The following is a 72,089-nucleotide window of genomic DNA, read 5'->3' as shown; positions in this document are numbered from 1 at the left end:
AGGACCACAACAATGGCAATCCATTAGCACTTCCTAATGGACCAATTACAAGGAGCCGTGCAAAGAAGTATGGAGCAACCATGTCCTTATATATTCAAGAACAAATCACACAAGAGCTCCATGACCTTGCTTTCAACAAGTGCTATGAAGAACTTGAAGGAACACCTAAGTTTCTCACATTAATAGAAGCACGAGTTGAGTGGGAACCATGTTTGGATAGCACGCCCATGCAAGGTGGCACACCCCAGGCCGTGCAAGCTCACTGCATCTCCTTTGCGCTTCTCGCGCTCGCGCAGTGAAGGTTCGCGCTCGCGAGTGTCGCTCGCGCTCGCGCATGTTGGAATCGCGCTCGCGATTTGCGCTGCCTAACTCACTGCCTCTCCTTTGCGCTTCTCGCGCTCGCGCAGTGAAGGTTCGCGCTCGCGAAGTGTCGCTCGCGCTCGCGCATGTTGGAATCGCGCTCGCGACTTGCGCTGCCTAACTCTCTGCCTCTCCTTTGCGCTTCTCGCGCTCGCGCACGGTAGAATCGCGCTCGCGAGGTGTGGTCGCGCTCGCGTATGTGAGGCTCGCGCTCGCGAAGGAAGCTAGTTAGCTTATTTTGTGTTTTTTTTGCTTTGTAATGGGTTGGGCCTCCAATATTTCGGCCACCCTTGATTAATTAGCCTTATTTTGTTTAGATTTAGTCAATCTTTAGTAGATTTGGAATAGATCTCCAAATCCTTAAGTTATTATGATTTTTTAGTCAACTCCTTAGTTGGTTTAGATTTGCTAAATCCTACTCCTTAGCTAACTCTAAATCCTCTAAGGATCTGGACCTCTTAGATTAGTATAAATAGCTTGTTAATTTGTAATTTTCGATTATTATTGAATGAATTAAAAGACTATTTTCATGCTTAGGCGTGTTCATGTTTTTAGAGAGTGTGAGATTGCATTCTTCTAATTGCATCAAGAATCAAGGTACACTTATCAATTCATTGTGGCGTTTATCTTATTCTTTTTCTCTATTATTGGTGTTCTTGCTTCTTTAAGCTTTGGGTGCCATAGAGGGGAGTTTATTCTAGATCTTTGATCTCTTCCAATACTTGTCATTGAGTTCATGAAATTTATTTTCATTGGGTTCCGCGTCAGTAGAGTACAGAAAACTCGATTCAAGACATTACTATCCCACACATGGAGAAGGTCGCTTGATAACCTCTATCTCGATAGCTTCTAACCTAAGCTATTACACTCAAAAGTTTAACAAATAAAGAGCCTGTCTACTATAGAATACAGATTCTAAATAGACAGAAAGAAATGCCTATATAAGCACAAGAAAAATAATTTTATCAGATTAGAAGATCGATTAGAACACAGAATTGTTTTTCAAAAGCAATTGTAAAAATTCTTTTCACTTTAAATATTGAAAACGTTAAGAATAGAGATGAAAAGAAAATGGGGGTAGAGTAAGTTTTGAGAGAAAGGGATTCGTTCAATGAGAGAGAGTGCTCTTAAAACAAATACTCTTACTTCACCAAATGATTAAGGCGTGAACGTTCCTTTATATAGGAAACGAAGGAGCTGTCGCTTTTTGGAAAGAGATCAGAATATCTTCTTTCCTTGTTTAGAAGATCTGAAAATCTTTGTTACCAAAAATTATTTTATCCTTTTTGGTAAGAGAATAAAACCTGATTTTCACTTTCCTTTAGAAAAGATTTTCGACAGCATTTATTTTTGGAGGAAAAAATTATTTACGGAAAGATGCACTTACCAAAACCGAAAGAGATTTTCCTTCATTTTTAAGGTAAGAGAATAACTTTAAAATACTCTAGATCTTGCAAAATATATTTCCGAAAAGGTGAATGATTTTATTACCAAAAACATTAGAGAAGAAATCTCTTTAGTTTTAGGAAAATAAATCTTTTCGATTTGAAGGAATATTTTCGAAAATAGATTATTTTGAAGAAAACTAATTTTTCGAAAAATATTTTTGAGAGACAAAAGGATTTTTGTGCTCATATTTGGAATTTCTCTCTATCCTACAAAGTATTCCTAAATACCTAGCTACTAGGTCTTCGAACTCTTCACACTCAAAGTAGGATTTGCCTTGTATGATTTTCTCTCCAAAGAAATTCTGCATAAAGATAAAATTAGCACAAATAACATAATTTTAAATTTATTCGTTTTGTATTAATCATCAAAATCCGAGATTAAAAATTGACCCTTGAGCCAACAATCTCCCCATTTTTGATGATGACAAAACCAATAAATTTAGCAAGCATAAAACATGTGCTCCCCCTGAATTTTATGCATATAAGTTCTAATCATGCCAAAAGATTTTTAGAGAAGAGCGGATTAGAACATGTATTTTGCTCCCCCTGAATAGATGCAGTAAAACTGTTTTACAAAAAATTAGAACTAGGGAGGCCTTTTTAGAAATTGATTTTAGAACTAGCAAAAATAGGCAAGATATTCTAAGCTCTAACAATCAGAGCATATGTATATTAGAACTAGCAGAGAAAAATGTTTTAAGTTCTAATAAACAGAGCATATGGTCAGAAAAAAAAAAAAAAAGCTAATGTTTAGAAAATAAAACAAAAGATCTTATATCCAATCTGCAAAACAGTCATTAGAATAAGAATCTAAGTTCCAAAAAAAACATAGCTTATCATGTAGCTCACTAACATAGACCATATAGAAAAATGATAATCTGTAAACATACAAATTAGAAAAATATTAGCACACAGATAACCACTATATATCAGTACTTTGGTTGCCAAGTACGTACCAATAGTTTTCAAAATATCACCAAAATACCTGTTCTCCCCCTTTTTGTCGTCATATAAAAAGGGTTAGATAAGATCACAGCACAAATAAAGAAAATAAACAGTTCAAAAACAAATAATCCTGCGAAGATAAAGCAAAAACACAAAATAAATTGTTCACAACATATAGAAAACAGATTAGAGAGGCTTGGGACCAATTCTAAGTCTCTTAGAACTTCTCAAAGGCTGAGCTGGAGCAGTTTCAGAGGGACTTTCTGATCTTTTAGAAGAAGGGTGTAGTGGAGGCTTCTTTCCATGAGTCCTGTGCTTTCCTGCATTATGCTTTACATGCTTTGGCTTTTCCGAGGAGGGGATGTAGGTTGTCCCTTTCACTCTGAGAGTGGCTAATTTTCTCATGTTCACATCCTTCATTTTCTCCAAGGTTTTGATGAGTGACTGATTTTGTTCAATGATAGTTTGAGACTTCTGTATTGCCTCATCAATTTCCTTATTGTGCTCCTCTATGAGTTCCTTTTCTATTCTCCCCAGCATGATTTCCCTGCTTCTTTGTGCAGATTGCAACTCAGACTCTTGTTCTGTCTTGTCTTCAGTTGTCTTTTCTTCATCGCTAATCTCTAGCTTCTCAGTCTCAGCGTCACTGCCTTCTTCCACTTTCTTCCCTTTTTCTGATTTCTCTGGCTCTTCTTTCTTTCCTGTTTCTTTTTCTGATTCTTCTTTCTCTACAGTGCTTTCCTTTTCTGTTTCTTCTTTTTCTACGGTGCTTTCTTTTTCTTTTTCTTCTGTTCTTACCTCTTCTAATTCCTCTTCTTGTGTTCCTTCTTCCTCTTCTTCAGCCTTTTCTGCTGACTTCTTTTCCTCTTCTTTTTCTTCTGATTTCCTCTCTTCTTTTACTATTTCTTCCAACTTCCCTTTTTCTTTTTCCTTCTTCTTTTCAGCTTCACTTTTTACTTTCTTTTGTTTTTCAATTTCTTCTTTTTCCTTTTCTTCCTTCATTTTCTCCTTCTTTTCTGCCTTTACTTCCTTTTCTTTCTCTTCTTCCTCATCTTTCATCTTTAAGGACCCGCTGTCCAACTTAGAAACAGAACTCCCAACATGCTCATCCAAGTCAATATTCAAAAATTCAAAAACTGGTGTAAGAATCATCCCGTAAGGTAGCTTCTTTGGATTATTCTGCAGCTTATTAAAAATAATGTGACATAGGTTGAGGGGTTTTCTCTCAACAATGTGCCACATTATACACAATTCTACCTGATTCACATATGTCAAAGAGGCGCTCTTGGGATAGATGTAATGAACAATAAGCTTGTAAAGCCACTTCATGCTCTCTATTAAGTTAGAGCATTCTATCGAGCCCTGTTTATCTGCAAACACTCTCTTCACAATTTTTCTCACAAAATCTTCCTTTTTTATAGTCGCTAACCTTAGCCACATCTTTGATTTTGGTCACTCTAGACCCAGCATTTGGAATACCAAAAATTTTCCCAAAGTCATCATATGATAATTCTCTGAACTCACCCTGGAGTTTCACAGAGATCGCCTCTGTTCCACTAGCTTTCAACGACCCATAAAATTCCTTCACTAAGCTTTCATAACATAGTGCATTTAAGGACAGAAAGTTCATCCAGCCTTGGAACTCAAAGAGCTCCTTAAAATTAAACTCGCTACCACCAAAAAAACTTCCAGTCTATCACATAAGAACGCATAATAGGGTAAGTTGAGAGAACCGACTTACCTTTGTCATGAGCTTTCGCTGTTTGTTTCTGTGAAGTACCCGTTTCGCTTTTCTTTTTCTTAAGTTTCTCTTCTGCCTTTTTCTCCTTCATCTCTTTTTGTTCATACTTCTTTGAAAGCTTCTAAAGAAGTTGAAGCTCTTGCTCAGTAAGAGAGTCAGATGAGGAGTTTGAATTGGATTCGGCCATTGTTGCAGAAACTCAAAAACAACTTAGGGTTTCAGTTTTCAAAGAGAAGATAAAGAGAATATTAAGCGGTTAACACAAAATAGAGACACTTAAGTGGCGGAAGAAAGAAATAAAGAACAGTTTTTAAATGGAATTTAAAACGACAAATAAGACACAAGGAACAAAATAAATAAAGGAAATAAAACAAAACAAAAACAATAAAATAAAATAAAAACCCTAAAACCGCCAAAGCACTAAAGACACAAAAAAAATAAAATAACTGTCTTAGTCTAAAGCAAGATTCTGATAATGACTTTAGAAAGTCATATCAGAGCAATGTGCGATTTTAGACAAAAAAAAAATTTCACACAGAATAAAAATTAGAACATAGCAAATCTTCTATTCTTGAAATTAGAAAGCAGTTTAGAACATACTTACAAAGTTCTAAAGTTACGAGTTTAGAACTAACATACCAACTTCTCTTCTAATTGTGCAGAATTGACTTTCATTCAAAGGTTTTGTAAAAATATCTGCCAATTGTTTTTCTGTGGGAATGAACTCAATCACGATATCACCTTTTTGTACATGATCACGTATGAAGTGATGTCTGAGTTCTATATGCTTGGTTCTAGAATGTTGAACTGGATTCTTGGATAAATTGATGGCACTTATGTTATCACATTTGATAGGCACTGTTTCTAATTTCAGTCCATAGTCTGCCAACTGTTGTTTTATCCATAGAACTTGTGCCACACAGCTTCCAGCAATAACATATTCTGCTTCGGCAGTAGAAAGAGCAACAGATTTCTGTTTCTTGCTAAACCATGATACAAGGGCGCTACCCAGAAATTGACAAGTTCCAGACGTGCTTTTTCTATCTATTCTGCTTCCTGGAAAATCAAAATCACTATACCCAACAAGATCAAATGTATCATCTTTAGAATACCACAGACCCAGATTAGAAGTTCCATAAAGATATCTTAGTATTCTCTTCACAGCAATTAAATGAGATTCTTTGGGACACAATTGAAATCTAGCACAAAGACAAACACTAAAGTGTATGTCTGGTCTACTTGCCGTTAGATATAGCAAAGAACCAATCATACTTCTAAACAGCTTGATATCCACGTCTTTGCCTTTTTCATCTTTTTCTAATTTTGATGATGGACTCATTGGTGTACTACATACCTTGGCATTTTCCATTTTGAATCGTTTCAACAACTCTCTAGTATATTTTGCTTGATTGATGAAAATTCCATTCTCACATTGTTTGATTTGAAGCCCTAGGAAGAAATTTAATTCTCCCATCATACTCATTTCGAACTCACCCTGCATAATCTTAGAAAATTCCTTATAAAGAAGGTCGTTAGTAGAACCAAAGATTATGTCATCAACATATATTTGTACAACTAGAATATCATGTGCTTCGTTTTTAATAAATAGTGTTGTATCAACCTTTCCTCTTGAAAAACCATTTTCTAATAGAAACTTACTCAATCTTTCATACCAAGCTCTAGGAGCTTGCTTTAAACCATAAAGAGCTTTAGTGAGTTTGTAAACATGATTAGGTTTATCAAAAATTTCAAAGCCCGGAGGTTGTTCTACATACACCTCTTCATTTAGAAAACCTTTTAGAAAAGCACTTTTCACATCCATTTGATACAACATGAAGTTTTTAAAGCATGCAAATGCACAAAGCATTCTAATGGCCTCAAGTCTAGCAACCGGAGCAAAGGTTTCATCAAAATCGATGCCTTCTTCTTGGTTGTACCCTTGAGCCACTAATCTTGCTTTATTTCTCACAACATTACCTTGTTCATCAAGCTTATTTCTAAACACCCATTTTGTTCCAATAACAGAATGGTTTTTAGGTCTAGAAACAAGTTTCCAAACTTGGTTTATCTCAAATTGATTTAGCTCTTCTTGCATAGCAAGAATCCAACTTCCATCATTTTGAGCATCTTCTAAATTTTTAGGTTCTAATTGAGAAACGAAAGCAACATTACCAAAATATCTTCTAAGTTGAGCTCTAGTCATCATCCTTTCTGAGGGATTATCCATTATGTCTTCCTGGGGATGATACTTGTGAAATCGCCATTCTTTTGGTAATTGAGAATCTTCATTTTCTGTTTCTGGCATTTGGCTTTCAACTATATTCTGATCTTCATGTTCTAATTCTGGTTCAGCCTGATTATTGATGTTTTGATCGCTTTCTGGCTGTTCTAGTTGTTCTGATTGCTCATTCTGCTTCTTAGGATTAGAATCTACAACATCATCACTTTCTAATGTTCTAGAAGTAGAGTCAGTTTCATCAAACACAACATGAATAGATTCTTCTACAACTAGAGTCTTTTTATTAAACACTCTATATGCTTTACTATTATTAGAATATCCCAGAAAAATCCCTTCATAAGATTTAGCATCAAATTTTGCAAGATGATTTTTCTTGTTATCTAGAATAAAGCATTTGCACCCGAAAATATGAAAATAACCAATATTTGGTTTTCTACCTTTGTATAGCTCATATGGAGTCTTTTTAAGTTCAAATCTTACCAAAGCCCTGTTTAGAATATAACAAGCAGTGCTGACTGCTTCTGCCTAGAAATACTTTGGTAGTTTAGAATCACTTAGCATGGTTCTGGCCATCTCTTGAAGTGTTCTATTCTTGCGTTCCACCACTCCATTTTGTTGAGGTGTTCTAGGTGCTGAGAAGTTATGGAAGATTCCTGTCTCGTTGCAAAAAGCATTGAATTTCTGATTTTCAAATTCTCCTCCATGATCACTTCTAATTGCTGTGATGTTGTATCCTTTCTCATTTTGTATTTTCCTGCACAGATGAACAAACATGTCAAACGACTCATCCTTATTTCTAAGGAAGAGTGTCCAGGTGAATCTAGAGTAGTCATCTACAATAACAAATGCATAGAATTTTCCTCCAAGACTAGAAGGAGTAATTGGACCAAATAAATCAAGGTGCAGTAATTCTAAAGGTCTAGAAGTAGAAACCATGCCCTTAGATTTAAAAGAAGTTCTGGTTTGTTTGCCCATTTGACAAGCATCACAAATGTGATCTTTTTCAAATTTCAACTTTGGCAAACCACGAACCAAATCTTTCTTAGACAGTTTAGAAATAAGGTGCATGCTTGCATGTCCAAGTCTTCTATGCCATAACCAACTAGAATTATCAATAGAAACTAAACATATATCCTGGTTATGCATATCAGAGAGATCTACTAGGTATATATTTCCAAAGCTTTTTCCAGTGAATAAGGTTGTATTATCATGCATGTTCTGAACTTCACAATGAGAAGGTTCAAAGATCACTCTTCTATTTTTATCACAGATCTGACTCACACTTAACAAGTTATAATGTAATCCTTCTACTAAGGATACATCTTCTCTTGAAGGATTAGAACCTACCACACCAATACCAACGATTTTACCTTTTGCTTTGTCTCCAAAGCTTACCATACCTCCCTTTTTCTTTTCTAATCTGGTGAACCTCTTTTTATCACCAGTCATATGCCTAGAGCAAGCGCTGTCCATGTACCACATTTCTGTTTTCAGCTCGCTCCTTAGGCACACCTGAAAAAATCAAGCAGATTTAGGTACCCAACTCATATTGGGTCCTGGAGGATTAGTGGTAACAGGTGCACTATGATTCTTCTTCTTGTTGAAACTTTGATGTTCTAAAGTCACAACATTAGAAACAGCATTTTTTTAATTAGAAACTCGATTCAGTTTAGAAATGCTATTAGAACTTGTTTTCTCTTTAGAAAATGATTCTGAAATAGATTTTAGAATTCTAATCTCAGTTTTCAAGAATTCATTTTCAGAATTCAAATTTTTGCATTTTTCTTCAAGAAGTGTCAGATTTTCAGAAAATCGATTATTACAACTTTTAAGATCTTTGATTTCTATAATAAGATCTTTGCATGTAACTTCTTGATAAAAAGCATCTTTCAAATTATTACTTTCAGATTTTAATTTTCTGAAATCTTTCTTTAGAACTTTATACCTTCTAACAAGTTTTTCAAACTCATTGCAAAGATTGTTGTAAGTATTTAGAAGATCATTTTCTGATTCGGGTTCAGAGATACTTACAGTGCTTTCATCATTCTCATGGATCGTTGCATTTGTTTCATTTATTCCAACTTTCTGTGTTGAAGTCAGAGTGCTACGAAAGCCTGAATCGCTCCAGGCAGCTACGAAAGCCTGCTTCAGCTTCTCTTTTGTTGACTTCTTTTTCAGTTTAGGACAATTTGGCTTGATATGTCTAGGTTTGTTGCATTCATAACAAACCACTTCAGAAGGTTCTTTCTTAGGCAAGTTACTATTTTTAGATGGAAAGTTCTTTTTATTAAACTTTTTCTGTGGCCTTCCACCCTTTCGATAGAACTTTTTAAATCTTTTAGCAACAAGTGCTAAATCATCACTATCAAGATCAGAAGAACTTTCTTCACTAGAATCTACCCTCAAAGCCAGTCCTTTCTTTTTCTTATCTTCCGTTGTCAAGGAAGATTTCATTTCTTCTGAAACAAGAGCTCCTATAAGATAATCATAAGTGACGGGAGTCTCTTTGTAATTCATAACAGTTCCTATAGAATCCCATTTTCTAGGTAGAATTCTAAGGATTTTCTTAACAAGCTCATCTTCTGAAATTTCCTTTCCGAGAGTTCTCAAAGGATTAACTATATTGGTAAATCTAGAATTTAGTTCTGCAATAGTTTCTCCTTCTTTCATACTAAACATTTCGTATTCTCTCCAAAGGATATTTATTCTAGATTCTTTTACCCTGTCTGTACCCTCATAGGTTACTTTAAGTTTTTCCCATACCTCTGTTGCAGATTTACATCCAGACACTTTGTTATATTCAGTTGCATCTAAAGCACAATGAAGAATATTAATGGCCTAACTGAGAATCTTGAAACTCGGAGCCAAGGGGGCCAGGCGGTCCAGTTGAAGGTCCTGGGACCGAGGGCTGTCCACCCAGCATGGTATTCCGTTCAGCAGTTCGCAACCGAATAGCCTCAACACGCCTTCCATGGCTTCAATAGGCCTTTCAAGGTCTTTAGAACACTGAACCAGAATAGCACACAGGGGGTACAGATCGGAAACTAGGATCTTTGCATTAATGGAGAAAACTACTTAGCACAGCAACTATTTTTAGAAAGGAGACAGCAACTATTTTTAGAAAGGAGAAAGAGGAAGATTTAGAAAGCCATAGAGAGAAAACACACTGGATTATATTTATGAAAGTTTTCTTATATCTTACAAGGAAGAGAGCTTACATATTTATAGGCAAATTGCCTTATCTACGTAATCTTAAAGAGCCAATGAGAAGATTCCATGTGGCATCCTTATCTAACCTTATCTTAAGTAATCTAGAGGGCCAATCATGACAAGCCACGTGGCAATCTTATCTTCTAACATAATAATACAAAGGAATCTTATCCTAGACACAATAATGTGGGAGGGTCCCATGACACATTATTGCACTTACATTATTACAACAAGACAAAAGGGAAATGACAACACACCATTATTACAACAAGACAAATATATCACCATTATAAAAAAAGTGAAAGGGGACAATGATGGGACGCATCACTATCCACTTTTAGACCCATGGACTTTTCTTGATAGGTTCATGTTCGGAATAGTCTTCATCTAAGTCATCAGAAGGGGTGTGATCATAGGTCCAGCGTGCTCGTTTGAGATTACCAGCAATCCACGTGTTATGATCGTCTTCAGGATCATATTCAGGAACATCATCAAGATCAGGAAGAGGACGTTGAGAGTGCAACTGTTGAATTCGGGGTGATCTTCTTGGAAGGAGTGCGTCAATCTGTTGTGAGGTCATTGGAGTGTCAGGTAACTGAGAATCTTGAAACTCGGAGCCAAGGGGGCCAGGCGGTCCAGTTGAAGGTCCTGGGTCAGTTGAGGGTCCAGGTGTCAAGTCTGCATAGGAAAATATTTTTCTAGGGTCTGTGTCATGTCGATGCATGCTAACCATGGGAATATTCATGTCTGTGGAATGATTAAGGGAATTGGCATGGACTAACAGTGCAAGTTGAATGGTCAATGGTGATTCTTCAAAATGACAAGGGAGATTCTTCCAATGCGTAACAGTGGTAACAATGGTTCCTGAAGAATCATATTGTCTCCTTAAGAACAAGATAGCCATGTATTTCTTTGCTTTAGTGAAATCAGGGTGAGTGAACAGATTATTTTGGTGAATCCAAGCTCTGAGTTTGTATTGCCATGAACCAATGTTTTCAAAGAGTTGGAAAAATTGCCAGGCAGGATGACGATGATTTTCTTCTCTGTGTAGAAACCAAAGGGCTTGGAGAAGTGGAATTTCTACAGGAAGATGGTAAAGGGTGGTAAGACACCAAAGGTACCAGAATTCATTGTCTGTGTGAGGAAATGACTCATTGACAGTGGGGAACAGTTTCCAAGGAACAGGAGCAGTGAAATCATTGGGATGTGGAAGTACTTGAGGATAGAGTTCAATTATTTTTCTGTAGATCCACATGTCACGTTCTTGAGATGAGAGGCCTTGTGGCATTTGAGGGTGAGGTGTATCTTGTAACAGGTAGGCCATGCCAACAAAAGGATAAGTGATCTTAATAATGGAGGAGACAGGAGTGACAGGTTTAGAAACTCGTGACAAGAAGTCAGGGATAAGGTTGGTTTTGCCTTTTATGTGTTGTACTTCAAAGTCATAGCGGGAAAACCATTCTTTTAACCTGAGCAACTGTTTATCAGGAAGATTTTTTCCTTTGAAATCAAGGATCTTGGGAAAAGAGGAATTGTCGAGGCGGACAATAAAATGGCGGGAAGCCAGAAAGAACTCACATTTTTGAATTCCATATTTGACTGCAAGGATCTCTTTGTAATTGGAATGATAGTGGAGCTCAGCATCTTTAAATTTTCCATAAGCATACTTACAGAGAGATTCTTTGCCATTTTTGCGTTGAAGAAGAATAGCACCCCATGCTAGATCACTAGCATCAGTCTGTAAAATGAGCTGGGCCTCATCAGAAGGGATAGTCAAAGCGGGAGTCTTTTGGGCTAAATGTTTAAGAGCTTTGACGGCCTCAGTATGTTCATAGGTCCAAGGAGGAGGAGTCTTTTTCAAAAAAGAGGACAAGGGCTTTGTGTATATGGCAGCTTTAGGGATGAAGTCCCTAATGTAATTGATGAACCCAAGGAATTGTTGGACTTGGACTTTAGAAAGGTTGGAGTCTGGAAAATGGGCCAATTCTTGGGCCAGATGTGGGCCTGGTTGGTATTGACCATCTTTGATATGGAGCCCAAGGAAATCAATTTCATGTTTGCCAATAATGGACTTCTTTTCAGAGAGCATAACTCCATATGAATGGACTAGAGAATGGAACTGGATCAGGAGGTCTTCATGGGCTTTAGCAGTTTCGGAGAATAGTAGAATATCATCAATGTAAATGATGCAACTGTGGAGCAAAGGTTCAAAGATCCTGATCATTGCCCGTTGAAAGATTGAAGGAGCAGTTTTAAGACCAAATGGCATGACAGTCCATTGATAATGTGCATCAGGAATGCAGAAAGCAGTTTTGTATCTGTCTTCAGGAAGAATTCCCAATTGCCAGAAACCAGATTTAAGATCAAACTTAGAAAAGTACTTGGCATTTTGAAGATGGACTAGGAGAGAGGAAATCTTGGGAATTGGAAACTTGTCATCTGCAAGGAAATGATTCAGTGGTTTATAATCAATAACAAGTCTCTTTTTTCCTCGAAGTTGTTCTGTGCGTTTGTTCACATAGAATGCTTGACATGCCCATGGAGATTGAGTGGGTTCAATGAGACCTTGTTGAAGCAGTTCTTGACATTCAGCTCTAGCTAAAGCTAAGTCAGAGGGAGACATACCAGGGTGGCTAGCTTTAGTAGGATTAATGTCTTCATTCAGTTTAAAAGGAAGAGAGACAAAGAACTCAAGATTTTTATACAGAGGAGAGGGATGGTTGAAGGTGAGGTGAGATGTTGCCCAACATGGAGTGAATAATTCTTTTATGTGAGCAAAATCAAGAGGAACAGTAGCTATAGAGAACTGGTTGGGACTGTTAGTGTAAGGTTTGAACTGTCTTTTATACTTAATACCAGAGGGAAGGATTTGAAGATTCTATGCATGGTGATAGACATCAAAACCAATGAGAAGATCACGGCCAAAGAGATAGGACCCAATGACATGAGTCTAGATGATACAATCAGGAAAGAACTGAAGGCCAATTTTCTTCTTAGTAATCATAGTTGTCTGGAACTTTTTCCCATCAGCAGCTGAGAAATGGAGGATTTTCTTTTTCCAGGTATGAGCTGGTAACACATCAGGATTGATCATTGTACAATGTGAACCAGTATCAAAGAGAGCAGTGACTGTAACCGGTTTCTCATTCTTATCAGGAAGGACATGCATGGAGATTAAGGGAACAGGATGAGAAAACTGAACTGAACTTATATCAGGTGAGGAAGGAAGGGACTCTTCAGGTTCAGGAGATGATAACGGGAATAAGATAAGAGATGAGGAGTCTGAGAGACTAGGAGATAAGACAGGTGTAGGAATTTTGCATGGTGAAGGTATATCAGGAAAGCAATAGGAAATTTCTGAAAAGGAAAGGTCATCAAAAGGATTTGGGCTTAAAGGAAGTGGTGATAAAGGACATGAAATGAAGTCTGGAGATTCAGGACAATCAAAATCTGGGGGTTCTTGTTTAATAGTAATAGGAGGACCAATAGTGAGGACAGGAGCCATGTCATCTGAATCTGTGTCTGAATCTGAATCTGAATCTGAGTCTTCTTCGGAGAACAGAGATTCCAAATCATGATCTGAATCATAATCAGGACAAGAAACTTTAAGTTGGTGAAGAAGAGCAATAGTCTGTTTGGGCTTCTTAGGACAATTCTTTGCATAATGGCCTTTTTTACCACAGATATAACATCTGTCAGACTTTTGACGAAACTTTGACTTCTATTTGAACCAACGCATCTTTCTGAAGCGGTGCTTCTTCTTGCGGGGGAAGAACATGGACTTTTGATGTTTGGAATGTTTAGAATGCTTTGAGTGCTTTGAACGGCGAGGATGACATTCACATGAAGTATCTTTGCACTTGGTTTGGAAAGGATGAGAACAAGCAGACTTTAATAGGGTATCACCTTTAGCAATCTTTTTGAAGAGTCGTTGTTGTTCACACATACGATCAACAGCTGTTAAAGTGAACTGCCAAATTTCACCAAGTTTGAGATTAGCAATATCTGCTCCACACATTCGTTGTACTTCAGGTTGAATGAGTTGAGGAAGAGAAGCAATGAATGTGAGTTTCAAGTTGTCATCTTTAAATCCACCGATCTCATGATAAAGATGATTCATCCGTTGATAGTGACGTTCCAAGTCACGGAACTTCAGGGAACAACATTTGCGATCAAAGAACTCTTATTTGCGCTGTTGAAAGATCAGCTGATAGTTACCAACGAATTGATTGTGAATAGTAACAAGAGCAGTACTGATAGTTGCACTTGCCAGGAATTGCTTTTGTTGATACTCTGAAAGACCGTTGAAAAACCATTCACGGAGAGAACCAGTAAAGCGAGATGAGAACTCAGCAAGCACCTTTTTCAAACTGGTATAAGGAATAGTCATTTGGGTATCAAGCCAAGCATTAAATTCAAGCATACGACTACGCCATTTTTTGGGAGGAATATCATCAAAGGTGAACCAGGGTCCTGTGGTAGGACGAGGCGGAGCTGGTTGATCTTGAGGGAGATCAAAGGGGGCATCATCAAAAGGATCTTCTGGGTGTTCAACTTTAGGTTCCATTGGTGGGTCATTCATCAGAACCTGTGGAAGGACATAAGAAGAAGAGGATGAAGTGGTTGAGAAGGAATCTTCTACATCACTAGAAGAACCAGAAGCTGGAGTGGTCATAAACTGGGAGAAGGCTGGGCCTTTATCTTTGGATTCTGGAGGAGGCACAAAGCTTGTTTGAGAAGAAGAGGTAGAAGGTAAGGAAGATGAGGAAGGTCGTCTTCGAGGTTTGGGAGGTTCTCTTGGAATAAGGTCAGCTATTGAAGGGAAGATTTTTATAGGAGCTGGAGAAGGAGTAAACATTGGTGGAGGTAGTGCATAATCAAAGGGGTAAGAAGGTGGAGGAACTGGAGGTTGTAAGTTTCTATCTCTCTCAATTTCTTCGACTTGTCGGCGAAGCTGGCGAATTTCTCTTTCTTTCTCATTAAAGAGAGGAGAGGAAGGATTAGTGTCAATGAGAAAGTTGAGTTCTTTATCAAGCTTAGAAATTCTTCGTAGAAGATCATCATGCATTTGTTGAGCTTCCTGTCGGAAGGAAGAGACAGTTGAAGCCAAATGATCATTCTTTTTCAACGCTTGATTTAGTTTGCCATCAATGTTCTTGAGATAGTTGTTTTGGACAACAGCATTAGAAGTTTGCCAGTTGAGGACTTCTTCAGAAGGTGATAAGGGCTGTAGATTGCCAATAGAGTGGACAATAGTTTGTCGGACATATGGACTAGCTGTTACTCTAGCAGTGGAGTCACGGACTGTTTCAAGTGGAGGAAAGTCTTCAAGTTGCAGCATGCAACAAGACAAGAGAGGTGCTGGAGCAAAAGGAGTCTGATATGCTTCCAAGGAGCAGGAGCAAATAGTAGGAGGTGGAGGACAGTTAAGGAGTCCTTCTTCTGCAAGAATCTCAAAACAGCGTTTGAGATAGTGATCTTCAGTCATGGGTTTATTTTTGGCTTTAGGAAGGCCAATCCAGGGAGGAGGAGCATCATCATCATCAAAAGGACGCTTCTTAGCTGAAGGATGGCAAGAGCGAGTCTTCCGGAGAAGAGGCTGAGATTCAATCTTGGTGATGGTAACTTCGGCATCTTCAAGCCAACCATCATCTTCATACTTGCAAGGACAGTCAAGGTCACACATGTGGGGATTGGCATCCCAAAGGAAGTGACCATCATTCTTTGCAGTATAGATCTCTTTGCCAGTATGGGCAAAACTGTGGATGGGAGCATGTTTGAGTGGTTTGCTCTTGACTGGTTGAATCATGGAGACAGAGTGTCTAGATTCAGAACTGGATGGGAGAAATGAAATCTGAACGGATTTATCCAGTTGGCGAACAAAGATAGGATCCTGTTGTTGAACAGGTTGAGGGAGTTGATGAAGCTTTTCATAATTGGTAATCCAGGCAGAGGGAATAAGCTTCTCAAGCTCTTCTCTAGGCAGTTGCCTAGGGGTTTGGACAATAGTGGGAGTGGGACCACCATCAGCGAAGATGTATAAAGCATCACTGTGTGAGATGCTAGGTGTCTGCAGGTTGATAGCATGATCTTGAAGCCTATAGACAATTTGGTGGTGTAAAGTGGCAGAGATGGTTTCTGGAACTTGATCAGCACCAGTAATTTGAACTTGAACCTTGAGGGCAGTACTTAGGTGTGGATCTTCAAGAGACATGTTAAAATTGGGGAAGAAAGTGAGGACTACGCTACCAGCGTTGAGGGTAGTAGCAATAGTACCAATTACAGCATGTTTATACTGAAGATAACGAGTATCAAGAAGGGACAGACGAGCAGTGATAGGTAAGCCTTGTCGGCCATGGTAGGAAAGGACAAGACGGATGGCTCCAAAGTGGAGGTGAGTATATTTTTGCTTTTTCCATTGAGAGATGAACTGTTCAGGAATCTCTAGAGTAACATACTGTTCTGCAGGGGTAGAGGACAAAACACACTGAGAAAGGGAGGAGGATTGAACATACTCTTTAATATTAACAGAGGGACGGCTAATAATTTGACGGAGATGACGAGACAAAGACGGACTACGTTTAAAGACAGCATAAGGGTTGAGAATAGGAACAAGGGAATTTTGGATCTGAGCGGACTCAGGGATATGGGATATTTCTACAAGGTTATCTATTTTATCAGTAAGGTACTGTTTACAAGTAGGTGGAAGTTGTAAGGATGAGGTTTGAACAATAGGATTGTTGGTTACTGTTTCCATGGGTACTGTAGATCTCCTTCTTCCAATAGTTACTGTAGTAAAGTGGTTTTCAGACTTAAGGCTCTGATACCAGGGACTGAGGGCTGAGGTTTGAACAATAGGATTGTTGGTTACTGTTTCCATGGGTACTGTAGATCTCCTTCTTCCAATAGTTACAGTCACCATCGTTATATTCTTCTTCAGTTTTTCTAACTAGCTCATCTCCTACAGTTTTCATAGGAATACGAGGACCAGTGATAACATTTCTCCAGCAGTTTATATCAACTGATTTCATGAAATTCTCCATTCTGGTTTTCCAGTAAGAGTAATTAGAGCCATTGAACAAAGGAGGTCTAGAAACAAATTGTCCTTCTAACGAAGAAAGAGGAAGTGGGGTTGCCATGGGATCTTATCTCTTAAGCGGTTAAGCTTTAGTAAGTCAAGAGCCAAGGCTCTGATACCAGATTGTGGGTCCCGAATGTGTATGGCACAACCCAAGAGGGGGGGTGAATTGGGTTTTCTAAAAACTGAAATAAATTTTAGAAATTCTAAACAAGAGATAGAATTCTAAGTGCAGCGGAAAAACACACAGAACTTTGTGAGAGAAGAATATGGATTAGAATCTCCCCATAATGTTCTAATTTCAGATATAAAAAGTCTGTGCAAAGTGCAGCTATTGATTAGAACAGCTTCACACTGACTTGTACAATATCAGAGCTTCTTTATGAAGGAAAGTTATTGAACTTAGAACTTCCTCATAAAGTTTGCAAAACCAAATAACACTATGTGAAAGATAATTATTAGAACTTCTTCACAGAGTCTTAATCAAATGTTAAAGTAACTTTATGATGGAGAGTTATCAGGATTAGAACATCCACATAAAGTTTAGAAAACAAAATAGAAACCTAAACAATGAATTATACTGGAAATAGAATAACAGTTAGAACATTGTATATTCACTATATTAGAATACCAGAGTTCTAATGTTCAGGATAGATGAAACTTATTGCTGTTTTAGAACATCTGAATTATTAACAATTTCAGCGTTTCTAAAATTAAACATGAGTGTAAAAGAGACAGTATCAACCAAACTTCAGAAATAAAGAGATTAACACCGAGAGTTATAGTGGTTGGGCACTAACTTGCCTACATCCACTCCCCAAGACTCATCTTGAGATCCTCCACTAAGTTATCTCTTTTAAAGGGTAAGAGACAAACCAACAGTACAAGGCAATAGATCAAACACCTAGATCTACCCTTTTGTCCCAGTAGATTTTCCAAAGGTTCTAGTTAACCTCAACCCTTTCTGTTTTTGGTAGAGTACAGAAAACTCGATTCAAGACATTACTATCCCACACATGGAGAAGGTCGCTTGATAACCTCTATCTCAATAGCTTCTAACCTAAGCTATTACACTCAAAAGTTTAATAAATAAAGAGCCTGTCTACTATAGAATACAGATTCTAAATAGATAGAAAGAAACGCCTATATAAGCACAGGAAAAACAATTTTATCAGATTAGAAGATCGATTAGAACACAGAATTGTTTTTCAAAAGCAATTGTAAAAATTCTTTTCACTTTAAATATTGAAAACGTTAAGAATAGAGATGAAAAGAAAATGGGGGTAGAGTAAGTTTTGAGAGAAAGGGATTCGTTCAATGAGAGAGAGTGCTCTTAAAACAAATACTCTTACTTCACCAAATGATTAAGGCATGAACGTTCCTTTATATAGGAAACGAAGGAGCTGTCGCTTTTTGGAAAGAGATCAGAATATCTTCTTTCCTTGTTTAGAAGATCTGAAAATCTTTGTTACCAAAAATTATTTTATCCTTTTTGGTAAGAGAATAAAACCCGATTTTCACTTTCCTTTAGAAAAGATTTTCGACAGCATTTATTTTTGGAGGAAAAAATTATTTACGGAAAGATGCACTTACCAAAACCGAAAGAGATTTTCCTTCATTTTTAAGGTAAGAGAATAACTTTAAAATACTCTAGATCTTGCAAAATATATTTCCGAAAAGGTGAATGATTTTATTACCAAAAACATTAGAGAAGAAATCTCTTTAGTTTTAGGAAAATAAATCTTTTCGATTTGAAGGAATATTTTCGAAAATAGATTATTTTGAAGAAAACTAATTTTCCGAAAAATATTTTTGAGAGACAAAAGGATTTTTGTGCTCATATTTTGAATTTCTCTCTATCCTACAAAGTATTCCTAAATACCTAGCTACTAGGTCTTCGAACTCTTCACACTCAAAGTAGGATTTGCCTTGTATGATTTTCTCTCCAAAGAAATTCTGCATAAAGATAAAATTAGCACAAATAACATAATTTTAAATTTATTCGTTTTGTATTAATCATCAAAATCCGAGATTAAAAATTGACCCTTGAGCCAACAAGATCATCTAGTGGCTTTTGTGCCTAGCGCTTAAGCCATATTTGTGCGGACACAGCTCCTAGTCCACATCCTTCCTCCGACCGAGTTTGATACTTTTGCTGAGGTGGAGGAGCTGGATAAAGGTCAGGGGGATGCCCTAGTACAAGTGAGTTTTGTCTCTTTCATTCTGTCTTGGCTTTGCCCTAGTGTTTTTTATTCATAAATTTTGCTTTATTCTTGCGGCAGCAGTAGCACGGCAAGTGCGTGAGGGGAGGTTCTAACTCCAGGCTCCGGATACTGCTATCGTTGTCGACAAGTCGGAGCATGGACTAGGTTCCTCTTTCTCCTTTATTTTGGACCACACATATCACGATCCATTTCTATGGGCCGGACCGACACTAGGGCCTAGGTAAGCTTAAGGTCTCTAAGTCCCGTAGTAAGCCTAAACTACAAACCTTAACTATATCAATGTTTATTTCAAACATCCAGGCCATATTGTCATGCATCATAAATCTCCTAATTTTATTATTCTTTGGCCCAAATTTAACATCTTAAACAATTTATAGCCAAGCCCAAATATAATACGATATATACATAATATTGGCTAACAGATTCATGGATTTCATAAATAATTAATTGAACATCCTCATCAGCGTATCGATTTTATCCCTACAACTGCAGAGTTCACTAACAGACAGACATAAATAGGTTCTTGTACATATAGTTATATAGCAAAATAATCACTGGAACTAGGAAAATTCCTTTCTAGCTCTACAGTGAAGAAATAGAACTTAATTCGGAATAAAGAGAAACCTACTTCCTGAAAAGTTAAATAAGACATGTGAGTTTTCTAAGGAATAATAATTATTGCACAACGCATGCATTCACACGAATGCGTAAATATATCAATCTAGTCATCCAACTAGTTATATGATCGCTGACAGTCACACAAATGGCATAACAACAGCACTCACAATTATTAACAACTTTACATAATCACATCAAGTGGAAATTGGTCTATGGTGTCACCGAAACCTCCGATGAGCCGTCCTCCCACATGGCCCATCCTCTAATGACGTGTGCCAGGGAGCCGATCCCTATATATTGCCGATCGATCTAATCCTCACTTGACCAGCCCTCTCAATGTTTTTCCATTCTTTCTTTTCTTTTCTATACCAACAGGAGGCCACCATATGGTTTTCCATATCATCCATATCATATCATTAGGTGCACACGGGGGCGTCGATCTCCCCATACATGGCAGACGGTCAAATTTCACATTTTCATCATTTCTAGGACCGTCCTCACAAACCCATGGTGACCCACTTCATCCCAACTCCACACAAACAAGGGGCATAGCAATGTCACAGGATAAATAATCAAACATGCTTTTAAATGCAAGCACATTAATCAATTAAACATTTTCATACAAGAGTACAAATAAACATCCATATACCAATTCAAATAAACACAAGAGTATTAAATAATAATATACTATAATAATCATTCTTAAAAATAAATAAATAAGTAAATAAATAAATAATAATAATAATAATAATAATAATAATAACTAAAGAGTTTTATTTTAAATATATTAAGGTATAAGATTAATCTAAATAAAACTATTAATTTAATTATTATATATAATTAGCCTAGATTCTATCAAAACTTCGGCGGAACCTTCTCTAGAAATTAGGCTAAATCACCTGCTTAAAACTATAGTTCAGTAATAAATTCTCAAACCCATCCATCGGGCAATTTACAACAATTAATCTCGTCTACCATAACCATTATTCATTAACCACCACACATACACATATATATGCACTTAATCATTCTAAAATTCTAAACCTCACGTTATTAGCCTATCCAAAATGCTATATAATTACAATAATATAATAATCGATTGACTAATTGATGGAGGTCCATCTAGCCTAGCCTTACAAGATGTCCTAGACATGGGCCTTGGTCTTGATTCCATTATTGCAGTTGATGAAGACACTCCAAGTGAAGATGGGATTAGTGGAGGTGATATGTTCAATCTGAAGCTACAGCTCCTTTTGGGGCCATTTGGGTTCCTTCACACCATCATCTTTGAAGACAACAATCAAAGACCACTTGGTTGATCATTGACTTTGCATTTCAGCCCTTTTGTGCTATTTTCAACCTTAGTTAGGTGTCCTTTGAATTTGTGTCTTTGAAATTGTGTGTGTTATTTTCAGCCTTAGTTAGGTGTCCTTTGAAATTATGTCCCTTGTCTTCCTATTTAAAGGGATTTTTGTGTACTTTGAAGGCAGATTTTGAAAATAATAAGAAAGTGTTAATCACATTTGGGTTTTATTAGTTTCTAAAAACTATTGGGTTTTGTTTGTTTCCAAAAACAATTATCTATCTTTGTCACCTTAATCTTCATCACCAGTCACCTTAGCCTTTCATCACATTTTCAATCAAGTCAGACCCTAGCACGGCCAGGGCGTGCCTCAACGTACGGGCGTGCTTCTCTCCACTCCAAGAGTCAGACCCTAGCATGGCCAGGGCGTGCTTCCAAGCACGGGCGTGCTTCTCCATCAATACCATAGCCTTCCTCCACCACGCCATCACTAATAGTTGATTCCCTTTTTATTATGAACAGTTTACTAACATCATCCCATCATTGCACCAAAAGCATCCAAGATCTACTCATCCACAATTGTACCATAGGTTAACACATTCTTTAACTAACAATTAAATCACAAGTTCAAATTCTCCTAAAAACTTCAATTATTTTCATAAACTTCAAAACTTAATATTTCAAAGTCCTTGTATTACTTATTTATTCGAAATTAACCAAATTAACTAATAAATTTAAGTTTAAAATTTTTAACAAAAATGACGAACTAAGTCTTAGAGTGTACCGACTGAGAATCGAACTACGATTCCACGATCCGCACGAAGAAGAAGAAAAGAAAAAGAAAAAGAAAAAGAATAGGAATGTTAACTCTTTACATCAATTTGCTCCATTTCATGGGACGGTCTCCGATCTCATGTCCGATTAACGAGATGGGGACCCTAGAGACTGGAAATGACATCGACAATTGCTAAAGGGACTATCGATCATGGTGGCTTTACCATTCTCCACTGGAAACTCAGTTTAACAAAGGGGAAAAAGATCGCATCAAGGAGATGAAACTATCGCCACCCCTCCTTCATGCTGCAACCGCTAGAAACTTCATCGCACGACATCGCTTGAGTTCCAGTCGCGTTCTCTCTCGTTTCAGGCTTCCACCTCGCAAATCAAGACCACAGGTGAGTTTCTCACATTGTGAAGATGAAGTCGGAGTGATTTGTTGTCGGATTTCATGGCCGATGGCCAAAAAACGAAAGAAAGGGAGGGGGGAGCTGTCGTGTGACAAGGAGGGATGAACGAGGGAGAGAAGAGAAAGAATGGGGCCAAAAAATAATTTTTCAATATTCTAAGGTCTTCTAGAGCTTTCTGGGCCAATTCAAGTTCGATTTGAACCGATTTGTCTTAATTCAATGATTTGACTCAATTTTTGCTTGGTTTACAAGATTTCCACTTGGTTTACATGTTTGAGTTGACAATAATAAAATTATTTTTTGCTAAATTTCATTGGTTAGAATTTATAATTAAATTTTTAAATGAATAATTTTTGAAAAAAAATTTCCAGGTCGTTTTAAAGATGTAAGTCCTTCGCTTCTTTTAATTGTAATGCTGGACCTACTTCTTTTAATTGTAATGCTTATATTTAATTGTAATGCTTCTTTTAAATTTTGTGTCTACTTCTTCTACTTTTAGTTTTATGCTTTTGTTTTCGACTGAGGTTGATTACTACTGTGAAATCAATAAATTTGCCCAATGGAATATAGAGAGGTCAGCATTGAACCATTTGCAAATGACTTTGAAGTTTAACTTTTATATTTGTTTTTGTATAATCTTTCTATTATTTATGTGAATATTTGTTTGCTTTTAATGATTACACTTTTTCATTTTGTAGATTGCATAAGACCATAAAAAATTGTCTCCCCTATCTTAAGATGCTTCTTCATTTCTTGATGCCAGGATAATTAATTATTATTCTATTTTTCAATTTTTTAACATATAGGTTCTGTTATCTTTTTTTTTTTTTTTTGTGAATTTATTGATTCAATTTCTTATTTTATTATGTGATATTTTGTTGGGGTTTAGGAAAATCAAAGTTAAGATACTATTGAGATCAACAATGAGAGTGAGAGAGAAGAAGCAAGTGGTACCTAAATTGTTAAACTCTTCTTCTTCCAAGAGGTAAATAATTCTTCTATTATTTTTCTTTTTTTTTCTTTAAGTCTAGGAACTGAAAGATATATGCAGAATATATATAAAAATCTCTTTATGATTTTAATTGTTTGTGATTTTAGTTCTTGATAATTTTAGTTGTTTATGGTTTTTTTTTTTCCTTTTATTTTAAGTGCTCTTTTTGTTTTGTTTTTTGATTGTCATGAAATTGCTTCATAGGATTAAATAACTAAAATGCTCTATATGCTTTATTTAATTTCGAAAAAATGGCTTATATTTTATTTTGCTGACTTATTTAGTTTTTATTTGCTTTTTATATGTTGCATGCAAATGTAAGGTTTAGGAAATATGAATTTAATTGATTTCAAAAATAGAAATTTCTGTATTTGTGTAATTAATTTTTTGTACTGCTATTATTATATAATAATTTTTGTGAAAGATTGATGTAGGGATTCACTTTGAGTTGTGAACGATTGATGTAGGGATTTACTTTAAGTCGTAAATTGCAAAAAAATGAGCTTAGATTTTTTAAGTTTTATTCTGTCTATTCCTGGATTTAAAAAAAAAAAATGAAATCTATTATTGGTTGGCGTGATTTATTGGAATAAAAGGAATTAGAAAATAAATTTTAATACTCCAATATGTCAAGTGATTTGTTAAGAATCTCATCTCAAATTTTAATTCTAAAACCACAAAGGGAGAAATAAGACTTGCAAGACATGAGAAGATGTTTTAAAATTTTTTTCAAGAGTTAAAGTTTGATTTTTATTTTGTTTCTTTATTTTTCCATCCTACTTCTATTGATTTCTAATCTAATCTTTCTACTTGATTTAATTAGAATAATAGAAAATAAGAAAATAGGATGACTTAAAGAGTCAATTTATCATTATTTAGTATAATAAATAAATATTCAACTTTCTAACTATAAACTATATTTATATATACAATTAATATATTATAATTATCAACTATCAAAAATATACTATTACTATAATATACTATTAATATAAAAAAATTACTTTAGTAAAAAAACTAACTATCATAAAAAGTAGTTTGGAATTATTGTTTAGCTATTTTTGAAGGTTTCCTTCTTGATATTGATTTCGTTATGCATAGGTTCCATTTTTTTTTTTTTTTTTGGGTGAATCCATTGATTCAAAATCTAATTTTATTGTGTGATTTTTTTCAATATTCTAAGGTCTTCTAGAGCTTTCTGGGCCAATTCAAGTTCGATTTGAACCGATTTGGCTTAATTCAATGATTTGACTCAGTTTTTGCTTGGTTTACAAGATTTCCACTTGGTTTACAGGTTTGAGTTGACAATAATAAAATTATTTTTTGCTAAATTTCATTGGTTAGAATTTATAATTAAATTTTTAAATGAATAATTTTTGAAAAAAATTTTTCAGGTCGTTTCAAAGATGTAGGTCCTTCGCTCCTTTGTTTTGTTTTTTTGATTTAATTTTGTGTGCTAAAATGCTTCATACGATTGAATAACTGAAATGCTCTACAAGCTTTATCTCATTTTGGAAAAATGGTCTACATGTTTCGTTAAATTTCTTTTTGTTTTTGTCACACATTTAGTTTCCATTTGCTTTTTATGTGTTGCATGTAAATGTTTTTTTTTTTTTTTTTTTGCTACTACTATTGTATAACTGTTTTATAAACAATTAATGTAGGGATTCACTTTGAGCCCTGTATTGCCAAAAAAATGGGTCTTGATCCATGAGGTTTTATCCTGTCCATTTCTGTGTTTAAAAAAAAATGAAATCCGCTTATTGATTGGAGCGATTTATTAGTTTTAAATTTGACCAATTAATGCTTCAATTTGTTTTCATTTTGTTTCTTAGATCTTCGTAGTGGTTGATATCTTTTAGCAGAAACAATTAATAGTTTCACAGTATCTTTCTAATTTCAAATAGGCGAAGCTTAAATAGAAAGCTTTTTTGTTTTTCTTGATAAATTTTAATAAATAATTTCTTATTATTTATCTGTTTTTAAATGATAAAATTTTATGTTTGTTATTTATTTTTTCTAGGTTTGAATTAGAAGAAAAGAATATTGATTGGTTGCTTCAATTAACGATTTATAGTTATTTTATTAATGATCACGAAATATGGTTTTCAACTTATAATTTAACAATTAAGTCTCTTGCTCTCATCATTCTGTATTTAGTTTTTCACAATTTCAGTTGCGTGGAATTTTCTTCTGCTTCTTCAGTGCCATGACCCGTTTCCATGACCGAACCGGGACTAAGGTCCAGGTAAGCTTAAGGCCCGTAGTAAACTTAAACTACAAAACCCATACACGCCACACACAAAACCTTAGGAACAATAAGCCCATATAAATTAGAATATATATATATATGTATATATCTAATAAGCACATATTACTGGCCTAATCTCAGATGTCTCAAATAAAACACACTTTGGGGCTAACGATGATACATCACATTCATACTATGGGCTACTGATAATACATACGCTTAGAGAAAATAATGAAAACATCTATGGACTCATAAATTAACATACCTATTTTAATACACGACTAGAGGTACATAATTCCTACAACCGCGGAGTTCACTAACAAAGAAATACAAATAAGTCCTCGTACATATAACTATTTAATGAATTAATTTCTGAAATTAGCAAATTCTTTTCTAGCTTTATGATGAAGGGAACAGAGCTTTAACCGGGACATAGAAGAATCTACTTCCTGAAAGTTTAAACAAGAGAGATGTGAGCTTATTAATGAATATTAATTATTGCACACACATGCATTCGCACGAATGTGTAAATATATCAATCTAGTCATCCGACAAGATATATGATCATGAGGCGATCTTGCAAATGACACAACAATAGCAATCACAATTATTAACACCTTCACATAATCACATCACGTGGAAATTGGTCTGTGGTGTCACCGAAACCCTCGATGAGCCGTCCTCCCACACGGCCCACCCTCTCATGCCGTGTGCACTAGGGAGTCGATCCCCCATACATGGCCGACAGGTCTATTCTTCACTTGACCGGTCCTCTCATTGTTTTTCATTCTCTCTTTTCTTTTCCATACCAACAAGAGGCCACTCTGTGGTTTTTCATATCATCCATATCATATCAGGTGCACACGAGGGTGCCGATCTCCCCATACCTGGCCGACAGTCAAATTCCATATTTTCATCATTTCCAGGATTGTCCTCACAAACCCATGATGACTCACTTCATCCCAACTCCATACAAACAAGGCATAACATTATCACAACACAAATAATCAAGCTTTGCAATTAAATGCAAGCATATCAAGTAATTAAACACCAGCTTGCAAGGGCTTAAATAAACATTCATATGCCAATTCAAATAAATATGAGAGCATTAGATAATAACATAATATAATAATTGGTTCTTGAAACATAAATAGATAAATAAATAAATAATATAAGTAAATAAAGAACTTCATTTTAAATATTTCAAAGTATAGAATTAATCTAAAGAAACATATTAACTTATTTATTGTATGTGATTAGCCTAGATTCTATCGAGATTTCGGCAGAACCTCTCCTAAAATTTGATTATACCACAATTCAACAATAAATTCTCAAAGTCTATCCATCGAGCAATTCACAACAACTAATCCCATCCGCCATAAGCATTATTCATTCATCTAAACACTTATTCCATTCATACAGTCCATCCGACGGGTAATCAACCAAACTAATTTCCCTTCCTCCATATCAAGTAATAGTATAAATATCTAATCACAATACAAAACTTTAGTTATTAATAATCCAAGCTTAAGCATCATTATTGGCCATTTACTACTAACACAAAAACTGCCTTACCCTACTATCTAAAGTTAAGCCGATTCATAAGGTAACTAATGAATGAATATAAACATTTACCTAATCTCCACATCCTACTAGTTTAAAGTATCCATATATTTTTCAAATAACAACTAATTTGCAATTTAGCTAATAGATAGCCAACCACTTGCTACTAGGTTCATATTCCATGTTATAAAGTAACTAATTCAAGTTGTTATATACATGTGTATAACCAAAACTTCTATCAATTTTAAATCATACTAATAATAATCCTAACTATCTTTTTAATGCTAGTTAGTTCAAATATACACTTAAATGCATCTAATAAAATTCCAAATTCTAGTCACTAAAACCTACATTTAAATCCTCCTAAATTCTCCAACTAATTCACAACTTCAAAGCCTAATATTTCAAAGTCCCACAATTAACTATCTATTTGAAATTAACTAAATTACCCAGTAAATTTAAGCTTGAAATTTATACTAAAAATTTGGAATTGGGTCTTAGAGCGTACCAATCGAGATTCGGGCGACGATTCCATAATCCATGCTAGGAGAGGAAGATTCTATCTCTTAGTGCCTCGCCGGAGGCTCGCCGGACAGCCGCCGCTGGCCCGCCGTGCAAGGTTGTCGGAAAATCCCAAACAATCCAGAATTTTGCAATACTTACACCAAAATGCTCCAAATCACTCGTAGAAGCTGAATTTGGTGTCGTTTTGAGGAGATAGTGGCTCCTTTGGCCGGATCGACCGCCACAGCCATCTCCACACCACCGTCCATGGTGGTTTCAATTCCTTCCACCAAATCCGTCGATTCTTGGATGGAAAATGTTCGCACAAGAGGGGGGAACTGATTGGAGCTCACCTTGAGGCCATCAGTCGCTTGAATCAAGCTAAATTGTCGAAAATCAAAGGTTGGAAACTATCGGAGGTGACAGTCCCATTTCGCGCCGTTAGGGACTCTTTCCGCATGAAAGGAGGCCGGAAAAATGATCGGCGAGGCTTTGGGAACCGATCGCCACTCGCTCTCGTCGTGCGGTGGTCGGAAAACGGGGAGGGAGGAGGAAAAACGCGCTGGCCCAAGGAAGGAGAAGAAAAATAAAAGGAAAGCAGGTTCTAGAGCTTTCTAGGCCATTTCAGTTCGATTCAAACCGGTTTGATTTGATTCAATGGTTTTGGTTCGATTTTTGCTTGGTTTATGGGTTTTTCACTTGGTTTTTGAAAAATTCAAACTGGTTTATAGGTCCGGTTGATTTATTTTTAATTGATTTAATATTTAACGTCCAATGTAATTCTTAAGAAATTTAGAAAATTCTTGGTTAGGAGCTGCGACACTAAACTTTGGGCTTAGGCCCAACTCACGAATTTGGACGCAGTTTAAGGTTATACAGTACTTGCAGCCCACATAGTTAAAATCTTGATTTTTGATTTAATAAAAATTCAAATGTTTCAAAAATAAAATTATGAGGTCTTTCATTCAGCTTTTTGGCATCATGCTTTTATTTTTGACTTAGGTTGAATGCTACTGTGAAATTAATAAGTCTCTCCGATGGGATATAGAAAGATCAGTGTGGAACCATTTGCAAAGGACTTTCAGGTTTAGTTTTTATATTTCTTTTTGTATAATCTATCTATTATCTATGTAAGTATTGGTTTGCTTTTAATGATTACACTTTTGCATTTTATAGATTGTACAAGATCATAAAAAGTTGTCTCTCCAGTCTTAAGATGCTTCTTTACTTTTTGATGCCAAAGTAACTGATTATTATTCAGTGTTTTAATTTTTTAATTAAATAATTAGGCAAGTCTGGAAAGCTTATTGAATAGTATTTATGACAACAAAGGATATTTCTGGTTGATATCTTTAATTTTTTATCTTAAAGTGAAATTAATTTTAAATTTGATCAATTAATGCTTTGATTTGTTTTCATTTCATTTCTTAAATATTTTCATGTTAATATCTTTTATAGTAGTTTCATAGTGTCTTTAGAATTTTAAATAGGCAAAACTTTAACATAGAGATATGAAAAACACAATTATGTACAATTGGAAGGCTTTTTTGCTATGGTTGACAAATTTTAATAAGAAAATTGTAATTATGTATGTGTTTTTAAATGATAGAATGTTAAGTTTTTAATTCAGGCATTATGTAATATTTTAAATAGTTTACTTTTGTAGGTTTGAATTAGAATAGAAAGATATTGATCAGCCACCTGAATTAATTATTCATGATTATTTTGTCAATGATCATCGAATATGGTCGTGTTATTCTACTGATCTTCCATGCATCAATGTTGGCAAGCCGAAGCATCCGACATATATTCCAATTGAGGTTTTGCTTTTAATTTATAATTAATCAATTTAGTCTCTTGCTCTCATAATCTTGTATTTATTTTTTTATAGTTTTTTTAAGCCTTGTCCCATAACTTTTGCATTTTGTAGATTGTGCAAGATCATAAAAAAACCGTCTCCCCTGCCTTAAGATGCTTATTCACTGCTTAGTACAAGAAGAAATATCATTAGCCAATTTGAACTAAGGTAATTAATTATGGTTCACAATTTGGTACAAATAATTCACATTCGTGTTTTAATATTCTTATTGATGTGTTGGCAATCTCATGGTCTGATCTTCTTGGTTTGATTTATATTTTATTCATATTTCAACAATCTTTTAGTATTTTTTTTTATGCTTGGGGGCTTAATTTTAGAATTAAATATTATCATTTGAATTCAATTTGATTTTTTTTTTTAAATTAGATTATTGTTGAATTATGTTTGATTTCTTAAGAAATCAATTTGATTTTATCTCAAACTATAAATTTTTTGTTTGTATTTTCATTTAATTGTATGAATATTTGCCTATATAGATTTTTCCTTTGAGAGGAAAAATGTTTCAAATAGTTTGAAAATTAAATCCAAAAAAGGTTACTTCTCCTACTATGATTATATATTTCTTTGCTAATTTTTTCATTTTTTTTCCCAATAATTCAAGCTTTAACTTTTAAAATATTTATTGCTTGGATGTCAAAATTTTCACAATCACCATATTTTTAGCTTTTTGTATGCTTGTCAAATGTAAATGCTGCACTTTTACCTATTGCATACTTACCACATGTAAGTTGTGCACAGTGTAATGCATACTTGCCACATGTTTCATTTTACTCTTTCTCAACTTTTGCATGTTTACTAAGTGCGTAAAATTCTAACAAATGCTATGCATGCTTGCCAAATGTTCAATTACCATATTTGTTATCCTTTACATGTACATCAAATGTATATAATTGCCATGTTTCTTACCTTTTGCATGTTTGCCACATGTAAAGTCATAATAAATTATTTACATATTTCCTAATTGTTTCTCTATAAAATCAATCAACTTCAAGAATCACACATACTTGCTATTCTCGCCATCTTTTTTCAATTCACTAATATGTAGCTAAAATGAAACTCAGCTCCAATTCTTAGGGCTATGAGGTAACTAACGTTGCATTTCTGTCCTTTTTCTGCACTCTATGCACATTTGAATCCTGATAATCCTAATAATTTTTGTGTTTCTTCTTGATAGTAATTTTTTTTATTAGTTTCGATGTGTTTGATTATTACAAAAGTTGGAAACCTATTATTCAATTTTTCCTTTTAATACTGTCTATTTTGGATATATTTTTATAATAGTCTTGAGTGTACTTTTGTGAGTAGATGATGATAAAATTTTTTTATTCTTTGTTTGTGCCATTATTGTTTTCTAGGAGAGTAAATATGAGAGACGAATTAACTGCTTACCTATTAACATCTTTAACTGTATCATGAAGCCGAATGAGCTCCATAAGAAATTCTATTCTGACCCCAAAATGAAGGTTATTCCAATCAAAATTCTGTGTGCAAGTTGTCCGGCTTGGTAAGCAGGTAGAGATGTTAATAGGTAAGCAATTAAAATCTTGATTCAAATGAAACCAAGCGAGAGAATGTTGCACATGCATGGAAAGTTGATACAGATAGAAAATAATTAATAATAGGTTCTTATAAATGTATTATCAAAAATGTATTATATAAATTATTGTAAATTAAGAAATTATTGTAAAGTTAGTATAATAAAAATCATTTTGTGAATGCATTGTACAACTACTTTGTAAATTATTATAAGTGCACCGTGTAAGTTATTACTTTGAAGCCCATGAAGATAAATATGACCAAAATTTATTTTTACCCAGTTGTGTTAGTTACATCATATTTTAATATAATATAAAGATGACTCGTAACATCGCCCGGCCCTAAAAACCTAGTTTTTACTAATGATACTAATGATATTATAGTGAGATAGAAATAAATTTTAGGGATGTTGTAATAATTTTACTAAATAAAATGGACCATTTGATTAATTTTATCAAACCTTGGGGGTGTCCGTGAAGACGCAGCAAAAACCAGCATAAGATGTCAGCCATTGAGGCAGCAATATGGTCTATGTCTGTGCATCCCTCACCAGACGCCAACACCAAAGAAAGCTTTGCTTGCCGTATTGTATACAGTATTGTATGCGATGGCAAATTGGCAAAGGCATCTGCTTCGATGAAAGGATTTTATTTAACTTTAATTTTAATTTTAATTTTTTATGAAAACCCAAAAGAAGAGTGTAGATAAGAAGCATTAATTAGTGGGATTCTCATTCTTATTCCACCAATAACACTTGCACAGTCTCTAGTAGGGCTCTCACATTCTTCCTTATTGGCCTTCTCAGAATTTCCTTTTCTTCTTGCCCTTTCCTCTTTCCTCTTCTCAAATGCTTTGTGGGTCCCTTGCACTAATGTATCATATATTTCACTGGCTCATCATTATCTTTAATTTCAATTTTTTCTTCTTTTTGATTCATGGTGGCTTGCATTTGTATTTCCCATGGCTAAACCTGGAGGACAACCAGGTACGCTTCGATAATATTTTTTCAAATTTATTGTTTCTCCTTTTCTTGATTTTTATATATGCTATTTATGCTCCTCCTCTTTGATGGGTATTGATTTTGGCCCTCTTTTACAGTTATATTTGGATAAACAAATAGCTTATGATTTAGAAGTCTACTGTATTTTCTTCTTCTTTTTATTTATGGTATTTGTATGTATCTGTCTCTTTTAAATTGCAGCTGATGGTTAGCGTTTATGGAAGTTTGTGAATATTTCAAAGGCATGAACAGGCTGCAAACGTTTGTAGCTTATCATAAATGTTAGAAAAACAATTATAAGAATTGGAAATAATGGGTCCCCCATCCAGTCTTGCAATACAGCTCCATAACATAGATAGATAAATAAAGAAAGAAAGAAAGAAAGAAAAAAAAAACCTTATCTTAATTTATTAAACAGGCCAATTAAGTAACTATGTAGAGTTAGCTCAATTGGTGCATTTGGAAGAGTTAATTGCAGGCCAAGCTCATGGTTTCAGTCCACAACCTTTCTATGAAGAATGGAAAACTTTGAATCAAAACAAAAAGAAATAAAAGCCAGGTGGTTCTATACAGGACCCAATGGGAAAGAAAAATATATGTTTGTGTTTCTGGGTGCAAAAGACAATACTATTTTATTGCTTTGTTTTTACTTTTTTTTTTTTTCCAATTTGTTTCATTACCAAAGTATATGAGGATTATCTCATGAGATTATGAAGTTTACTACGTAGAAGCTATGGCTAAACTTAAGGTGAAGCATCATTTTAGGTTGGAGCACTATTGGCCTTACAACAAAGGCTTGCACAATTTATTTAGAACTTAGAGCATACTGGCACATGATTAAACTAAACATCTGTCCAAATTGGAATTCTGTGAGAAAGAACTTATGGTGTGCAGTAATATACCTCGAATAGGCCATTTCATTTTTTCTAATTGCAGCATCATAAATTACAAAGTTCACATGGTTACTGCATCAATTCTGCCCTTGGTCGATTGTTGTTTCTTCATTTCATGCCTAAATCGATGATATAAATCTTAGCATGTTGGAAGTATAGCCTACTTGGTGCAAGTAATATGTGGAGGATAACTTTTTACTGTTTGATGCAGTGGATTTTGATGTTCAAAGAGTTTCTTTGTTTTATCTCCCTCTCCTCACCGAAATAAAGCTTGCCATCAATATCCCTTCTTTTTAACTTGCCTACACTGGCATATACGAGGCTGATATATTTTATTGATGTAGTCTGCGTTTTTTACTTTTTGGTGCTCCTATTGCTATATGGCATGTGCCAGCCTTCTTGCTTTCAAATTTTTAATATAGCATCAGGATTTAATATTTTGGTGATGCATATATATTTTTATTATTATGTAAGTTAGGTCTCAATTATTTCCTCCCATTTCACTTTTAATAAGTCTAAATTTCTGATTTAGAATAAGTATTTGCACCTTGGTCTAAACATTTGATATTTCTTTTCCTTAGAATATCCAAATTCTGGCAAGAGATTTACTAGCGAATCTTTCATAGAGACGAAGCAAAATTATATGTTTGGAGCTTTTTCCACATGGCATCCTCTAAAGCTAGTCATTGGCGGTTTCATACTCCTCAATTTTCTAACAATTGGTTTTTCCTCCAAGGATCCTGACCTTGAAGGTTTGGTATATCTTACTATTGCTTGTTAGCCAAGATTGGTGTCATGTAGATGACAAGAGCTAGCTATTGATGTCAATTGGGTGTTGCCACATTTTGAAAGTCATAGTGCATAATTGATTAAGACATAGTGTCATAAATGATTTTGACATTTTGCAGTATTATAGTTTTCAATGGTTATGGGGCTCAATCATCTTTACTTAGGGAGTAACAAATTCATGAGCTTTGTGTTGAGGTATATAATCTTTTTATATATAAAAATTTCATTTTATCTATCAGTTTTAAATTTTTACAATTTTTTAATTTTAAGACATGTTAGAGGGAAAAGAGTTTCTTTTGCAATATTAAGTTTTTTAATTATTAATATAGGTCTTCATTAGCACATAAAAAGGATAAATTGCACAACTTTATGGCTCAATGACTACCTATTTAAATGCTAATATAAAAATATGAATTGCAAGTTTCCAACCATATGTAGAAAACTATTCCAAGTAAAATTAAATTCCTTTAATATTAAAATTAAGTTCTTCTAAAGCAGTAACTTATATCATACAATTTAAAAAGTGCATAAGGTTTGGTATATATCAAATTAATGGAGGATACTCTAAATGAAAAGAAAAGAACCCACTAGTCACTTCTACTAGCTCGCCACATTAGCGCCTTTTCTTTGTTGCTCTTTCTAATAATAGGTTCACACTAAAAAAAATAAAACTTCTTTTCATTAAATTTTTCAAGATTTTGAAAAAAAAAAAAAAAAGAAAATTATCTGTCATATTTCTGATTAATTGACAAAGTTTGCCATGCATATAAAATACCATATGGTATTTAATGGAAAAAATTATCATTTCGAATGCTATATTTATTACTAGACTTGTAAACTTGCCTGGACAAGAGTATTTATATATCAACCCTCCCTAGGGCCCACACATGTGAGATGCTTTGTGCACTGGGTCGTCTTTTCTAGTGTGCAACCTATGTGACAAATCTAAGACATGAAAGTTGCTTACTTGCTTATGAAGATCTAGTTGTTTGATCTATTTACTCGGTATTCAAGCAAATCAACGGACAACCTCATAGCACAAATAGTATGTTGGAAGTTCTATTTGTCTTTGGGTATTATTAGGGTTAATTGCAGCCATCATGCCTGAACTTAGGGGTATAGCACTTTAGCGTACTTATCCTTTTTTTCTTGGAAAAATTATAAACGTGTCCCCATATTATGCCAAAATTAACTACTCTGTCCCCGTATTTTTTAAAATACATTACTTAATCCCTATCTTTTTTACTATTTTACATTATTGTCTTTTCATAAAAAAAATTCAACTTTTTCTGTTAAATGGCTTTTGAAAGGATACAAATATCTTTAACTCCCTCTTAAATTCGCATTTTCCACCATATATGTCTCTTGAACCAACCAATGGAAACATTTCCATAGTTAAACGATCAAGACGAAAACCAACCAATTAGGGTATCACATCTCCTTGCTAGTCCTTGAGTTGTGCGAGACTTCACAAACCAGTCAAAATGGAATAAAGGTGATGTACCAAATGCAGCCTTTAACTCATCCCAATTCCCATAACCAAGTTTCTGAACCGTGCAAAACTGCAAGTTGTAATAGAAAAGTTTTCACATCACTGTATGTCTAATGTTTGAAAAAGAAGCTGGGGAGAGAAAAAGAGAGGGGCAAAGAAGACATATCAGAGATAAATAACTTGTTATTGGATCTGTTTGGAGGTGGAGTGGTTGGGTTTGAGCATTGTGATAATGGGGAGCATGGGTTTTGGAGCTGCAAATTCCAAGGAAGGGGCTTTTGCGTCTTTTTTTCCTATCCATTCAATATCCAAAATTGGCTCAATTTGGGAATAGACAAGGAGGAGATAGGAGAGAGAAGGTTTTTAAGCTGAGTATAGCAGCTAACATGACTTTAGAAAATGATTTATTGACTATCCAGAGAGCCACATCAGCTGTCTAGTGCTATGCCCCTAGTTCCCGGATGATGGCTAAAATTAACCCCTCATATGGTAAATCATTAAGTTGTGTAATTCATGTAATATAGTTTTATTGTTAGTTTTTTAAATATATTTTTACACTTGTTTTAGTGATTATCATAATTATTCTGTAATGTTTCATTTGTGCATCCTCCTGATCTTTCATCAAGGTCAAGGAAGGAAAATGTAATGGGTTTTTGGCTTTCCGTGATATGTGAGCCAAAAACAGACACTCTTTTCACATGCTCTATGATTTTCCATCACATTTTACTTGTAATACCACTTCTTTTTTCCTTTAAATTTTGATTTTGGAGGCATTGGCTTGATTATGGATGGCTGCAGCAAGATAGTTTGCACCTTGTTAATGATTAGTTTTTACTTTTACTAATGTGTAGGTGAAGCTTTAGTTGAGCTTCTAAAGGCTCTTAATGATTCCCATGGTCAAATAAAAGATTGGAATTATTATTTGGTGAGCCCTTGCTTTAGTTGGTCTCATATCACTTGCAGAAATGGAAGTGTCACCTCCCTGTAAGTGCATCCATTTGGCAACTGCTTCTGTTATTTTAAGGGGAATGGTTGGATTGCTGATATACTGCACTGTAATTTGAATATTGCTTGAGTAATAGTTCTTTCATTAGTATTTTCTGTCTGTCCTGTTCCAGTACATTTACTTTGTGAATGTACTAATTTGCAGGAGCTTGGCTTCAATTGGCTTTTCAGGAACTCTTTCACCTGCAATTATGAAACTGAAGTTCTTGGTTAGCTTGTAAGTTGGCATTCTTGATGGATAAACTTGCACTACATGCATGATGACAGATATATGGAAACAAAGAGATGAGGAAAATGCTTTCAGCAACATTAGGCTAGAAATGTTATTTCAAAAGAGCTTCCTATGGTTTAAGTTTGGACTAGAGAAATTTTAAGATGGATTTCCAGTGCGGGGTGGAAAGAGTTCTTGAAGATTGAGTAAATAGTATGATTGAGGAAGCAAATCAAATTTTAAAATGGTGGAGCAAAGGTAACAAAATTTAGTGACCTGAAGTTTTATCATTTTGCAAGGATAGGGTGTAGAAGGATAGAGAGGACAAAGGAAGGAAAAATCGAAATAATGAAGATAATAATTTACTTGAGGGTTTGGGACTTGTAATATTATTTTGGATTCTATGCTAAAGAGGTTAACTAAAGGGGGAGAGAAGGTTTAGGGAGGCAGAATGTCTGGGGTGGCTTTGAGTCTTGTGAGAGACAGAGAGTCACAGGAATTTTCTTGCGACATCACCTATTCACATAAAAGCTTAGTAGCACTTTCGTCCATTTGGCAAACATGTGAAAACAGATGTAGAACTTCTCACCATTAGTATCTAGGAATAGGATTGCTGCAATGAAAAGGATGAGAATGAAAGTGACCTTAAAGTTGGACAAGGATATGTAACGTACTCTTCTTCTTGTTATTCTTCCTTCTTTTCCATCTTTATTCCTCATACTGTGTTCTCATTTTAAAGGAATTATTCTATTCCATACAGGGAACTACAGAACAATAATCTATCGGGCCCATTACCAGATTATCTTGGAAACATGGAACTGCTAGAAAATCTGAATCTTGCAAATAATAAATTCAATGGTTCTATACCAATCTCGTGGGCCCAGCTATCCAACTTAAAGCATTTGTAAGTCTTATTTTATCTCGAAGAGTCTTCTTTTATTTCTTTATTTATGCATGAAGGAACATAATCATGTGTAGTTCAATTTAAGGTTTCTTGACCATAACTTTCTTTGCTTTTCTCATTCCACTTTTTCATATTGATTAATTTTGTTATTGGTTGTTCTACTAAGAAATTTTACATTTAGAGGTTTCATGTGGCTTTGGGTTATGGTTATTGGTTGTACTACTATTTATTCCACAAATGCTGTCTTATTTATTGTAGACAGATGTGCTTTTTCATTTTTTTTTTTTTTTTTTTTTTTTTTTTTTTTTAAGTTTGTTGAATCAGTGGAATAATTATGTTACTGATTTTAATTGTGGTGCATGATATCAATTATAAACATCCTATTTCGATAAGTTTGGGTTCAAAAGAAAATTATTTTAGGATTGACTCACTTTAAGGAATCTCTTTTTCAATTTTCTAGCCTTGGTAGAGGCAAAATTTTTAAAATGGTGCCTTTATTTCCATGTCTTATTTCTCAATTTGCCTTTTCTTTTTCACCTTTGTGCTTTTGGACTAGTTGACTATTTATGTTACTTGTGAATCTCTTCATTTGACAGGGATCTTTCATCCAATGATTTAACTGGACAAGTACCATTGCAACTTCTTTCAGTTCCAGAGTTCAAGTATACTTCACTAATATTTTACCTCTCTTTGAAATTTCATTAGCCATTTTCTTTTTAAATTTTCTTTATATATATATATATATATATATATATATATATGTAGTTGGTATCGGCTTAGTCAATTTGATTGCTAACAGTGAAAAGAATGCAGTGGAGACTGGAGTATAGCAATTTTCTATTAGTTCTGGAATTTACAAATAAGATGTATTGGAAGGGAGAAGGCATATGGATACTCCAATAATAGACATGCCCTCTCTTTTCTACAAGGATATAAGACCTAGAATAGATCATTATCCTGTTCTTGCTTCTATTGAATTTAGAAAAATGAAGGAAATTGTTATGGTCCTGAGTTTGTGATCTGGTTTGGTTTTGACTAACACAAAAATAGATTCTGTATTAGATAGAAATTTGAATTTGTTTGAATTCCTTTTCTACCTGCGGTTGCTGATTTAAGGGCTTGTTAAGAGAGAATTCTATGATCTCTTAGAGCTTGTTAAGGGAGAACCGTTCGATCTCTGAGTTTTAGGACTCAAACCTTTGTTTAAAATTCTGCCTATTCTTTCATTAATGCACATCCTTTTAAACAATTGAATCCAACGCAAAAGATTAATAACTACCTACTACACTCAAGACTTGCTAAACCACCTCACTGATGCCCACTAACAAAGAAAGTAATAAAAACATGATAAAAACTGAATAACTAGCTTTGGTAGCAATCCAAGCAAAGCAAGTAAAGCTTATTCGTCCTTTAGGAGCAAGCAAGAACAGCTACTCTCTCAACAGGCAACCTCTTTTCAACAGGGGGAATTTGCTTCTAGCAACTTCTGGAACTGCTGATAGACCTTTCCCTTGCAACATAGAAAGATAATAAAAAGAGAGGTAAAACTAATCTAGATACAGCAGTAAAACTACCTTAGATACAGCAATAGAACTATCCTAATGCAGCAGGTCTGGAACGTTACTCTCCCCACAGTTATAGCAAAAGCCTCCAACCCGACGGTATTCCATCTCCACTCTACTAGAAGGGAGATTCTGAAGGAGTAACTATTTGTGATGGTGTGTATCAACAATTTTCTGCTTAAGCAGACTACTAGATTTTCCTGGATGCTTCTCTTCTCATACAGATGAGCGAAATTCATCACTGTTGTTAAATCTCTTGGGTTCTGTGATTCCACCTCAATTCCAATATAGTCTTGTAAGCCACTAAGGAAAATCTTGACATCTTGTTCAGCAGTAAGGTTAGAATATCTAGTTGATGGCTGTTCAAATTTCCATTGACACTCTTCCACCGTTCTGTTTGTCGAACCTTGGCCAATTCTCCCAGTTTATTGCCATGCACCGAAGGTCCAAATCTTCTATTGCATTGATGTTTGAACTCATTCCAAGTAAGGCCAGGTCTGTCTTTATACAACTTAATAAACCACACTTGTGCATCTCCTAAATAAATTGGCAACAACCTTCCCGGAAATGTTCTGGTGACAGAATTTTAATTCACGACGACTGAGCTATGCCAAGAGATCATGAGACCCATCATACTTAGAAAATTTTATTTTGGAATACTGAGGCATATAATTTCCCATCTCCCCATTCTCCTTTGCTACTCATGGTTCATTGTGCCGAAAAGAACAGGGACTTGAAGTTGCAATTCCTTTCCCTTTTCTTTTGACACACGCAATTCTCGTTCCAGTTCCTGAAATTAGGTTGATAATGTTTCTATGGAAATCCTATCTTTTTGCCTCTGCCTTTTTGTTTTGCCCTTTCTGCATTTTCCTTCTCTTCTCTGCTTTATCCATAACCATGAAGGCTTAAAATTGCTTTTGTAATTCTTGTGAATCCACCATAACCATTGGCTCTGATACCAAGTTGTTATGGTGCGACTTTGTTATCTGGTTTGGCGTTGATTAACAAAAAAAATCAGGTTTTGTATTAGATAGAAATCTGAATTTGTTGGAATTCCTTCCTTTCCTAACTACAGTTGCTCATTTAAGGGCTCGTTAAGAGAGAACCCTATGATCTCTTAGAGCTCATTTAGAGAGAATCCATAATCTTTATTTTTTGGGGCTCAAACCTTTGGTTAAAATTCTCCTTACTTCTTTCATTAATGCACATCCTTTTAAACAATTGAATGCAAAGCAAAAAAATTGATAACTACACAATACTATAAAGACTTGCTTAACCACCCCACTACCCACTAACAAAGAAACTAATAAAAACATGATAAGCTGAATAAATAAAACTAACGTAGATACAATAGTAAACCTACCCTAACTACAGCAATAAAACTACCCTAATACAGCCGGTACCTAACAGAAAAAAAAGAATAAAATGATTGTTAAATAAAAATAAACTTGTGACAGCAAGCAACTAATGAGTTCCATGATTGGATTCCTCAGTCTGGATAATAAGTTTCAGATGTCACAAACAAAGAAAATTGTTACTGTGTCGTGGTGATAATGAGCTCTTAACAAAAGAGACTGTACTGTTCAATCTTTTCATGTATATGCAGCGACTTTTTTTTTGAACTAGCTTTGTAATCGATCAGCTCACATGCGGATGTGTTTGACCTTGCTAAGTGTGCTTAATGCATTATGAGATTATGATGCAGGTGCTTGGTAGATGTTAACCTGCCATCAATGTTTTCTGTGGACATGTATCTCTATCGTGTGTAAGAATCCCAGTGAATCTTAAAGGTCTTTAGTCACAACTAGGTTTAACTCTTGCTAAGCTTTTAATAAAAGATGCTTGAAAGTTAGCATGCACATGATTAAATAGATAAATAAAGGAGAATAATTTTAAAAAACGAGAGGAGGTTGGGGGGAGGGGGGGGGGGGGGGGCAACTTTTTTTTTGAACTAGCTTTGTAATCAATCAGCTCATAAGTGGATATCCTTGTCCTTGCTAACTGTGCTTAACGCATTATGAGATTATGATGCAGGTGCTTGGTGACTTCCCATCAATGTTGTCTGTGCACATGTATCTGTACTGTGTGTAAGAATCCTAGTGAATTTTAGCTCTTGCTAAGCTTTAATAAAAGATGCTTGAAAGTTACCATGCACATGAATAAATAGATAAATAAAGGAGGATAATTAGAGAAAAGAAAGAATGGGAAAGAGGGGGGGGGGGGGGGTGGGGATGGGTGGGGGATGATGAAAAGCAGTATGACAGTCATAGAAAAGGTAAAGTGGAATTCTTCAACAATTTATCTATAGGCATTTGATCATCAATAAATTACGGTCAAGAATGTGAAATACGAAAGGTATACCAGTGCTTGAATTAATTGACAAGGGAGTACAAAATTTAGTGATAAATTCTCAAGATAGTGGCCATCAATTAAACAAGAAATAAGCGTCACTCCCAAATTGATTGGGGTTGGCTATATGATTCTTTGTTACCATTTCTGCTTTGTTCAACTAATAGCAAGAAGTAAGCAAAGTATAAAATAGGGGAACAAAGGATTTTGAAAGAAAATAGTTTTGGTAAAAATTTTTGAAAATCTTAAAAGATTTGCTGTTAAGTGATAAACAAGCTGAAGAAATTAAAGGAAAGAATATGTTGTTCTTTCTATTGTATTATCTTTTTCAACCTCTACTCCACCATATATATACCAAATATTGTTCCAATATAGGTTGTAATCTCAATATAGGTTGTAATCTAAATAGGAGTAAACCTAAACTAGGAAACACAATATTTACGCTAATTAGGAATAAATCTAAACTAAGAAATACAATATTTACTTCAATCACAAAGATTTCAACACTCCCCCTCAAGTTGGTGCATAGATATTACTCATGCCCAACTTGCAAACTAAAGGATGAAACAACTTGCTATGCAAACCCTTTGTGAAAACATTAGCTAGTTGCTCTTTTGAAGCTATATAGGAGACACTTATAAAACCTTCAACTATCTTCTCTTTTATATAAAGTGACGATCAATCTCTATGTGCTTAGTTCGATCATGCTGGACTGGATTGTTCATAATGCTGATGGCTGCTTTACTATCACAAAACAATGATATTTTTGTTGTTTCAACCAACTTGAACTCTTCCATTAATCTGCGCAACCATAGAAGTTCATAGATTCCTTGTGCCATAGCTCTATATTCAGCTTCTGCATTGGACCTTGCAACAACAGCCTGCTTCTTGCTTCTCCATGTGACCAGGTTTCCTCCAACAAAAACACAATAACTTGAGGTTGATCTCCTGTCATCAAGGGAACCAGCCCAATCCGCATATGTATAGCCTGTTATTGTTAAATGGCCATTTTTAGAAAATAAGTCTTCTACCTGGCGCTGATTTTAATATCTTAGAATCCGATGCACTGCTTCTAAGTGAGACTCCCGAGGGTCATGCATGTACTGACTCACTAAACTTACAGCATATGTAATATTTGGTCTAGTATGGGCAAGGTAAATCAACCTCCCGACCAATCTCTGATACCTGCCAACATCAACTGAACTTCCCACTCCAGCTTGAAGCTAATGATTGGCTTCAATAGGTGATTCTGAAGGTTTACATCCCAACATACCAGTTTCTTTAGGAAGATCAAGGATGTACTTTCTCTGAGAAATAAAAATCCTTTTTTCTGACCTAGCAACTTCTATCCCAAGGAAATATCTCAACTTTCCCAAATCCTTAATCTCAAACTCCCTGGCTAACAAATTTCTCAAGTGGGTCATTTCTTCTTTATTATTTCCAATCATCATTATATCATCAACATAAACAATAAGCAATGTGATCTTACCTTCATGATGTTTAATGAACAAAGTATGATTAGCATAGCTCTGAATATACCCAAAAGAAAGCATAGCTTTACTAAGCCTTTCAAACCATGCTCTTGGAAATTGTTTCAGCCAATTTAATGACTTCTTCAGCTTGCAAACTTTTCCTCTGGTTTTTTCATCATCAAATCCAGGAGGAATCTCCATATACACATCTTCTGTCAAATCACCATGTAGAAAAACATTTTGAACATCAAATTGATGTAACTCCCAGTCAAGAATGACTGCACAAGACAACAAAATTCTGATTGTGTTCATCTTGGCTACAGGGGCAAATGTTTTCTGATAATCAACTCCATAGGTGTGACTGAATCCTCTGGCTACCATCTAGCCTTGTATCTCTCAATTGAACCCTATGTTTAATTGTGAACACCCATTTACATCCAACTGGCTTCTTTCCTGGTGGAGTTACAAGATCCTATGTCTCATTTTTTGCCAAAGCTCTCATCTCCTCAACCATTGCAGCCTTCCATTTTGAGTCCTGTAATGCCTCTTGCCAATCATGCGCTATAGAAACAGAAGAAACAGACAAAACAAAGGCTCTATAGGAAGGGGACAGAGCATTATAGGAGATAAAATGGGAGATAGGATGTTTAGTGCATGTTCTAACTCCTTTTCTAAGAGCAATAGGAATATCAAGGTCATTGTCAGAAGGACTGGAATCAAGATTAGGATCAGAATCAACAGGAATTAAAAAAGACTCACGAAGTTCTTGTTCTTCTGTATCTTCAGGGACTGAAATTGGAGAGGACGGTTGATCAGAGGTCTCATACTCCATGGTTGTATCTATATTAGTCCGTCGTGTGTAGGTTTTCAAATCAGGTCTATCCAATCTTCCTAGAGGTTTGGCTGGTTCTCTCTTACTATCTATGTCTACAGGAATCTCCCCCTAGAAAGAATGTCATCCATCACCTCTTCCATCTGATATTTCTCCCCTTGAAAAGGTGACTGGGAAGGAAAATAAGATTCAAACTCCCAAAGGTAACATCTATACTCACAAAGTATTTCCTAGAAGAAGGATTGATGCGTCCCACATCGTCAGCGGAGTATATCCTGGGCTAGTGTATAAGGCTGAGTTCAATCCTTTCTCTACGAGCTAGCTTTTGGGGCGAAGTTAGGGGTCCAGTCTCTTGCAAGAGTACTTGTAAGAGTCCCTTATCATTTGGTATCAGAGCTCTGGCTCCGTAGGGTCGGTGTCTCATGGGGTTCGTCAGAACGCCGACTGAGGCAGTCGGGTTTTTTGAGGGTGGGGATGATGCGTCTCACATCGCCCGCGGAGTACATTGTAGGCTAGTGTATAAGGCTGAGTTCAATCCTTCCTCTACGAGCTAGCTTTTAGGGCGAAGTTAGGGGTCCAGTCTCTTGCAAGACTTGCAAGAGTCCTTTATCAAGGATGATAACACTTGTATGCTTTTTGAGTAGTAGAGTAGCCAACAAACACACACTTCAAGGCTTTAGGATCTAATTTGCTTAGACCATTCTGATGAAGAAAGCAAACACAACCAAAGACATTAGGAGGTACAACATAAGAGTTTTTTCCTTGAAGAATCTCTAATGGAGTTTTAAACTATACGATTGACAAGGTAATCAGCAGTCAAAATAGCATCCCCCCAATATGGTTTGGGAAGATTCATAGTGAACATAACAGACCTAGCTACTTCCAATAAATGCCTATTTTTTCTTTCCACTACTCCATTTTGAGCACTAGTATTGACACAACTAGTTTGATGTATAATACCATTAGAATCTAAATAAGAACGAAAATCTACATTCATGTATTCAGTACCATTATCAATTCTTAGAATTTTAACATGGGCATCAAACTGAGGACAAATCATTTTATGGAAGTTCTGAAAACATGAAAAAGCTTCATTTTTTGTTTTCATCAAATAAACCCAAGTCAATCTAGTGCAACATTCAGTAAAGGTCACAAACCATCTATAACTAGAAAGAGAGACAGTTTTAGTAGGACCCCAAACATCAGAATGAATAGTAGCAAAAGGAATCAAATTTTTATTATTAATTGGAGAATAAGAATGCCTGGTGTGTTTGGCAAGTTTACAAGCATCATATACTAATGAATTAAAATCACATTTAGCAAACAAAGTGGGAAATAAACGTCCTAAAACAAAAAAAGAGGGATGTCCTAATCTCCTATGCCATTGAATAACTTCATGGGAAGGATTTTTAGAAGTTACTAACAAAGCTTGACTGGTAGCCGAATTTGAAAAACGACAAACGTCATCCATCAGATACAGTGCATCGCGCAAGCTACCATTGCCAATCGTTCTCCCTGTGTTCAGTTCCTGAAATATACAATGAGTAGGGTAAAAAGTTACTTTGCAATTAAGTGCTTTTGTGATTAAGCTAACAGATAACGGATTAATAGGAAATCTAGGAACATGAAGAACATGGGAGAGTTTAATATTGGAAATACAGTCAATAGAACCTGTGCTAGCAATCGGTACTAAGGAGCCATCTGCAATGCGAAATTTGTCTGTGCCTTGATACTTAGAATATGTGAGGAAATGTTTTATAGAGCCTGTTGTATGTTTATTTGCTTTTGAATCTATAATCCAAGAGGGTTTTGCAATTTTTGCAAGAAAGGTAAGAAAAGCATTACCTGAATTAACAAAATTAGAGGCTGCAGTCTGAGTTGAGGACGAATCAAGCTGTGAAAACAATTCTTTCAGGGACTGAATTTCCTTATCAGAAAAGCTTTTAGCAGTAGATGGTTCCTCAGATAAAGCTCCACTATCAGATATGTGTGCCTGTGGTCTAGAAGAACTGATCCGCTTCCCTCCACGCCCTTTAGTTGGGCGTCCATGTAATTTCTAGCAGAACTCCTTAGTGTGCCTATTCTTACCGCAATAGTTACAAAATAATTGATCTCTATCTGAGGAACTGCTCTTTGTAGCCTGGATATGTTCTCTTGCAGAATTAGCAATCAATCTTGCTTTATCAATTGTAGATCTGTGAACCATAGCATTCCTCTTAGTCTCCTCTTTCTGTACAAATGAGTATGCTTGTTGTAAAGATGGAAAAGGATCTCGTCCAAGAACTTGGACTCGAATCTGATCATACTCGTTATTTAGGCCAGCCAGAAAACCATACACACGTTCTATTTCAATCAACTTTTGAACTTGAGTCGCATCATCAGTACATCTTACTTGAAAGTCTTGATAATAATCCAGTTCCTGCCATAACCCACGAAGTTCAGCAGAATACTCAGCGATAGTCAGATCTCCCTGCTTGGTTTCATGAACTTTCTGTCGCACTTCATACCTCTGAGCATAGTTTCCAGTTTGTGCATACGTTTGTGAAGCGGCATCCCATATCGTCTTAGCTGTATCAAGAAGCAAATATCCTCGGGAAATAGTTGGTTGTATGGAATTTATTAACCATATGACATAATGAGAGAATTCTCGAATTTTCACTTGTTAAAGGCCGGATCTATCGAAACTGGTTTAGTTGCTCCACCATCAAGGTATCCTTGCAAACCTCTAGCTTCAATAAATAATAAATAAGACTGAGACCAAGCCAGATAGTTTGTTCTATCTAACTTCACCGGACTAATTTGAAGTGAGGGGCTCTTTGAGTGAAAACCCATATCTACCTTCTTTTCGTCACCCATATCTTCAGAAAAACTTAAACGGCAGCAGTGGTGGAAATAAACCAAAAAAAGGAAAAAAAATTCCAAAAGGCAAAACTGGTGCTGAAGAACCAGTAGCTCTAAGTCGCCACACCGAGTCGAGGTCGCCGGAACAAGAATCGTCGACGGAGCTCGCCGGAAACAGTCGCACTCGCCGGCGCGTGAAGAACGGCCAGAATCTTCTGGAGGCGCGTGGTCGGACAGCGACGCGATTTGGACAGATTGCCTATCGGCGGTCGCTCTTCCTTCTGAGCCTGCCGGTGACAACCAACTCTCACTCCTGGCGGTACTGTGGATATCTCAAACCACTTTCAAATGGAAACCATTGCCGAAAAATTCACGGCAATGGCCCTGATACCATGAAGAAATTAAAAGAAAGAATATGTTGTATTTCTTTCTATTGTATTATCTTTTTCAACCTCTACTCCACTATATGTATATCAAAAATGTTCCAAGAAGTAATCTAAATAGGAATAAAACTAAACTAGGAAACACAATCTTTACTCTAATTAGGAATAAACCTAAACTTTAGGACACAATATTTACTTTAATCACAAAGATTTCAACACAAGCATAAGACAGACAATAACAGAAAAAGCCTTAAGCCTAGGCTAGTTGTGGTCGGATGGATAAATCTTTTGTCTCCATTTGTTTATGTTCATAATTTTATCCTCATTAATCTCGATAGGCAGTAGATCTTTCATGACCACTTCCCTTCATATGGCTCTAGGTCTACCTCTTCCCAGTTTAGACCCTCTATCACTGAAGTATTGCATTTACAAATCCGGGCATTATGGGGAACTATGTAACACATGACTAAACCATTGCAGACATCCTCTCATTTTATCCCTGACTTTTACCAATTGCATTTTTTGTCGAATGTGGTCATTCTTAATCTTCTTCAACCTTGTGTGACCATACATCTATCTTAATATCCGCATCTCTGCTACATTCATCTTATGAACATGCTGCGCTTTCAGTTCCCAACATTCATTACCACATAACATTGTAGGTCTCACTACTGTCCTATAGAACTTACCTTTCATCTTGTTAGGTATTTCCTATCACACGTGGCATTCCTCCCTTTCATCCATCCTACTTGAATTCTATGCATCACATCTTCATCAATCAGAATCCTCTTCTGGATTTATATAGTTGAATTTCAAAGGAAACAGAAGATTGGAAAGAAATGAAAGAGTATATATAGATATCTATAGTAAGTTATATTTGCAAATTAAAATCACAAAATAATATGAGTAAAAGAATAAAGTCACAAATACAAGCAAGTTAAAGGTGCATCTTGTTTCCATTCTTCTTTCTCGTTTGTGCTCACATAAACAGAAAACAGACACTACTATTACTACGGAAGCTTACTTTTTTCTACCTTATCTGCTCTAAGTTTGGTTTGCATTTACACACCCAACGGATGATATTCCCATTAGTTTAACTATTTGGCTTGAGTGTGTGCTTGATGAAAAATATCTGCAAATTGTACACAGAAGACATGCTTGCATGTAGATGTGTATGTAATCGGTTGTTCGAATATTATATTTACCTTATGCAATTCTATATCAGTGCATATATATTACATATCCAAAGTATACTATCAGTAGATTAACTGTTTTGCTTTTTCAGTTTCACTGCAACGGGTCTTGCTTGTGGCTCTAGCTTGGAAGAACCTTGCGTTTCCAATAATCCTTTTCCAGGTTTATTAAATTGTTGCTATGTTGTGTACTTTTTCCATGAAATACTGCTTGAGGCAGAGCTTATATACCGATATGTTGCAGTTTCAAAAAGCAAGTTAAGACTCAAGGTTGCTGTAATTGCTGCAAGCTGTGGGGTTTTCATGGTTCTGCTACTAGGTCTTGCATACTGGTACCATCAATGTTACAGACTCCAGCATGATGTCTTTGTTGATGTAGCTGGTAATTTTGCTTTGCCTTCCATAGTTAAATTTATTATCATCATAGTTTTGAATTTTGATCATAGTTTGACTCATATGCTAGGTTCTATAGTTCATTATTGCTTAGTTACTATTTGGTAGGTGTAGATGCTTAAATTTGTTTGGAAAATGATTATTAACTTTTCTTAGAAATGCAGATATTCTAGGTTAAGGAAAGCCATTTGCTGAAGTTTTGAACTCTTTGAGTTTTGTATTGAGCTCTTGTGCTTTAATTGAGTGACACTGTTCTCACAAACCTTTAATTTAGGATTTTTAGTTGTATGCTTTTGGCCAATAACATATTCGGTCCAAAATTAAATTTTGGGCTAAATGAAGACACTAATTTTACTTTGGGCCTAACTAAGCCAATTTCTTATTGAAAAATTGCATGTCGTATAGGGCAGATTTAGACTGGAAAAGGTGATCAACCAATGTTTTACGGTTTCTGTTTTTTAGAATTTGAGCGGTTTCCATGAAAAAAATGGCCAAAAAAAAAAATTTAAACAGAATAATAATTATTGTTATAATTATGAAAATGTACCATACATACAATTTACTATATTATAAATATATAATTTTAAAATTTTGGTGTTTCATTTTGATTTTTCTTTTGCCATTCTTTCATTTTTTTTCCCTCAAAGTTCAGTTTAGCTGTGCCTACTAAAGATTTTAGTTATTTTGATTTTCGTCAATTTTGCACCTGTATGGATGATGCTCGAACATGGAGATTTTTGCCATTCTATGGTGAAAAATCTTCATGGTGCTTGGGGAAATGTTTCCCACGGGTGGTGTTTTAGCCTTGGTGGCTATTAACCCAGTCAAGTCTACACTTTGTGTCAACTTGCATAGCATATGTGTGGGGGTGCAGACAATTTTGAAAAAACATATAATATTACAATAGAAGTTTGCAAATATAAATGTCAGCTTGAGGTGCAGCCCCTGTTACGAGTTGAGGCTTCTACTGTCATTTGTGATGTGTGTGTGTATATATATACTCCCATTTTTCTTTTAAAGACAGACATACGGTGAAAAAAAATATTTTGAAAGGCTGTCTAATTTATAAGCAATTATTTTTCCTTATCATGCTATAATTCGCCTCACTAAATAAAAATATAACATCTTAATGAAAAAAAAACTGGTTTCATCATTGACTATAATTATGATAAAGTATGTATTATTGAACATTGTAAAACCAGTTGAGGAAAATATTCTTACTTGTTGTTTTCATCAATAGGTAGACAAATATATATATATATATATATATATATATATATATATATATACAAGACATACAAACTAATTAGGGATCTAACAATAATACGACTATATACAACTAGGAATCTAACTCCCTTAACAAACATATAATTTAATATAATTTATATTTTTATTGTGAAAAAATATTTTAAAGCATTATTTATTTAGAATTGTTTATCCTATGGATTTCCACGTTCTAATTCACCTACCTGCATATAAAATAAAATTATCTTACTTACAAGTTGGACATATTTTCTATGTAACACCACTAGCTAGCTTGCTAACACTTAAACTAATATTGATACATTTTTTCCTCACAAAAACGTCTCGCAACTGAACTGCTATAACAGAAGAAGTGTCTCAGCCTTCAACAGGCTAACATCTTTTTATTTTTTCATAATTTTAGGTGAAGATGACTGCAAAATATCCTTTGGACAACTTAAAAGATTTTCTTGGCGTGAGATCCAACTTGCAACAGACAATTTCAGTGAGAGCAACATAATTGGACAGGGTGGCTTTGGTAAAGTTTACAAAGGTATTCTTTCAGACAACACAAAAGTTGCCATAAAACGTCTTACAGATTATCACAGCCCTGGAGGAGAAGCTGCATTCCAGAGAGAAGTTCAACTTATTAGCGTTGCAGTTCACAGGAATCTTCTACGTTTGATTGGCTTTTGTACGACCTCCTCTGAGAGAATTCTCGTTTATCCATATATGCAAAACCTCAGCGTCGCATATCACTTAAGAGGTATTTCCTTGTGTTCATAATCCTTTATTCCATCTTTCCAATGTTCAATAATATATTGATAAATAAAAACGAATCGTGTTCCTGAATTTTTACCTCATGCTTCTGAAATGGAGCCAAATTCTTCTGACTGTTGAACTTTTAGTGGAAGGCGTGATTATTGCCCAACCTGAGCCTTGATATGTCACTGATATGTACAGAGAAGAAGTCTTTATTTGTAGCTTCTTAGTGAAAAACCTTGCTTTAATTTATCTTGGGATCGTTTTACCTCATTCCCCTGGAGGTGTACTTGATTATGCAGTCAAGTGTTAAATGAAGTATCTCTTGTTTTTGTCAATAACCTATACCAGCCTGAAAGTGACACTCGTTTCCTATTGCATTTCGTGTTATTGTATTATAGATTTAAAACCAGGAGAAAAAGGCTTGGACTGGTCGACAAGGAAACGTGTCGCCTTTGGTACAGCTCATGGCCTGGAGTATCTACATGAACATTGTAATCCTAAGATTATACACCGTGACTTGAAGGCTGCTAACATCCTATTAGATGATGATTTTGAAGCTGTTCTTGGAGATTTTGGTTTAGCAAAGCTGGTAGACACAAGGTTGACTCATATTACCACCCAAATACGTGGTACCATGGGTCACATTGCCCCGGAATATTTGTCCACTGGAAAATCTTCAGAAAAGACAGATGTGTTTGGATATGGCATAACACTTCTTGAATTGGTAACTGGTCAGCGGGCAATAGACCTTTCTCGCCTTGAAGAGGAAGAGGATGTTCTTCTAGTTGATCATGTAAGAGTTTGAATCTACTGGAATTATATACACCGCATGTTAATTCTTGAATTTTGTGTTCTCTTTGCAAATTCTTTCACATAATGTGCAAATAATGTAAAAATGACATGAACAGATTAAAAAGTTACTGAGAGAGGATAGACTGGACGACATTGTGGATGGAAACTTGAAGACTTATGACCACCAAGAAGTTAAGACCATTATCCAGGTTGCATTACTGAGTACCCAAAGTTCACCTGAAGACCGTCCCACAATGGCAGAAGTGGTTAAACTGTTGCAAGGAGTTGGTCTGGCTGAGAGATGGGGGAAGTGGGAGCAGATGGAGCATGAGAGGAACCAAACATTCTCCTCACTCATGTCTTCCCAGTATGTGTGGGCTGAGGAATCAACTATTGAGCAAGAAGCTATACAGTTGTCCAGGGCTAGATAAGCTTTTGTAGAATATAATCAGTTTTGAGACCAGTATTATCAACATATACATCTGGAGTATTATATATATATATATATATATATAGATTGTACATGAAATGAAAAGCATATTATTGCTGTATTACAATATTCTGCATATTTTGCATGTAATAACTGTGGTTTGGTTTAAGATGGAATTGCTTGCTATTCCTCCATGGCCAAGAGAATGCCAATTCTTTCTCTTCTTTTTTCGTTTTTCTCCCTTTGGTTTGTTAGGAGAAGGATGTGAGAGTTACAGCCATGAGCTCCCAACTGCAAGTACTTGCAGGTGTTATCAAGCAGGATGGGTATTTTTGGATACCTGATATGCTAAAACTCGATATCGTGGGGCAGGTAGTTATAGATGAGGTTAGAATGGGTATAAATAGTAAAATGCTACCATGGCGGGTTGGATTAAGGTACAGGTTTAAGTCTTTGGGTGTCTTATCTGCTGTATCTATATGGGTCTGGTTATGATATTTTGTGCGGATATCTTATCCTTTTACATATTTTAAATGGATGTTTGAATTAGGGAAGCTTAAAGTTTGTTGACACTTGCATGTTTAAGGAATATATTAAATGGGCTTTGTATGGGTATGAATAGTAAGTATTTAAACGGGCTTGTGATGAATGAATACGAGTAGTTAAATTTTCACTAGGACAGATATGGTAGTCCAAAGTTTGCAGGTACCCATTCTACTTTATCCCTACTTGTGATCCATTATATGACCTTTTCGTAGACAAACTGAGCTGCAGAAGAGTATTATTTCCCATATTTTGATAATTATTTGCTGCCTTTCTGTACCTTCTAAAATTGCCTAGAAGGAAAAGAGAAGAAATTGTGATTAGGCACGTGCATTTTCTTAATTATTCATAAAAATTATACTGACCTATATTGGTAAACAATTACCCTTGAACAAGATTTTAGAGTGCATTTGAAATTATAGATAAATTAGATGAATATAATACAATGAAATCATATTGAATCGAGGTTGAGCTATATTTTTAGCTAGGAAAAGGCCTCAGTTTTGCTATATTATTCTACATTATATTTTGTAGTTTATTTTAAATTTTATTTTGTGAAATTTCTTGTTCAATAGGTTTACACATTTTTCCAAATCCAAACTATTTCTAGAAACACATTTGTTAAGAATGCTGGCTCTAAGAGCAATTAATCAAATTCACAACAATTTTATTTATTAATTTGGATTTATATTAATCTCGACTTATAACGAGTTGAGCTTAACTTTAATGTTAATCCATTTTTGGCTGGTTCATCCTTAGGAAATTTTTATTTTATTATTTCAAAAAATGTTATCTTTTTCTATTTTGTAAATACAGATTGTATAATATTATAATTTATAACAAAAAATTAATAGAAAGTTATATATATAAATTAATAAAAAATTATATATATATTAAATTTCGTTTACTTGCAACGAGCACTAAAAAAAAACCCATTTAGAACGAATTTTCCGTTCTAGAAAAAAGGCTAAATTTATTTAGAAACAGATCAGAAACAGTTTTCATCCAAAACTACTAGGCAGGTTTTTAAATTTGTTTAGAAACGGATTTATGTCTGTTCCTATTAGCAATGGAAATATCCGTTTTCTAATTTCCATCATTCGTTTCTATTTGTTGATGGCGACTTCCTATCCGTTTTTAATTCATTTCTAAATTATTATATCTAGCCCCGTTTGTTTCTGAAAAAAATTTATCTTTGGAAAATATTTTTTAAATAACTTATTTTCTATTTTTTAGTTGCAATGTTGAAAATTAGTTTAAAATATTAAAATTTTTAACTCATAAGACCACAATAATAATAATAATAATAATAATAAAAATTTTGTATTTTAAATTTTATTATTAAATATAAAAATAATGCAAAAAAAAGGTAAATTGTAAAAGTCATCAGTGACCAGTGGTGGTGAACGGTAAGTGGTAGTGGCTACTGATGATTAATTAATTAAAAATATATGAATTTATAAGGTTATAATAAGTTTGTCAAAGTTCGAAAAATATTTTATTCTCTTGAAAATGAAAAGTTATTTTTCTTAAAAATGACTTAATTTTTCTTTGATCAGGAAAATACTTTTTGTTGACTTATTTTCCTAAACGCTCCTAAATAACGTAAAATTGTAGAAAATATTTTCTTACGAGTTATTTTACAGAAATAAACAGAATCTTTGTTTCTAACCATTTTCGGTTGTTAAATTCGTTTCGAAATCCATTTATAAATTTCTATTGCTAAATCCCTTTCCAGAGAGCCATTGATATTTCTCAAAATCTAATCCTGATGTAACACCCATTATCCGGTCTCGAAGTATTAGACAATGGATTACATTCATTGTCGGAGGCACCATCCAATGAAATAGAATCAAGTCTTCCTCCTAAAGATATTGGATTAATTTTTTTTGTCTCATAAGTCTAGAAAGTCCATGGTTTTTACTTAGAAAATGGTTTGTGAAATTCTGCAAGAAAATTGCAAGAGTTGTCTCTGAAAGTTGGATGGTAGCTAAAAGCTTGTGAAACAAGAAAACACTTTCAAACCCAATCTCAACGATCCATCAACTCCAAAAAATAAAATCTAAATCAAGATAATCCAATATCAATTCATAATCAACAACGAGGCTTATATAATAGTCATATTCGATTCCATACAACATATATGACATGTACATATCATAAAGGATTCTAAACCCATAATACATATTCTTCTTAATGCTTAAGTTAATACATAATTCCTTAAAGCAAATACAATCTCTAATATCTAAGGTTTACATGTCATATCAAAACCTAAACAAGAACAGAAGAACTAAGTCTATCAAGGAGAAATCTTCAATCTTTGAAGTAGGATCTCAACTCAAATCTACACTCATAAGTCTACAACCTGCGCGTGATAGAAATTGACGCGTTAAGTATAAAACTCAGTAGCGCTCAACCATCTCATACATCCATAAGTTACGATGGCAACAAGGTTTGATAGAAACCATTCAATTTATCAAGTTCAAGTAATAAAGCATGAACATCAATTACACATGCTAAGCATTTTAATACAAGGATAAGGTAATTATTCAAAGCATTTAATATAAGAAATGCATGCTTACATCATAAGCTCATCATAGAAACATCAAAAGTAAGAACACATGCTTAATATGCTAAAAGCATAAATCATGAGTTTGCAAGAATACCTTATACTTAAATTTGATTTCTTAAACATTTATTTCATTATAACTTATGGGCCTTACACATACTTAGAAGAATTCGGAAGCAGAACATATTAACAAAAACTAAATCAGAGGGGCTTTAAAAGCCAAGTAGAAATAGAGGGCTTTAAAAGCCAAGCAGAAGCAGAAAGAGTGTGTGCACTCATACAGAGGGCATTCATGTACCAAACATATGATCATAGCTATATCTAAATGATTAGAGTAGCATAAATGTAGTTAGCATTTTCCGAAATAGAGTAATCTTATTCAGAGCATCAATTCATACAAAGTATATGATAAGAGCACATAAATTACATTCTTTTTTTTTCTTTAACTTGATTTCATTCTTGTAACTTCATTTTTTTAGATAGTATATAGTTTATGCATGGTTTATCCCAATTCATGTCTTTTAAACTATCTAACACATGGAAAGTCCTATGTGCTTTAAATCCAAGAAAATAGGTTAAAATTCTCATATTCATGTATTTTTCTAAATCTCATATGTAATATACATATCAAGTCATATGCTTTAAGCACATATACATAAAGGCATGGAGAAGCTACAAGTCCTATAAAAGTTAATCATAGGCTATGTAACTTATACATAGCCAATATGCTTGGAAAATCTAATAAAGCATCTCACAAGCATTCAAGTCCTATAAAAGTTAATCATAGGCTATGTAACTTATACATAGCCAATATGCTTGGAAAATCTAATAAAGCATCTCACAAGCATCTCGCAAGCATTCAATATGATTGGAAAATCTAACTTATACATAGCCAATATACATAAAGGCATGGAGAAGCTACAAGTCCTATAAATGTTAATCATAGGCTATGTAACTTATACATAGCCAATATGCTTGGAAAATCTAATAAAGCATCTCACAAGCATTCAAGAAATTCCAACATGCATATGGATATGCCATCACAAAATCCCATAATTACACTACAAAAAAAGTGATAAAAGGGGACGAGAATTGGGGATAATGAATATTATTTGTTCCCAAAAGTCATAACCCCTCGAGATTAGGAGACAATTTTAAAAATTGTCCCTTTTTATGATAATAAGACACAAAGGAGACGAGTTTATTATGATATCTTACTCATATTTCAATTAGGCTTAGGGGATAATTTTAATTTAAGGAGGATTTTTAATAATTTATTTCCTTAAAAAAGGGTTTTACAATAAGTATAGTCTAACTAAAGGGAAATTTTTTTAAGCTGTTGGTTTACACAATTACAAAAGAGAAAAAAAAAAAAAAAAGAAAACTCGCAGTAGCACCAAAACATACGAAAGTAAAAAAGAGAAAACACAAGTGCAGCAGCGCCAAAACATTAAAAAAAAGAAAAAAAAGAAAACACCAGTGCAGGAACGCCAAAATGAAAAAGAAGAAAAAAAAAGTCGCAAAGGAAAAAAAAAAGAAGTAACATTGATTAGAGCTTTACTCCAAAAGGACACCCTTTATTGTTCCTCTTCAATGTTCATACTAGCAAGCTCTTCGAATCATATCATATGTATGTAATCTAATTGGATTTCTTTAATATAGTTGGTGAAAATTGCAATTATTAATTACTATTTTGTTTATTAAATTTGCTTTGAATTTGGGGATTGTGGGTTCATCATATTGAAATAATAAAATACAATAAAATTCTTAATGATAATACTTCCACAACACAACACATAACTCAACAAATAAATATAGAATACACAATTCAACAATAGTATTATTAGACACAATACATAACTTATCATCATAAAAAAAAAAAAAATAAAAGAGGCATATTAAACATAATTCAATTAAGAGGCATTTGCTTAGAGATGTATAGGAACATATAAGATACAATTGCAAATTGTCTCTGCCACAAGTCAAATAAAATTCAAAGGAAAAAAGGTGACTGTGAGGTGCACAACAGTGAGAGTGAGCGGTGAACATTATAGAGGTGCACAATAGGATTGAGATTCAGTTTTTACAAATAAATAATTTTCTTAAAGTTGTTTTATGAGATCAAAAGTGGATGTAACTACTATGGAGAGAGTAGGAAAAGGTGATGCATCATTATATATGATTCTACATAGAACTTCGTCATTAACTCAACTAGTTCTTAGGAGATTGAATTAAATTCTAAAAAGTTAATTATTTATGTTAACATTTATCACCAACCATAAATTCATGAATCGTACATCCATTCTCAATTAAACTAATCCTGGCTTCTTTTGTATACCAAGGGCCTCCATTGTCCTCCTAATCTTGCTTGCCCCATCCCATCTTCTAACTGCTGTATATATGTAGTTGCAGTCAATGCTAGGATCTACATCAGTAAGATAGTCCAGCAGTTTCTCGGCTACGCTAACCCTACATTTCCACTAGTCCTACAAACAGCCAACAATAATCCCATGACAATTTCATTTGACTGCAAAAATCTACTATGCATCCATAATGCTCAATTCTAGGAGATAAAAATCTACCTAATCATTTGATTTGAATTTTTATTGTGAATCTAAACATACTATATGATCTATACCACTAACCAGATGGAAATGACATCACATATTTACATACAAAAAAAGCTGATCCATACTTACATCCCCTAGGTTTTTTTCCTTTTTCTTTTTTATTATTATAGTATCTATCTATGTTTGAAAAGCTCCTCTCACTGCACTAATATACTTATTCTCTTCTTTGTCTATCAGAGGATGTTATATCATCTATAGACCCTTTATTGCTTATTTTGTTAAACTCACCCTTACAAAAGGAATTATTGAAGACAAAAAGTTTTCATTTGACAACACTCACATGGCTCTTAAAAATTCACGCATTTTAGTAAAAAAAAAAAAAATAAAAAAACCAATAACTTTGCTGCAAATGATTTAATACAACATTCTTTTTATTTTTTTCTCTGTTTCACTTATCAAAAGTGTTGAGTTCTTAGAATTTTAGGTATAGTAAATTGTGAAAATTAACCCCTCTTTGGAGTGAATTTGAAGCATATATACCAGATCCGAGATAATCGTGTGAGGATAAGGATTAAGAATCCTATATTATCTGTTAGTTAGAGTTTATTAGGAATCTAGTGTTATTATTTAATATATTTTACTGTTGTATGTTAACAGTAGTCTCGCACTAGTTATTTGGTCATTTATCTCCAAATGTAGTGTTTATGTATTCTTATTGTTTAATTATTATATATATATATATATATATATATATATATATATATATATTAGCAAGCTTTTGTTGTGTTGCTTTGTAAAGACTATCAGAAAATGACAGCTTCATTTTGAGGAGAACGAAGCGTTGGTCTGAGGGGCACTTGAAGAGTTGCTTCATTTAATGAGGTGACTTTTCAGTGCCTCGCCTTACCTATATTAGGCTCCTTCCTTATCTCATTTGCCTTATTTCTCATTTCCTAATCATTAGAGCATCTCTCTTTAGAACTCTCTCTCTCTAATTTCTCCAAGTGAGTTTTTATATTTCTGCGCTTGTCTCTTTCTTCTTTTTCATTTTTGTTGGTGGGATTATGGGTTCTTCTGGCGATGAGGATGTTTAAGTATCACTTGACCAGTCCGGTGATGAGAATACTGAAGATATGGACATGAGGGTGGGCAAGGCCAAAGGCAGGAAAGAGAACGTTAGTATTGCTGATGTTCCCTCTAATATTGACAAGGGTGAGCTGTTGGACATATGTTTTATGTATCGTATTACGCTAGAGTGCAAACTAAATTAGACCTTCAGAGAATATGAGGGTAATCGAGCCGTTGGATGAGGATTCTATTATGACATATGAGGAGAGTTTCCAATCTGGGGTTCGGTTTCCCTTGTTAGAACCTCTAAGGTCATTTTTTAATGATTATAATATCACTATTAGCCAGTTAACCCTAATGGATTAAGGTTCTTGTGCGGCTTAGTGATGCTGGCTCGCCAAGATGGACATAATTTGATAGCTCGGGTAGTTTGGGAACTTTACCACTTCTTTGTTCGCCCTAACAAAAACCATTATTTTCTTCAGGCGAGGAACAACTGTAATGTGTTTGCTAAGAGGTCTAAAATTTTCTCTTTAAAGAATTAGAAATCAAAATTTTTTATTATTCAACGTCTGGGAGGGTTCGGAGTGCTAAACTGGTGGTCTGAAGATCTACTTCCCCATCTTCCTGCCTCGCCTACCTATTGTGATTGAATTTGTGTGGAGTTGATAAAAGCTAGGGGACTAGGATATGTTAACCTGAGGCTGGTGATAGCCAAGGGTTATTCGACCTGTTCTCCTAGTGGACCTATGAGGCCCACCCCTTCTTCTCCTCCTGGTAAATTTTGTCCTTATTCGCTTTATACATTGGTGCCTTACACTGACATTTTTTAATTTTTCCTTCTTGTCTTTATGCAGAAATGGGTCCTAAGAAATCAAAGAGTTCTAAGATGGCAAAAGTGATCAAGGCAATGAAGAGAAAGGCTGTGGTTGAGGGTTCGAGGAAAGAAGTACCCTTTGTGGCACTGGATCATCAATCGACCAAGGCTGAAACTGATTTGCGGGCTTCCCGCTTCGAACATGCCTCTTTGAGTCCTACAACTGAACCTAGATGAAAGAGGCAAAGGGAAGTGCCTATTCCTGTCCCTACTCCTATTCTCCCAGAGTTGGCGAAGCTCTGGAAGTCCGAGGTTACTTCATGAATAATTATAGGGTGAATTGCAGTCTCCAAGAGGACGGACCTAGCCGAGAGATGGCTCACCATTGTCTTTTTCCTGTGGATGTTTACTCTTTGATCATATGGATGATGTGGCGATGAAAGATTTAATCAACTAGTGTCGGTTCCAAACTCTACATGCTAATAATATGAACTTCACTCGGATAACTAAGTTGAAGGGAGGTTATATAGAGATGGAAGTAAAGAAAAATGAGATGGAGGTTGCGCTAAAGAGTGCTGAAGTTGCTATGAGGGAGCAGGAAGCTTGGCACAAAGCAGATATTAATGCTCATGATGCCTATCTTGAAAAGTTAAAGAAGGAAAATTGGGATTTGCTGGCCAAGAATAAAGACCTTGAGAGCAAGGTGAAGGCGATGGAGGAGGAGTTGAAGGGTCTTCAAGATCAGGAAGTAACTATAGTGGAGGATTTGGTAAAAACATGCTTGAGGGTGAACATCTTATCCGAGTTGAAGACTCAAAATCCTGAAGCAGATTGGAGTTGGGTGAACAAGATTTACCCTGATGAGGTTGAGGAAGATGAAGAAGACAGGGGTGCTGAAGAGACTAGAGGCGATGCTTTGCCACAGGGTCTAAGTGTGGAGGACTTGCCTTCTTAGCTAGAGGGGAATGAAGTGTCTTGAGATATACATGCTATTTCTACAAAGGGGTATGCTAGTATGGGTTCACCCTCGGGGGGGGGGGGGGGGGAATAGGTCGACCCTTGTACTTAGTTTATTGTAAGGACTTTTTGTAACCCTATTTTGTTTTAATGAAAATGTTCTTATTTTTTGTTCAAGTGTTGTATATTTTCCTTCTAAGTATTCAAGATAGCATTCTTTTTTTGTCATGATATACATTTAGTTTCTCGAACCAGTAAATTAATACATATCTGAGCTTATAGATTTAGTTAATAGACCGCATAGGTCAAATTGGCGAGCTATGTATGTCCAAACTGATGGACTTTGTTAAAGGACCGCTTAGGTCAAATAGGCGAGCTATAAATAGGCGAGCTATGTATGTCCAAACTGATGGACTTAGTTAAAGGACTGCTTAGGTCAAATTGGCAAACTATGCATGTTCAAACTGATGGACTTAATTAAGGGACCACTTAGGTCAAATAGGCAAACTGCGTATGTCTGAACTGATGGATTTAGTTCAAGGACCGCTTAGGTCAAATTGGCGAACTATATGTGTCCGAACTGATGGACTTAGTTAAGGGACCACTTAGGTCAAACAGGCAAACTACGTATATCTGAATTGATGGACTAAGTTCAAAGACCACTTAGGTCAAATAGGCGAGCTGTGTATGTCCGAACGGATGAACTTAGTTAAAGGACCACTTAGGTCAAACAGGTAAGCTATGGATGTCTGAACCGATGGACTTAGTTAAAGGACCGCTTAGGTCAAATAAGCAAACTAAAAGTGAATGCTGAAAAAAATTTCTAAGTAAGATCCTTCAGGAAAAACTTAATGCATCATGCCTCTCTCAACTTTGTAAAGCATGATACATTAAGTGAAAAAACTTGAGGTCTCTTTATTATTCAAATATAAAGTTACTTTACATTTTATTGGGTGGAGATACAATATGCCTTCTTTAGGTTGTCTGCATTCCATGTTTAGGGTAGCTCAGTCCCCTCAATCTTCCTAAGCTTATATGTGCTTGAGCCTAATCATTTTAACACTTTATAGGGGCCCTCCCAATTTTGTCCTAATTTGCTCAGGCCTGCCGAGCCTTTGGCTATCTCTGCCTTTTGCCATACTCTATCTCCTTCTCTAAACTACTTGCTTTGAACTTGTCTATTGAAGTATCTTCTCACCCTTTGTCTGTATGCTTCAGCTCGGGCTACAACATCCTCTCTAAGCTCCTTTGCTAGGTCTAGGCTGATCCTAAGTCTCTCGTTATTGCCGAGCTCCTTATATGCTCTTGTCCTTTTATTGGGTGTACATATTGCTGTAGGTACCATTTTGCTTTGTTGCTTGCTGAGGTGTGGTTCTGTAAGCCCATAGCATGCTATTTAGTTCGTCTGCATAGTTAGCTTTCTCTTTGTCCTACCTCTTCTTTAAGCCTTGTAGGATGGTTCTATTGGTGACTTTGGTAAGGCCAAGAGTTTGCGGGTGAGCTATCAAGGTAAAATGAAGTGCAATGTGCCAGTCTTCACAAAAAGATTTGAAGGCTCTTGAGTCAAATTGCTTTCCATTATCAATGACAATCTTATGGGGGCACGCCATACCTGAATATCATATTGTTCCTAAAGAAACTAATAACTCGAGCTGGGGTAATGGAGTTGAGGGCCTTGGCTTCTACCCGCTTGGAGAAGTGATCAATTATAACTACCATGAATTTTCTTTGCCCTATTGCTGTAGGAAAAGGTCCTATCCCCCATTGAGCGAAAGGCCAGGCTAAACCTAAGGGTTGTAGTTTCGAGGAGGGTTTTTGATAGCCTCGCAAAGTAGGCAATTTTGTTATGTTATTTTCATATAATTTGCATGATTGCATGATATTTTTATACACTTTACGTTTGCTCGTGTTGTTTTTGTTTTAAAGTGATTGTAGGAATACAATTTGAGCAAAGGAATGAAAAGGGCTTGCTTTGATAGAAAAAGAGGACCAAAAAGTTGACTAAGTATGGAAGAATCTGCCTAGCAGAATTCGCAACGCGAATGAGGTCGCGTTGGAAAAGAAGAACTAACAAAATCGTGAGCGCTACCTAAAATCATGAGCGCAACCTATATACCAGAAGACTCAGAAGGCTTCAAAACACAAGTCGAGAGCGCGACATTCAAATGCGTGAGCGCGAGAAGCACTCCAGAGAGTCAGAAAGTTTACAAGCAAATATCGCGAGCGCGACATTCAACTGCGCGAGCGCGAAAAGCACTCCAGAAGAGGCAGAAAGATCATAAGTAAAGATCGCGAGTGCGACATTAAATTCGTGAGCGCGAATCATGTTTCCAGGAGACGTCAACTGTCACCTTTTTCACCAGAAAATCATGTCCTTCCATGAACAAGTCAGAACTTGATATGGATCAGCCATCACTCAACCATGGAGCTCAAAGGAGCAAGGAGAACAACATGGGAGATCCATTAGTGTTTCCAAGTGGGCCAATTACAAGAAGTCAAGCAAAGAGATATGGGGCAGCCATATCCTTATATGTTCAAGCCCAAATTACACAAGAGCTTCATGATGTGGCATTTAACAAGTGTTGTGTGGAACTTGAAGGCACACCTAGGCTTCTTACAATGTTGGAGACATGTGCTGTTGGTGTAGCACACCCTAACCATGCTAATATGTAAGGGATGTGGGCTTGGATGTGTTCTTATCCCTTGTTGCTTGTTTTGGTCTAATTAATATGTAAGGGATATGAGCTCATAGTGTTTATTTAAGTTGTTTTGGGTTGGTTTTATGATGCATGCAATCTGCCCAATATCAAGTTGTTTGTTTTGGGCTGGAAATGACTTTATTTTGTGTTTTAGAGTTAAGCCCATGTGTTTTGGCCCTAGGGCAGCCTAGTTAGATGCTCTTCTTTAGGGTTATGTTTGTTTAAGGCATATAAATAACCTCCTTAAGATGTAAAACGGGATTTTTGGCATAATTTGAATCAAAGGCAGAATTGTTCATGCTCTTGCATGTTCTTCTTAATTAGAGTGATTGTGAGAATTTGCTATCCTCTAATTGCATCAAGAATTAAGGTAAACTTATCAACTCGTTTGTGGCGTTTATCTTGTTCTTTGCTCGATTATTGGTGTTACCGTTTCATCATAAACGTGGGGTGCCATAGAGCGTTTAATCTCGATTATTGGTGTTACCGTTTCCTTATAAACGTGGGGTGCCATAGAGCGTTTAATCTCGATTATTGGTGTTTCCGTTTCCTTATAAACGTGGGGTGCCATAGAGGCGAACTTACATCTCATTCTTTGATTTTTCGATCCCGGTTCCGCGTCATTTGGTATCAGAGCCAAATCAAAGTTTTGGACCAAGGGCCACAACAATGGCAATCCATTAGCACTTCCTAGTGGACCAATTACAAGGAGTTGTGCAAAGAAGTATGGAGCAACCATGTCCTTACACATTCAAGAATAAGTCACACAAGAGCTCCATGACCTTGCTTTCAACAAGTGCTATGAAGAACTTGAAGGAACACCTAAGTTTCTCACATTAATAGAAGCACATGTTGAGTGGGAACCTGAATTAGTTAGCACGCCCGTGCAAGGTGGCACACCCAGGCCGTGCCCTCGTCTGACTTGCTGAGGAAAACAACTACCTTGAAGCACGGCCGTGCCAAATAGCACACCCCAGACCATGCTTGCCTCTGCCTCTCACGAGGGAACTCCTACATTGAAGCACGCCCGTGCCAAATAGCACACCCAAGACCGTGCTTGTCTCTGCCTCTCATTAAGTTAGTTAGCTTATTTTGAGTTTTTGCTTTGTTAATGGGTTGGACCTCCAATATTTCGGCCACCCTTGATTACTTAGCCTTATTTTGTTTAGATTTAGTCAATCTTTAGTGGATTTGGACTAGATATCCAAATCCTTAAGTTGTTATGATTTTGTTAGTCTTATCCTTAGTTGGTTTAGATTTGCTAAATCCTACTCCTTAGCTAACTCTAAATCCTTTAAGGATCTGGACCTCTTAGATTAGTATAAATAGCTTGTTATTTTGTAATTATGCAGACAATAATTATTCAATCAATTAATCAAAGAGAGATCTTCTTCTTTCATGCCTTTGGCGTGTTCATGTTTTTAGAGGGTGTGAGATTGCATTCTTCTAATTGCATCAAGAATCAAGGTGAACTTATCAATTCTTTGTGGTGTTTATCTTATTCTTTTACTCTATTATTGGTGTTCTTGCTTCTTTAAGCTTTGGGTGCCATAGAGGGGAGTTTATTCTAGATCTTTGATCTCTTCCAAAACTTGTCATAGAGTTCATGGAATATATTTTCATAGGGTTCTGCGTCAGTTTGGTATCAGAGTCAAAGATTAAGGTAAATTCTTATTTATCTTAGTTCTAGGGTTTGTGTTTATTTGTTTTCTTATTCATCTTGTTTTTGTGTTTGTTTTCTTCTTCATCTTGTTTCTTTTGTGTTTGTTTTCTTTTGTTTAGTTTCAATTCGTTTTTGCTTCAATTAAATTTAGTAATTTCGTTCTTGTTTCAATTCTAGAAGTTTAGATCTTAGATCTTGTTGACTAAAAAAAAAAAAAAAAAAGAGTATAGAAAAAAATTTTCGTCCACCATTAAAATTGTTGGTGTGGATCTTGTTTTTGTTCCTGAATCCAAGGGATTTGATCCTAATTCAAAGGGATTTTGCCTTATTTTGTGGGATTATTCCTAATCCTTAGAAGATTTGACCATATTTTGTGGGATTGTGCCTAATCTTAAGGGATTTGACCATATTTTATGGGATTTAGTTTATCCACTATAATCTTGTGATAAAACCTAATCTTAACTACTTGTGGATAAGATAATAAGGATTAGTTGACCATATCTTTTGAGATTAAGCAAATCTACTACAATCCTTGTCAAATCTAAGAATCCTACCTAAATTAGGTTGCCTTGGAAAGGGATTTAATTAAGCACGCCCGTGCTTCACCTCAAGCACACCCGTGCTAGTTCCTGACTTCCACTAGTTGGACTAGGCCTTCAACGCACGCCCGTGCTCCATCTAGCACACCCGTGCTCGGTTCTGACCCTATTAAAAAAAATAATATTGTTTTCTTTTGGATTTCTTTGATTGCTCGCTTTGTTTTGGGTAGAATTATTTAGGTCCATATTTGGTTTGCTTTGTAGTAAACTAAATTCATACATTATATCCAGTAATTGTCTTTTAAATTCTAGTTTCTTTATTTTTTGTGTGAGCTTCCTATTGCTTCTATTACATTGTTAGGGTGTGTTTGCTTGTTTACTACACTCTAATTGATAATTAAAGTAGTGCACTGTTTATGTTCTTGTGCTACTATCCATCTCGTTTTGAGTCTTCTTTCTAGAATTTGTGCTTGCTTTTCATTGTTAAGTTTTTTATTCCTTGATTGTAAACGTGACTTTGAGTTGGTTGGTTGAACTAAGATTCTGAAGTTCAATTGGAAGAATTGCAAGGAGTGATTCAAGAGTGTAAACACGTGAGGGAGTGAATTACCAATAACTCAAATCTTTTAGTGTTTTCTCTTTGAATACTAACCATGAGTTCAGGCAAATCTAGAGATGGAAGTCCAATTAACGATCCTCAAATGAAAGTTTTCATGGAAGCAATTCAAGGACAGTTTAGAACCTTCAATAATCTTTTCCTAGACATGAAGGAGGAATTGCAAGAGATAAGAGCTTCACAAAACTCTAATACAACAAGAGCTCGTCCACAAACTAGATTTCAGGTTCATGATGATGAAGATACTGCAGAAACCAATTTCAATAAAATTGATGGAGACTTGGGATCAATCAAGATGAGAATTCCAGAATTCAAAGGCAACAACAATGCTGAAGAATTCCTTGAATGGGAGAGAAAGGTAGAACAAATCTTTGAATGCCATAACTATTCTCAAGAAAAGAAATCCATCTTGCTGCTGTTGAATTCAAAGGTTATGCTATGTTTTGGTGGGAACAATTGTTATTAAAAAGAAGGAGGAAAGGGATGCGACCTGTACCACCATGGGAGATCATGAAAGAGCTAATGCACTAAAAATTTGTCCCTACTCATTACTTTAGGGATTTACACAATAAATTAGCTAGAATGGTGCAAGGAGGAATGAGTGTGGAAGAGTACTACAAGGAGATGGAGATTTGCATGGCAAGAGCCAAGATTGAAGAAGAGGAGCAAATCACCATGTCACGATTCCTTGGAGGTCTAAATAAAGACATTGCTGATGCTTTAGAGATGTATAGGTATGATAGCTTGGAGGAGATGGTAGATATGGCCATGAAACTTGAAAGACAGAAAAAGGGGAGATCCACCAACAAGTATTCCAGCAACACATGGGGATCTAAATGGCCTAAAGAAGGTGAGAAGAAGGAATTTAGAGGTTCTAATTCTCAAAGGACAGATTCAACTTCAAAAGGTAAAGAAGCTGTCCAAACTCCATTTAAAAGCAACAAAGGTACTTCTAACTCTACAACCCCTTCTAGAGAAATTAAATGCTTTAAATGTTTGGGGAAAGGGCATTATGCATCTCAATGTCCTAATAAAAGGGTTATGATTGTTAAAGATGATGGGAATGTTAGTTCTGAATATGAATGTAGTGATTGTGATGATATGCCTAATTTAATTGATGATAATGATGATGATTCAGAAAATTTAATACTTCCTGAACATGGTGAAGCTTTGGTTGCTAGACGTGCTTTGAATATGCATGTTAAAGAAGAAAGCCTTGAGCAACGTGAGAACATATTTCACACTAGATGTTTGATTAGTGGAAAGGTGTGTACTCTTATTATTGATGGGGGTAGTTGCACTAATGTCGCTAGTGTGAACATGGTAAACAAACTGAACCTAACTTGTCTCAAGCATCCTAAGCCTTATAAGTTGCAATGGTTGAATGATTGTGGGAAGGTGAAGGTGACTAGACAGGTACTTCTTCCATTTTCTATTGGAAGGTATGAAGATGAGATTTTATGTGACATAGTACCTATGCAAGCTGGCCATTTATTGTTGGGAAGACCATGGCAATATGATAGAAGAGCACTTCATGATGGATTCCATAATCGATACTCTTTGATTCATAAGGGGAAAAAGGTGGTTCTTGTACCTTTATCACCTCAAGAGGTTTATGAAGACCAAAGAAAGATACTTGAGAGAGAGAAAGAGGTTTCGGCCTTGAGAGAACAAAAGAGAGAAGATAGTAAGAATGAGGGAAAAGAGGCCTCAAAAATAACAAAACAAATTAATGGCCCAAATGTGAGAGAAAAAGAAAGAGAGGAGAAAAAGAAACAAACTTTTTATGCAAGAGCTAGAGAGGTTAAGTGTGCCATTGCATTAGAGAAGCTCGTGTTGCTCCTTAGATATAAGGAAATTTTACTTGCTGAAACTAACATTAACCTTGATAATTTGCCTTCCATGTTTGTTTCTATGTTGCAGGAATTTGATAATGTCTTTCCTACTGAATTACCTAGTGGTTTACCACCTTTAAGGGGAATAGAACATCAAATTGACTTCATTCCTGGATCCACCATTCCAAATAGGCCTGCCTATAGAAGCAATCCAATGGAGATAAAGGAGTTGCAAAGGCAAGTTGATGAACTTATGGAGAAAGGTTTGGTGAGAGAGAGCATGAGCCCGTGTGCTGTTCCCGTGCTTCTAGTACCTAAAAAGGATGGAACATGGCGCATGTGTGTTGATTGTAGAGCGGTCAACAAAATCACTGTAAAGTATAGACACTGTAATATCCTCAACTTTGTAGTTCCTGCTATTCTAGCTTTTTCGATGAATTCGGTTATCCGAATGAAAGGAAAACTTAGAATAATGGGAAACACTAGATATTGAGGATGTGAATATCAATTAAATGGTAATTAATGTGATTACAAATCAATTTGAAAGATTAAAGGAAATCAAAAATGAGTTAAAGAGGAATGACTTCTTAAGAAAGTACGATTTTACCCGGAAAGCCCGAAAACCGGTAATTTCAGTATGACCTTTCTTAAGTGGGGTTTAAAATATTAAATACACTTGGTTGATACCTACTAGGACTAAAGGGAAGTGATTAAAAAGATTAGAGTGCCAAAGGATGAAGGGAAAACAAAAGGGAGGATTATAGTGCAATTTTCATTTAAAGGACATGGAAGGAATTTTTAATAATGTTTAGTATATATTATTATGAAGAGGTGGAGATAACCATGCCATTTTCCACCCATTTTTACAGCTCACGTTGGTCAAGAAGAGAGGAGAAGAGTTTTGATTACAAATCAAGCAAAAAGGAGGTGAAAATCAAGGAATTTTCAAGTAATTCTTAAGAAAAGGTTAGTTATCTTCACTTCCTCCTTCTTTTCTATGGATTAATTTTTGAATTCCATGAACTTTGAAGTGAGGTGCTTGCTTGTTCATTCTGATTTGGTGAAGATGAAGTGATTAGACTTGAGTTTAAGGTGATTTAAGATGAGTGAAACTAGTTATGCATGAATTCAAAGTCTAATTTGCATAATTCACCAAGATGGATGATTTTGAGTTTGTATTTGATATGCCATGACCTAGGGATTCTGATATATCTTATATTATGATGTTATGTAAGTAATAGAAGAGTTGAATTGCATGAATTTGTGCTGGAATTGAGTTGAGAATGCTTAAGCAAACATATCATTGCTGGACCTGTTACAGTTGGGCTGTCTGAACTTCAGCTTCTGTAATTGACCTGTTTGACTAAGCAAATGAACTTCAAAATTCATGAAATTTTATATGGAGATAGGCTGAGATGTTGGGTAGGTCGTGTTAAAAGGGAAAGGCCATTGGATAAAAGGAAATGGAGTTATAATTAAATCAATGCAGGCTGCTCAGCATGAGAAAAACTGGAATTCAGATTCTATAATTATGTCATTTGAAAATGCAAATGAGCTTTAAAAATTATGAAATTTTACAGGGAAGTACTCTAAGATGTTGGAAACATGCTGTAAAAATTTCAGGGCAAATGGATATGAGGAAATTAAGATATAGCCAACGGAATGCAAGCTGCTCATATGCTGAAATTCTGCATTTCATAAACATTGAATGAATTTAGCATGCCATTGACTTCTATTGTTTTAATTGTTAGTAGTAGGTTTCTAGGATGTGGTTAAGTGTTGGATATGAAGTGTTTCATGCTTAAACTAAGGTCATATGACACTTGGACAAGCATAGTAAAAAGGAAAGAAAAAGCATGACACAGCATTCTAATGCTTAATTTGCATTCCTATAGAAATGCATGTGTGTATATTGTGTAGTATGAAGTTAATATGAGTATTAATCTCATGCTACAGCTTTTGAGAGAAAGGGAGTTGAGGAGAGGGTGGTTGATAGAGGAAAAAGGCTAGGGGAGCCTTCTAGCTCAGGTTAGTGTACTATGCCTTTCCTACTTTTATTTAAACAAAATGATTTTGATTTTGCAAAATATTTTCATTGGATTTACTTTATGAATCATAACTAGAAAAAGTATTAATGCTTTCATATGTTTTTAAAGAACAAAGCTTATTTTGAAAGCATACGACCTAATGACATATGTAAATGAAATTTATGATTCTTATACCTTGAAAGAGGAGGATGTTGGCCAATTGATAACTGTAGTATGAGGGGTGGCCATGACTGAATGATTTTAGTAGTGTTTGCGAAATGAAATGTTGCCCACAGTGATTTTAATATTATTACATGAATGGAATGGTTTAAAAGTCTTACAGCCGATATAGACATGGTTATTACCCTGAATATCACTTCATTTGTTGAAGTTGATATTACGATCGATTGAATATGGATATCATCGCTAGATGATATATGATTGATGTGAAATTCTCCCTCCATGTTGAGGTTGTAGATTGCTCCCTCTTCTGTTGAAATCATATCACAGATTGAGGTTGTAGATAGCAGGTCTAGATGTGCACATTAGACACTGATGGCCCTCGGAATTGATTCTATAAAAGCTGTAAAGACTACATTATGAATTCGTGATTTAAATGGTATTGTTTTGTTTTCTTATTTCCTTTAACATGGTGGGTTTATGACTTATGATTCATTATTTCACATAAAGAATTTGATTTGATAAATTTGTGTTTATTTTATAATAGTACACCACTAAGCAAAATGCTTAGCGATAGTTGCTTTTGTGCTATCGCAGGAAAAGGCAAGGAAAAAGAACTAGGAGAAGATCGTTTTTGTTTGATGTAGATAGTATGCTACTGATGTAGCTATTGTATATTTGACTTCTTTTGGAATATGTATGATGTATTAAACATTAACAGAACATCTATGTATATTTGAGCAGATACATGTAAATTATGATTGTATGAATTTCTATTATGTATCTAAGGTGTGAAAAGGATTTCAGTATGTAATTAAACCATCCATGGGCTTATGGGTTATGGAACCATTTTATGTTTTTGCTAATATAATTGATGTTTAAGAAATCATATTGAGTTTAATGGAAGTTATGTTTCATATGTTTAGTAAATTACGGAAAAAAAAAAAAACATTTGTTGATAACAGATGAAAGAACCAAAAGGAGTTTTACTTTTAATAATTAAATCTACTTTTCTATAAGAGATAAATGAATGAATCAACAGTATTAAGTCCCTTGTAGTATACTTAGTAAGCATTTATAAGGCTTAAGTGCTTATTAAGTATATTACGGGCGACATGCCATATCTTACAGTAAGGTAAGGTGTGACATGTTTATTTTGGTATCAGAGCGGTTTTAATTGCATATTGGATCATATTTTTGCTGAATATAAATGTGAAATGTAATCTGCTCAAATATGACATGACTGTTAATTGTTGGATAGCTACATCATACAATATTCTAATAAGATGAATGTTTTTCTGTGATAGTATACAGAGAGCGTTTTGTTGTCGATAGATAGTATGGAGGGTGTTGGTCAGGGAGATAATTTTAATCCTCCTGAGGAACAGTCTGAGGCGAGGCAAGAAGAGATTGGTGATGCTCCCGAGGGTGATGATGTCCCTGTTGCACCAGCTGCTGACCCTATAGCCCAGCAGATGGCTGCGTTATTGAGACAAATGGCAGGTAACTTACAGCAGCAGCAGCAGCCAGTTAGACAGTATGATAAGTTGGCTAAGTATGGGGCCACAGAGTTTTCAGGCACCACTGACCCGATGGTAGCTGAGCAGTGGCTAGAGAGGATTGATAGGGTTTTCTTAAAGCTCCAGTGTGATGATGCTCAGAAGTACGATTATGCAGTCTCTTTACTTCAGGAAGATGCATATGAGTGGTGGAAGACAGTTCCTAGGAGCAAAGTGCAACCACCAGTTCTGACTTGGGCAGACTTCCTGAGGGAGTTCAAGAAAAAGTATGTTCCATCTACCTATGTGGATGCCAGGATAGAGGAGTTTCTGCAGCTCAGACAAGATCATAGGACTGTAGCTGAGTATGAGAGGGAGTTTACTCGGTTGAGCTATTATGCTGGGCGTATGTTAGTTACAGGCAGGGACAGGTGCAAGAGATTTGAACAGGGATTGAAGCCCAGTATTAAGAGTCACGTGATCGGCTTTGAACATGAGAATTTTTCTGCATTGGTATGACAAGCTCTGAATCAGGAGAAGGTTGAGCAAGAAAAGGCTACAGAGAAGGAGAAGAGTGTCAGGAGGACTTTCCCTGGGGCTAGTAGCTCTAGTAGTAAGAAGAGGAGATTCTTTAGTCCATTTCCTCCTAGATCTAGCAGTGTGAGGCCACAGAGCCAGAGGCCGTTCAGACCACCATTGCCACCTCCACGAGCTCCTCCAGTTACTCGTAGTTGTGTACATTGTGGTAGATATCATGGAGGAGTGTGTAAGTTGACCACAGGAGCATGTTTTAACTGTGGCGAGGTTGGACACTTTGTGAGGGATTGCCCTAGACCGAGAACGACTACGGCATATGCAGCCACAGAGGGATCGATTCAAAG

At 35.4% G+C, this 72,089-nt stretch overlaps 2 protein-coding genes and 1 long non-coding RNA gene across 7 annotated transcripts; 2 read left to right on the top strand and 1 right to left on the bottom strand.

The window, feature by feature from the left end:
• Window positions 1–12,893: 12,893 nt before the first annotated feature.
• LOC149497623 (uncharacterized) lies at window positions 12,894–16,700 on the bottom strand. The gene is made up of 3 exons (XM_089719230.1): window positions 14,214–16,700; window positions 13,850–14,093; window positions 12,894–13,612 (listed from the first exon to the last, which is right to left on the bottom strand). Exons 1-3 carry the CDS (start codon window positions 16,698–16,700, stop codon window positions 12,894–12,896), a joined length of 3,450 nt encoding a protein of 1,149 aa, XP_089575356.1.
• A 13,905-nt stretch (window positions 16,701–30,605) lies between these two features.
• Window positions 30,606–51,820, top strand: LOC105647220 (Leucine-rich repeat protein kinase family protein). 5 transcript variants are annotated; one of them, XM_037636744.1, is made up of 11 exons: window positions 30,606–30,625; window positions 33,553–33,723; window positions 36,104–36,236; window positions 36,403–36,474; window positions 37,229–37,372; window positions 37,969–38,034; window positions 48,097–48,167; window positions 48,249–48,386; window positions 50,064–50,405; window positions 50,803–51,197; window positions 51,313–51,820. In XM_037636744.1, the coding sequence occupies exons 2-11, from the start codon at window positions 33,615–33,617 to the stop codon at window positions 51,625–51,627; spliced, it is 1,785 nt and encodes a 594-aa protein (XP_037492672.1). In that variant the 5' UTR covers window positions 30,606–30,625; window positions 33,553–33,614; the 3' UTR covers window positions 51,628–51,820. The 5 variants fall into 5 exon arrangements, with proteins under 5 accessions (XP_037492672.1, XP_089576002.1, XP_012088621.2 ...); XM_012233231.4 differs by lacking the exon at window positions 30,606–30,625 and adding an exon at window positions 31,542–32,063; XM_089719876.1 differs by lacking the exons at window positions 30,606–30,625; window positions 37,969–38,034 and adding an exon at window positions 31,540–32,063.
• Window positions 51,821–68,358: 16,538 nt separating this feature from the next.
• Window positions 68,359–70,535, top strand: LOC149497622 (uncharacterized). Its single transcript, XR_016320229.1, has 3 exons — window positions 68,359–68,468; window positions 69,459–69,530; window positions 70,307–70,535. It is a non-coding gene; the product is annotated as an uncharacterized LOC149497622 (long non-coding RNA).
• The last annotated feature ends 1,554 nt before the right edge of the window (window positions 70,536–72,089 follow it).

Source organism: Jatropha curcas, chromosome 3 (assembly GCF_041381405.1).
Source record: "Jatropha curcas cultivar XTBG-Jc1 chromosome 3, XTBG_Jcur_1.0, whole genome shotgun sequence".
Lineage (NCBI taxonomy): Eukaryota > Viridiplantae > Streptophyta > Magnoliopsida > Malpighiales > Euphorbiaceae > Jatropha > Jatropha curcas.
This window is presented reverse-complemented; position numbering and strand designations above follow the sequence as displayed.

What these genes read in the sequence shown, in the direction of transcription:
- LOC149497623 (XM_089719230.1), bottom strand. Translation starts at nt 16,700, where the DNA reads ATGGAAACAGTAACCAACAATCCTATTGTTCAAACCTCATCCTTACAA. An exon ending in ATCAACAAAAGCAATTCCTG is followed by an intron (nt 14,094 to 14,213) that starts GCAAGTGCAACT and finishes TGTTCCCTGAAG; the next exon opens with TTCCGTGACTTGGAACGTCA. An exon ending in CTTCAAAAAGATTGCTAAAG is followed by an intron (nt 13,613 to 13,849) that starts GTGATACCCTAT and finishes GTGGTAAAAAAG; the next exon opens with GCCATTATGCAAAGAATTGT.
- LOC105647220 (XM_012233231.4), top strand. Translation starts at nt 32,039, where the DNA reads ATGGCTAAACCTGGAGGACAACCAG. An exon ending in TGTCTTTGTTGATGTAGCTG is followed by an intron (nt 48,387 to 50,063) that starts GTAATTTTGCTT and finishes TCATAATTTTAG; the next exon opens with GTGAAGATGACTGCAAAATA. An exon ending in ATGTTCTTCTAGTTGATCAT is followed by an intron (nt 51,198 to 51,312) that starts GTAAGAGTTTGA and finishes TGACATGAACAG; the next exon opens with ATTAAAAAGTTACTGAGAGA.